Source organism: Mercenaria mercenaria, unplaced genomic scaffold (assembly GCF_021730395.1).
Source record: "Mercenaria mercenaria strain notata unplaced genomic scaffold, MADL_Memer_1 contig_2923, whole genome shotgun sequence".
In the NCBI taxonomy this organism is placed as follows: Eukaryota; Metazoa; Mollusca; class Bivalvia; order Venerida; family Veneridae; genus Mercenaria; species Mercenaria mercenaria.
The window spans coordinates 2,717-71,407 of record NW_026461015.1 but is presented as its reverse complement, the minus strand read 5'-3'; the positions used below and the strand labels follow the sequence as shown (position 1 = coordinate 71,407).

Here is a 68,691-nt window from a genome sequence, read left to right as displayed (position 1 = left end):
TATACATTATAAAATTTTTAAAAACAAATTTAAAGGGGTTATCCTACCCCAAAAATTGTAAATTTTGTAGTTTTTTAAAATAGTATTAAGTTTAATTTATCATTATCTTGACATAATTAGCTGGCATGTATAATAAAACACATAAAAGATTTGTCGATAATAGAAGTTTATCCGTGTGCCATAGTTGTTTAAAAGCATGACAGATTTTGGGAAACAATAACGTACCACAAAAGAAAAATCCTGCTTCTGCTAAATCTTCCGGTTTCATCACGTGACCCAGTTGCCATTGCGAAAACGATGACAGTCTTACGCTCCTGGTAGCATAATCGGGATGCTTTGGTTGTTCGTTTGTTATTCCAGGGAAACGCTTAATCTCTTCTGGTGGACGGTATTCCGAATACTGCCCAGAAGATCCATTCTGAAGTATGGAATGCCTTTCATTTTCCAGAGTGTTCTGGTAAGTGTTACCAGTAGTTGTGTTTGTTTGTTCTAAATTTTGCTCCGTTTGCTGTGACACTTCATTTCTTGTTCTAGTTATTTCGCTACTGTATTGTATATGTTCTATTTGCTCTGTTTCCCTGGTCGTATTGTTTTCAGAAAAATCCTCAGGACCTCCACATGCACCACCATAGTTTTGTTCTGATTCCCCATTTCCATGAATTGGAACATTTTCAGTTCTCTCTCCATTTATAAACTTACATTTTGGTGAGAGTCGTTTATGTAATTCAATAACAGATTCCTTGTTTGTCCATTTTCCATTGCTTAACCCACAGAAAAAGCAAACAGCCTCTTCTCCTTTCCCCGAGAAATAAAAACCAGCTTGTGCTAGTCGCAAAGATGAGACTGCGCTTTCCTCTGGAAATGTTTTGAATGATTCGTACCTAGCCCATTCATGATTCATACGTCCAATATTTTTATCACTTTTCCGATCTATTTCATTCAAATACTTTTTCAGTGAAAAGTAATAAACCGTTAATTCCAAAAATGGCTTGCATCTAAACTCAAATACAGAATAGTATGACTTTTGAGGTTTGATTTCGGGTTCAGAGCTTGGAGCAAAACCCGACTTTAGACAGGAAAACACTGAATATAAAACAAGAGTTGTTAAAGCAACTATATGTGGAATGGTAGATCTGAAGCATTTGTTAAATAATGACCTTGTAGTATTTTTGTCATTGAATATTTTCAAAGAAATGAATTCTGACAATTTGTATTTCCAGCCATTGAGAAATATGTAACGTAGTGCATCAACATTTTGTTCCGAACAATCATGCTCCCTTTTCTGTTTCATATGCGCAGTCCTTATTTTGAAAGTTTCCGGTTCCAGTGAAATATTGCCATTTTTTCCAAATTCAAAACGTTTTTTGAATACATTATTTGGACTGGATGACAATATCTGACTGACCTTCGATTTCTGTAGACTATCAAGACACGAACCTGAATAATTTTTGACATCATGTTGCAGTTCTTTGTTTCCAATTTCTAAAATCTCTCTAAATTCGATAATCACCAGGCACAATAATATTGCACTGAGTTTTTGTTCACAGTAGAACATTTTTCTTGTAAAAAGTACTTCGAATTTCGTATAATGTTTTGTATAATTTGTATTTTACCTGTGATAAATAGTAAACGCATTTCAAAGTAAACAAGAAACGTCGTTTCTTTGCCAACAAAAAATTCTGATTCTGAAATGATTTTTCTAGACGGACAAGATTGTCCTTGCACTTGTTATTACCGATCACAATTTGATAAAATTTATATGAATATATAATTCTAAGCAAAGACAACACCCATGTGACTTTTCTACGAGATAGTGTATTTAGAAACAGCAAAAGTTTGTATTTCATTATGAGTTTTAGGACACTCGTCCGCTATTACAAACAGGATCCTAGTGGTAGAGCGTCCGCTTCGAGTGCGGGAGGTCGTTGGTTCGATCTCCGGCCGCGTCATACCAAAGACGTAAAAATGGCACTAGCAGCTTCCTTGCTTGGCGCTCAGCATTCAGAGGATAGTGCTAGGACTGGTCAGCCCGGTGTCAGTATAATGTGACTGGATGGGGTATCATGCCACGTGTTCACGGCGTGATATTCCAGTGAGGAAGCACTACAAAGCTGGGCATTCTGCACACTGCTACAAGTAGACACCATCATTTATATGACTGAAAAAATGTTGAAAAAGATACGGAATCCTGTTGGGGCCATTTATAATGTCGCCGTCGCGTTCGTGGGGTCGACACACGACAACACGAAGTGTCAGAGCGACATTAAGAAATGACACCCGACAATCGCAAACGACGGCGACAATCCCAAACGACCATGTCGCGATATCCACTTTGAAATGTCGCCTTTCTAAAGCACGATATATCGCGATGTCACTTCGCGTTGTCGAGTTTCGTATGGCATTGTCGCTATGTCTCCTCGTAATGACACGATATCACTTCGCGTTGTCGTGTGTCGACCCTGCAAACGCGACAGCGACATTATCAAACGACATGCGATAATCACAAACGACGCTCGATAACGCGAAGCGACATTTTCCAAATGTCATATCGTATGTCGCGTGTCGCGGGTTTGGGTGAGGGTCGACGCACGACAATTCCAAACACTCGACAATACGAAGCGACATTTTCATAATGTCGTATCGCATTGTCGCCCGTCTACCGGTGAAAGGGTAAGATAAATATATGTATTTCCGTACTTTTCCGTACGTAAAATGTCCATGCTTTTCATTAACTTCAAATAATTGTAGAATGTTCCAAACACAAGACATTTTAATGAAATAACTTTTATAAATTAAATTCAAACATTGTCTAAACGGATATGTAACTTGTATAATTTTACCGCCGACGGTTTCGTCGGAGGACAGCCACAAAATGTATCATTTTTCGTGAAAATATGCATACTTCTTTATATATTAAATAGAGGGGTGGTCCTTGTCTGAGGAGCCATATCTTCCTAACCTGATGTCTGATTTTAATAAATGATACCTTGTTGCAAAGGGCAAGCCAGTACCTACAGAAAAGTGGCCACGTCCGGTTCGAACCCGGCCGGCTAGGGTTCAAGGTCAAATTCCGGTAACATTCTCAAAATATGAGTCCAATTACACCATTGGTGCAATTCTCACGGCTCCCTGGGTCGGACCAGCTTAGTCTTGGCCAGCACCCTACCGTATATAACAAGTTTAATCATTTTCTGATACCTGTCCTGAGCTCTGATGGCATCATATGGACTTGTAAGTAGCTTAAATGTAAAGCCAAGTCATCTACGAACATATTCATATGAGCCGTGCCATGAGAAAACCAACATAGTGGGTTTGCGACCAGCATGGATCCAGACCAGCCTGCGCATCCGCGCAGACTGGTCAGGATCCATGCTGTTCGCTAACAGTTTCTCTAATTGCAATAGCATCTGAAAGCGAACAGGATGGATCCTGACCAGACTGCGCGGATGCGCAGGCTGGTCTGGATCCATGCTGGCCGCAAACCCACTATGTTGGTTTTCTCATGGCACGGCTCATATATATATATATATATATATATATATATATATATATATATATATATATATAGTAGAAGTAGGTACCTGGGGTGTAGATTCTCGAACAAGGGTCATAGTGTCATTATCAACTGAAATTCAGTATAAATTACAATACTGTAGGGATAACGCGTGTTTTTTCGTGTTAAAACATCTGCAGAATCCCGAGGTATTGGTTGGTACCAACGATTTCCGAGGGATTCTTAAGATGTTATAACACGAAAAGAATATGCGCTAACGCTATTCTAGCATAAAACGCGTAAAATACCTAGTAAATGAATATATTGTCCCTCAACGTCATTAAAGTTCCAAGAAATGCGCGGTAAAGTTTACGTTGTTAATCACGTTGATGTAATTTTCTTCTGAATTATCCGTTTTGGGGCCGTAATACGTTTACGCTTTGCCACGGAACGCGCATATATAAAAAAGGTGTTATAACAGCACGTGAGCGCGAGAATTTCTCTGTTAACACACGTTTTCTCTCCTGTTAAAACACACCCGAAAAGTGACAATAACAGCAGTTTTATGCTAGAATTGTCATAAACATTCAGATTTTGTCATTTTCCTTCAAAGCAAGTTTTTATTTGCAGTTATTTATCCGAAATAAATATTTTATAAGCACTTTTTACTTATTTTACTTGAAATATTTGAAGCAAAAAAAAGGCAAAGTTCAGCAAATGTTCCCGGCGTGCCCGTCGGGGAAGAACATTGTTTTTAATATTCGATTAGGCAATACTACTTATTAAAAGAAATTTCACTTTGATACCTTACTTTTAACGCTTTTAATAATAAAATGAAATTGTTGAATTTTTCGAAAAAAAATGCGACCAAGATTAACCTGTATTTATTCAAGTGAACACCGGTCGACGCACGTCAATGCGATACGACATTATGAAAATGTCGCTTCGTATTGTCGAGTGTCACTTTGTGTGTTGTGTATCGTTTGAAATTGTCGCGCGTCGACACTCACCCAAACCCGCGACACGCGACATACGATACGATATTTTGAAAATGTCGCTTCGCGTTGTCAAGCGTTGTTTGTGATTATCGCATGTCTTTTGATAATGTCGCCGTCGCGTTTGCAGGGTCGACACACGACAACGCGAAGTGAAATCGCGACATTACGAAGTGACATAGCGACAATGCGATATGACGCTCGACAACTCGAAGTGACATCGCGATATATCGTGCTTTTGAAAGGCGACATTACAAAGTAGATATCGCGACATTGTCGTTTGGCATTGTCGCCGTCGTTTGCGACTGTCGGGTGTCACTTCGTAATGTCGCTATGTCACTTCGCGTTGTCGTGTGTCGACCCCGCAAACGCGATGGCGACATTATAAATGGCACCAACAGGATTCCGTGAAAAGACGTTAAACCCGACACACACACACACACACACACACACACACATAGAGGATATTAAAGCCTGAACCAGTACGGAATATTACCATTTTCAATTGCTTTGTCTTTGTCTTAAATATATGGACACGTGCTACTTTACAAATGCATATTTTGTACTTAATATTAAGTATTTCTAGTTTATTTTTATCATTCAGTCTTTCAAGTAGTAACCTGCTCTTGTCATGAATGAACTTCAATGTAAAGCTTAAACCTTTTGTCAGGATAAATCTTCAAATCAATGTTCATTGAATATATATTTAGAGGATGACTTTATGTATACATGTATAAAAAAGATAAATGTAAAATTTATGGTATACCTTAAAATGAACTCTATCCGGTCTGCTAAGTGACAGTGCAATCATGAAATTTGGATATTTATACTATGTGGAAATTCCAAAATAGATATTTACGTACATATCTATATATAGATCAATCAATCGATCGACATGTTAACGTAATGTTACGAAATACTAACGTAGTAACAAGTTGACGTAGACGTTTCTATGTAATCAGAATATTTTTATTTATAGCCCATGTCAAATTAATGTATATTTCACAATATTTATGTATATACACTCAAAACAACGGCAGGATTTGTTTTAAAGGAGACAAATAAGAATACACTGCTGTTTATAAACAGCTACTTTGTGGTCTGGATACCTGAAATCAATGACACTTTGGCATAACAAGTAAACAATTAAGGGTATATAAACGTGCATTACATTTGGATATACCTCTATTTAAATATATTGTTTAATTTGGATACTTGACTTATTGTTTAGTTGATCTATTTAACTGTGTTATTTTAACTGTCTGGCTATTAGTTAGACTTTTAAGGTAAGACTTTTAAAACTACACTTTACCAAACTGTTGCTGCTTTTTTGTATCACCACTTCGATGAAAGAACATTTTGTGATCTGAAATGCCAGAAAGCTTTTTCTTAAACAGGTTGTTCTGATTAAGTTTTAGTTGTTGGGTGCAAAATGGTTTCTATTTCCCAAAATTACAGAAGTTGTTCACAGTCGATTAAGGAAACTACCCTATCACGAAACAGTAATTCTAATGATTATCATAACCATTTAATACCATATAGGTTTACATAATTGTCTGTTACAAACAAATAAAAGTAAGCAACAGGAATATGAAAACGCCTACTAAACGTTTTTGAAAAAAAATCACCTGTAACCAATTTACATATGACAAATGATTTTGACAAGTATCAATTACGGGAATTTACTTCTTTAGTGATATTGCAATGCGAAACTTCCTAAGTTGGAAATTTTCACAAAAGTTGTCGAAAGTGTACGCAAGTAGCTTAAACGGGCGACCCTTCATTACAGGAAAACAAACGTGCAGATACTACTTAGATTAAAACGTTTTTATCTTTTTATGGTTTTGATAAAACATTGGTGTTATTGTACTGTTTTATTTGTTTTGTGATCAAATGAAATTTACATGAGTTTATGTGGCATATTAAACCTTGGATGTCGTGATCTAGGTTGTACGCACTGTAGTTAGAAATTGTTACTAATTTTTGATACTATATTTTAACGGACCATCCGACCAACAGATATGTGTGACTCTTGTATAATTTAGGTTTGTTCTTAAAATGAGTTAAAATATGATAGGTGAAATTTATTTTACTAACATTTTTGTACCACATTTACAATGTTTAACACTTTTCAGAAATGTGCTAAAGGTATCATTTAAGATACACGCAGCAACCTTGGTGTCGAGTCAGAAGATGTGTTAAACCCCCAACTGCCATATAAAAGCCATAAGATGGTGCTGGGGCAGGTTGTTATATAAATTATACATGTTTCACATCAGAGAGCCCTTTTTCAAAATTTTAAATAAACCACTGAATAAAAAGTTATGAAAAATTGCATAAATACACATTGAATATTCTTTATCAATTGGTGTTTTTATTTTTTAAAAAAAAAAAATGTTTAAGTAAGTTTCAAAAAATTATTTAAAACCTAACTGCCAAAAATTTGAATTTGCCGGAGGGGCTAATGAGGTCATGAACCCTAGAGGAACAGAGAATGTAAAAAATTCCCCACGGGTTAATTTTATCAACAAACCTATCGTCAGAAGCTTCGTATCAATGGAATTAACACCTAGCTAGAGTGCATTGCAAAACTACTCCAGAAAGTAATTTTGAATTTTTAAACCAAATAGAATATCATAGTCATTTCTACAGTTATATTTTTATATGTCATATCATAAAAATGTTTTAAAGAAAATAAAAAAATAGGGAACTACTAATTACAGACATACAGTGATAAATATAATTTCAAACAGCTTATCATTTTTATTAGTCCTTATCACAGCAGCACTTGCTAATTTGTGTGTATTGTTCTGCATCCCAGACTTAAAGTTTATTATTTCTACATTTATTGCTAGGTTATCTTAATTAATGGAGCAGCCAGCAATGACAGAATTTTAGTTTAATGAATGTTTGATTTTGAGTTTCATTGTTAAATTTACATAAACAAGATTAAAAATCAGGAATGCTAGTCTTGACTCATATTTTCATAGGATTGATACTGATATGGATGCACAATATGAATAATAATAGTTTTTTACCATCAAAACATGCAAACTAGTTCAAATTTCTTCTTCAACTGACCATTGTTTACATTTGCCTGTGAATCATTTAAAGTGAGCTATTTTTAGCTAACAGACAGCCTAGAGTAGCATTGTTATTTGATAGGCTCCTCCTACAAAACTTACTGCCAGGGTAGTAAAAGTTGGGGCTTTAAGTGTACATTTATAAGTAGATTAAAAATCATAATGCTTACGAACAGATTTTTCATTGTCATTCGGCTGTAAAATGTGATTTTATGGCATATTTGTGTTCAAATTCTATTTCCTGATTACTCTTATCAAGCAGAATGACACGTTCGTACATATATTCAATTAAAACGTGAAATTCCCACCAAAGGAATGCACGGGAGCAATTTGTTCCCGATTTATTTGCAGTAAAATATAATATCCTACAAACAATCTTACACTTTCTATCCAATAAACTAAGTTTACATTGACATGGTTCAGACCTGTCATAACACTTGCATTTTTAACGATACAACTATTTCCCTTTTTTATTAAAGGCCCATAATGCCTTTGTCTATACCGTGGCTGACATATCTTTTGTTATGAACATACGTTTTTATTGATTTCTTGTTGCATCCTTTCTTCGATAATTGGTCTCTCTAATATTTGATAAAGGTTTGAATAATGATTAACACAATATGAAGTTTTATTAATCTCATTGTTTTTATTACCTCTCCATTTATTGTTATAATGGAATAAATTCATGTGCAATAATGAAAATAGTGTCATTCTAACCATGAGATTTTGCATAACTTCTATTTCGAAGGCTGTTTCGTCTGATTTTAACATAAAAGTTAAAGCCTTATGGAACCTTAATACTCGTTCCATGATTTTTATCTTGATAACCATTTTAAAGTAAGTATTACCTGTCACAACGTATAGCAAGTTCGAATCCGCTAATTCGCTTAAAGACACTAGGACAACTCAGAGATGGTTACTGTGCTTTCTCCTGCTGGAGTTCCTTACATTGCTATAAAAATGGCAGATGAGTGCGGGAGGTCGTGGGTTCGATCCCCGGTCGCGTCATACCAAAGATGTAAAATATGGTACTAGTAGCTTCCTCGCTTGGCGCTCAGCATTAAGAGGTTAGTGATAGGACTGGTCAGCCCGGTGTCAGTATAATGTGACTGGGTGGGGTATCATGCCACGTGCCTACGGCGTGATATTCCAGTTTGGCAGCACTATAAAGCTGGGCATTGTGCTCACGGCTACAAGTAGACACCGTTGTTTATATGACTGAAAAATTGTTGAAAAAAAAACCCGAACGCACACGCACACGCACACACACACACACACACACACACACACACACACACACACACACACACACACACACACACACACACTGTATTAAAAATAGAATTATGTTAGATTTCAGAGGCTGAAAAATCTGACGTAACAAAGTTTACTCACAAGTACGTCATATCTTCATTGATATGACTATTTATCATTTCCGTTTGCAGTGTGACTGATTTCCTACAAGAGACAATAGCCCACTTTACATATATATACGCCATGCCATACTTCGTTCTTTTGTGAAAAAATGCAATGTTTATAATATCAAAATATTATTTTTTCTCATCAGTTTTGAAGAATCAAGTATGAAATCTTTGAATGATTTTAATCATGCTTATTTCAGAGGTCTTGTTCATTTTAAAACAGTTTTTATGCGGTTTAGTTAATACATCAGATAGATAGAGAAAAGGTTCATTAAAGTGTGGCTGTGTATATATACTAGCTGATGATGTGCTTCATTAAAACAAAATAAAACAACAACAACGATGTCAGCATTTGTTAAAACTTTATTTTTTACGAACACTAGCATTATATGTAAAGATAAATAGTATCCCTATAATGATTAATTCACTTTAAATTTTATTGTACTTGTTGATACATTTTCAGTACATGTATATTTGAAATACAACAACACAAATTGCACAATGTACACAACATGTCAACATGAGTGTTTCTAGGAGGTCAGAACGAACCTGTTCATATGGATAAAGAAGCACAGTTTCGTTCTCACCCCTCGGTTTGTGTTTGAACACGATATGTGGTAAAGGATATTCACAAGTATATAAAATGTTAACCGTTATGTCGCCAGCGACATAGCTAATTCAAACCCGCCTGGTTAAGCCATACTCGGTAATACAGTGGCAAATGCATACTGCACTGTCTTATAAACATCAAAATGAAAAGTATAAAATGAAATAAATTGGTTAATGGTGTGCAAAATAAGACTTTTTCACAAATTCAACTCTGGTGAAATTGAAGAGATATTGTATTTTACCTTTCTTGGTGGAGACCTTTGGTAATATACCTTATATATTATACACGTGAAATTTATTAAACTATTATCAGTTACTCCAATGTTATGTTTGTGCAATATGGTCCGACATCGAGTCTGTCCTCTTTTAATTTATTGTTAGTGTCGAGAAGATTACCCAAGTAAAGATGGACTCTGATGTGATAACGATCTTGCTCAATACCTTTTTTGGCCATATACACTCCATTTTATGAATAGTGCTCAAAATATGACCTATTAAATGTGATAAAATTAATATTGTTGATGAACTATGACAAAGGATGATAACAAAAGCTCACTCCAGAGCACCATATGTTCAGGTGATCAAATATGTTATACCATAAACACTCCATTCACGCTAATTGAACGAATTGTATGTATACACTAGATAAAAATTAACGACAGTAAATTAGAACCAAAACAAGACATATATCTGTAAACAGAAAAGTTCATGAAAGACTGAGTAGATATAAAACTATCGAAATGTTAAGCAGTTATATATTTAGTAAATAACAAAACATAACGAACAACAATTTTCATTAAGTAAAATAAGAAACTTGTTACACATATCACAGTTACAGCTAAACAAACAATGGACTCATATAACAGTATGGATGAAATATATATATATGTAAAAAAAAAAAAAAAAAAAAAAAAAACGTTTTAAAGATACCAATCGCTACAGGCTGATAAAGGCATTTCGTTGACCTATCATGTGGTTTTGACATTCAGTCTTGCCAAAGAGCAATATTTCTTAACCAAGTTTTACTTCTATAAACCTATTATAAAAAGTAGTCGTAATCTCATTCTAAATTCTATCTCTTAAAATTGAAGTTAGGGTTGAGATGGGTCTTATATAAAACACACTGATTGTTGAATACATTGTTTCGGGCAATGTTTTCTCTCACATTAACAATATTACAATAATCATCTGTCACCTTGATCTCAGATTTTATGACCAGTTTCCTTTGATCATGAGTTAGACCTTGCTCTAAGCGCTCTAACATACACTAGAGTATATGGTACACGGTGACATTGCGACAACTCGCCTATATTGTAGACGGACTGATAACAAATGAGACAGTGAGAGACTATCAAAAAACAACCGGAAGTCCCCCCCCTCCCCCATCCCATATGTTTTCGCTGACAACCACTCTTTATAATATGAAACGCGCGTTAATTCTGAAAATATGCAAAATCAAAACAAAAAGAAATATACACTTAGAGCATACAACCATGATGAAATTCACGAATGTTAGCATTTTTTGTGAGAATAAATCTAAAACGAACATGATAACCAATCAATATAATAATCAAAGATCAATTAATCAAATATGTATAAGAGTATGTAATTATTGTATAAATATAAATGTAATAATAAAACTGTATAAAAAATATCAAGAATATGTTTTCCAATTTATCCTTAAAAACCAAGAATGGCAAAAAATATGTTTCTTTAAACACAACAGTAAATTGCACTGAATTGAAAGAAGGTTTGTAATTTAATTAAACTCTCATATATAAATCAGTATCATATTGAATACATTACAGCTTTGCTTTAATAAAAATCACAATCTTTTATGTACGAAACATTAATAAAAGATAAATTTGTCTAATAAGTTGTTTGAAAGAGGTGCGTATTTTTACTTGCATAATTTGGAAAAATGGCAAAGGTTTCGCGAAATAATATTTTATTTTTCATTTATTTCTTTACATTAAACGTCTTAAAGTGAATGATAACTGATTGTATGAGATAATGCACTGTCATTTAACATGCACCCGGGCAAAGTTTTAATTCCACGGCACTGATGGCAAAAATAATGTACATTATATAATCTATATAAATAAAAATTTGAAGGACTTGTGTATCTGTATAAAATTAATGTTGACTGCAATGGGAAACATAACACAGTATACAAATATGTAGCATCAACAAATTCATATATATCTGAAATAAAATAAAAGTCGCTGAATTGCAAATAATGTAGAGACATACATGAACAGTCGGTATGAACTAATTTGCATATAGTAGGATAGATCATAATAAAACAGACTGAGGTATAGCCCATGGAAAAATAACATCTGTAAAGGCAATATATGGTGAATTCTTTTCAAAACGTTAGTGATAAAATATACTGTTGTATTCCAATAATGCTATTTCAATAATAATTAGGGAAATCGTATAAACATAGTAATTTATATAATTATTTGAGAAAAAAGCCATGTGATGAGGCCATAGATCTAGCTTGCAGGAGAACAGATATCCACGCGTCTGAAATAATATCAAAAGAAGCACCTAGAGCCTGAACTAAAAAGTCGCCATACTGCCTAAATAAGTCAGTGAGACTTAAGACGCGAGAGCTTAAAAATATGTTCTAAATTGCTTTCTTTGTATAATAACAATATAATAATAGCTGTAACCTCAATGTTAGGTAAAAAACAAAGACAAATATCAAACAGGGAATGCCACGTACCAAAAACGCACCTCCCCAAAACGAAACCCACAGCACGCAGACGCGCACACCACAAACACAGACACACACACACACATACACGCGCACACACACAAAAGCCAACACATTAGGACAAAACGAACAAACAAAGGAACACAGTGGGGCACCGCCTTGGAACGGTCAGTGGCAAAAACACCACTGGGGAGCTTAAACCGGTTTATGGTGCGCACCCAACCTCACTCTTACCCCCACCATGTCCCAAAGACACGGGACAGTGTAAATAAAAGTAATCCCCTCCTCCAGGTGAATCTCTAACACACGTAATGGAAACAAAATGGCATGGCATGTAAAACACAAAAATGCTCGTGTATAAATATATAAAAAGCAAACCTTTAGAACCAAAAACGTATGTACTCAATGCCTTTTCAGAAGACAGAGCAACAAGAGAAACACCCTTAAGGGCCCGACGAAACAGGCCAGAAGACAGATATCAAAACAGTTCAGTCCTGATAGGATTTAAAAACTGCTTATCATAGAGTCCTCCCCCTCTTCCGTCAGACACAATCAAAGAGGGAAGTAAGTTGATTCTTATGATCTAAAATGTATACCAACAAAATTGCTACAGTTTTAAAATCACTAGTTCTCTTCCTTGCAGATATTGATATTGTTTACACTCTTCTTTATTATGCTGCATATGCTCTAACTGTCCCCTGGATAACTGTGCGACAGACGGCGCATTTTCTTAGAGCATGCGCACATTCAACACAGGAAACCAAATGTCCACATGGAAGAAAAACAGTATTTGCATCTTTATCCATGCAAATTTTGCACATCATTTGTTCTTTCAGATGTTGATTTTCTTCCTTCAATGCCTTTCTCTCTGAAATAGTAAACAGTATGAGAACATATACATATAATATAATGTAGGAAAAGAATAATTAAACCTTGCAACTAACCTGTAAATTGTTCAATCACAAATAATACTTTGATAATTTTATATCAGTGAACTATTTTAGTAGACCTATGAATGTTCAGGTCTTTTTTGTTGCTGTTCTTTTACCATTATGGAGCAACAATAATCACATGCTCTCGGCAAAACTCTCTGGGAATTGCCTTTTTGCAACAAGAACAAGAAAATGGACATGTTCGCGGTCTATTTTGCTACGTAGCATTTATGGATCGAAATTAAACACAAACACATACTGACTGACTGAAATCCTTTAGAGGTAAAATAAGTTTATTTTGTTATATCCTTAAGAACTTTGATAAAATTAAAATATATTTGTTTGAAAGACCGGCTGATCGACTCAGTTACTACTTATATAGATAGGGTTCTCTCCGCTAGGTTGTCAAAGTATGACGCCATATCAAAATATTTGAAGGTTTACCTCATGAAAAGTAACATGTCAAAGTATGACACCATATCAAAATATTCGAAGATTTACCTCATGAAAAGTAACATATAGAATTTAATACATTTTTATTTAATATAATTTTAAAAATTGATTGTTTATCAAATATCTGATTATTTGTGGAAAACAGACCGGTATTCCTATGATCGTACATCTGAACCTCGATAATGTAATCATTTTCTTGAATAGCTACTTAAAACTTGTAAATACCATCTTTTGTTGCTTTTGGGTTTTTGTCTGCAGATTGTTCTGGTGAACTTCTTTCGGTTGTATCTATGGAGACATTAGACTGGTCCGACTGACGGTTGTTTGGAGAAGATTGACTTCCATTGTTAGCGGTGTTGCTATGCTGTACAGATGTCGTTGTTGTAGTAGATGCATTAGCTGTATAACTGCTGTCTAGAAGATACTCTAATATGTTCTGTGCTTTCAGTTCTTCAACGGGACCTGATATTTAACAAGACGCCATAGGTATTTTTTGTTAATATAAAATCAAAAGTCAATATTTCAAAAGTACGAGAAACAACTCCTTATCGGAGAAATGCCGAAGAATTGAATCAGACCGAGTGTTCAATGCGGAAATAAAAAGAAATTATGTACCTATACGTTGCCTTATGTTCCTGATTGCATCTTCGACCTGTGTCTGCATGTACCCCATGTCGAGAACACGTTTAGCGGCAATACTGTTTAAATCTGTAATGTACTGGTCTTCAACAATGTTTGCTTGTTGTGAATCTAAATCTCGCAGTTGCTAAAAAAGAACATAAATTATGAACTTAATGAACTCCAGCTTATACAATGTACACTAGATGTAATTATCACGGGCAGAACAATGCCTACTTGAAACACTCAGTGAAGATCGTATTATTTGACATACTAATGTCTGTCCCATGTCTTTGGAACATGGTGGGGGTAAGAGTGAGGTTGGGTGCGCACCATAAACCGGTTTAAGCTCCCCAGTGGTGTTTTTGCCACTGACCGTTCCAAGGCGGTGCCCCACTGTGTTCCTTTGTTTGTTCGTTTTGTCCTTGTGTGTTGACTTTGTGTGCGCGCGTGTGTGTATGCTTATTGTTCGTCTTGTCATTATGTGTTGGCTTTGAGTGTGTGTGTGTGTGTTGTTCGTTTTGTCCTGATGTGTAAGCTTTGGGTGTGTGTGTGTGGTGCACGCGTTTGCGTGCTGGGGGGTTCGTTTTGGGGAGGATGCACTTTTGGTGCGTGGCATTCCCTGTTTGATATTTTTCTTTGTTTCTATTACCAAACATAATATGACTTTCTTTGCAACTGAATCATCTTCAGTATCTTAACGTATTTACTACGTTTCTTTTCTTAAACAGATATCGGTTGAATTTACTTTTTGTATTGAGACAATGCATAAGAATACTTACAAAGTTGGTATGTGTCGGAAAAGTCATATTTGATATCTGACACAAATTTACAAAGTCTTCCCCCTTGCATTGTTTTAGATACGCGCACGTAGGGAACCATCTAGCATGCTCAATCCAGGGACTGTCTCCATACTCCCAGTTTTTCATTCCACCACCACAGAAGAAACATCTCACTAAATCTTGCATTCCTGTTTTATATAATAACATGTATGTGTTAACTAACTTTAATAAATTTCGAAATATTACATGTCTAACAACATACACATATACAAATACACTGACAGATAGAGAAAGGAAAATATATTTATTTATTTTTGCGAGTATATATCAAATTTCTTTTATCAGCGTATTTTACTTTTTTTCTTTAAACATGCATATTTGCTTCATAATTGTTTTTTGTTTACTTTTGCAGTAATTTGGGTTCATTACAGATAATAGTTATATCTAATTTAGATAGATATTCATTCTGTATAGTTAAGCTTCTTTAGTTACAAATTAACGTGATTATCTGATATGTCTATTTACGTATAACTTTTATGTACATCATTTCTTCGAATTATTAACTTCCGGGTAACTCATAATCGCGTGTTTAATATATTTTATTATAATTTACAATATTGTGGGCAGATTGTATTGGAAAAGATAATCATCTTTTACTCATGTGGACGTGAGGCGGATTCGTAATAAGCACATGTGACTGGAAAAAGAATCATGATCTATTATAACTTCTTATTTTGAAATACCCTTTTAAATATAATTTAAGGGAAGATAAGTGTTTAAGCCATCGACAAATCATTACCGTAGTTTTGAATACGACAGTTGTGTTATTCATAAATCAGATGATAAATGAACTTGTATTGCACAATTTGTAAACGTCCCTGGTATCTTATTGGTTGTACTTATCGTAGTATGTTTACAAGTTTGGGCGACATTCCTTTCAAGCAGAATTTGATATATTTTAGATATAACAAACAAAATGCAAAGCGGTATTAAATATAGATAAAGCAACCATTGTAATGTCATTTCAAACTTGTCTCATACGCTTTTCTCGCCTCGGTTACACAGGGATGCTGTGCAAAAATTTCATTTGTCAGTTATATTTATAAACAATTTCCAACAAATTTCAAGGGGTTATGCCTACCACTAAACTTGGTAGCTGGTAGCTTTTAAAATAGTATAAAGTTCAATTTATCGTTCATTATCTTGACATAATTTGCATAATTAAAAGCATGACAGATTTTGAAAAAGAATAACCTACCACAAAAGAAAAATCCTGCTTCTGCCAAGTCTTCCGGTTTCATCACGTGACCCAGAGGCCATTGCGAAAACGATGACAGTCTTACGCCTCTGGTTGCATAATCGGGATGCTTTGGTTGTTCGTTTGTTATTCCTGGGAAATGCTGGATCTCTTCTGTCGGACGGTATTCCGAATGTTGCCCAGAATATCCATTCTGAAGTATGATATGCCTTTCGTTTTCCAGAGGGTTCTGGAAACTGTTACCAGTATTTGTGTTTGTTTGTTCTAAATTTTGCTCCGTTTCCTGTGACACTTCATTTCTTGTTCTAGTTATTTCGTTACGATGTTCTATATGCTTTTTTTGCCCTGTTTCCCTTACCGCATTATTTTCAGACAAATCTTCAGGACCTCCACATGCACCGCCTGACTGGTTTTGTTCTGATTCCCCAATTCCATGGATTGGAACATTTTCAGTTCTCTCTCCATTTATAAACTTACATTTTGGTGAGAGTCTTTTATGTAATTCAATCACAGATTCATTACCTGTCCACTTTTCATTCTTTACCCCACAAGAAAAGCAAGCAGTCTCCACCCCATTCCCAGTGTAATAAAAACCAGCTTGTGCTAAGCGCAGTGTTGACACTGTACAGTCTTTTGGGAAGGTTTTGAATGATTCGTACCTAGCCCATTCATGATACATACGCTTGATATTCTTGTCACTTTCTTTCTCTATTTCATTCAAGTATTGTTTTAGCGAAAAATGATAAACCTTAAATTCGAAAACAGACTGGTTTCCTAGATGAAATATAAAGTCATAAGAATATCGAGCTTTACTTTCATCTTTTGATCTTGAAAAATGTTTAGACTTTTGAAAGTAAAACGTTGAATTGGTGCATATACTCAAAGTTGCCAACAGAACTATTATGTACGAAATTACATCTATTATTGAATATTCCTTTCTCAATATTGCTGTAGTATTTTTGTCATTTAAATTCCGTGAGGAAATAAAGCATGTGTATTGTTTTCCCTGTATGTGTTTCCTTCTGACGATCGGTATATCCCTGGTAATGTTTTCCCGTTTTTGTTGAGCAGTTATTGCCTCGATTACTGATGAAATATTATCATGATTTCCAAATTCTGTGTTACTTTGAACCTCACAGTTTGGAAAACATGACAATATTTTACTAGCAATCGATATTTTCTGCATGAACTGTTTGAGACCAGTGCAGGTTAGAGTTCCCGCTTGCTTTAGTTTTAGAATTGAATTTCCAGTTTCCACATTGTTTACAATTTTGGTAATTATCGTTAAAAGTAACAGTGTACATGTACACACTAATATTCTACTGTAGAAGCAACTTGTCTTAGAAAGGTGTTCCATGTTTACCTGTAATGGAAGGAAAAAAACATATTAGAATGTACTGATGAGTTTCATATATCAAAATATTCCATAGATATTTTTCATTTAAGCAACCGAGAGTTTATGATAACGATATGAGTTCATCACATGTTTTACATGAGTATATTGTTACGTCGAAGGGTAACAACTCTTGTTACAGTGAGTAAAAGTAACAGATAAACAAACCAGCATCAATCAACAATAACAAAGTTTATTCATAAGAGTAACAATTTAAATACCTTAATATTTTATCAAATAGCCGTAAAATCCAATCTAAGATGTGAAAATAGTCCAAATCAGAACTTTCATGTAACACTAAGAATAAAAAGAGAGTTTTTGAAAATAATTGATACACCCTGTTTATCAGTAGGCCTATTGTGGTAGAACATTCTGGAACGCCATAGAATATATTTACATGATGTCTCAAAACTAGATCAATAAACAATGACTCATCAATAAAGTTAAACCTTGTCTAGGGGTGTGATTCTCACTCAGAGTACGAGATGTCACGGGTTCAGTTCTCGGACAAACCCCTGATTTCTGTTATGTCAAAGGGTAACATTTGCTTGTTACAGTGATTAAAATTAACAGAAAAACAAATCAGTAACTGTTAACAATAACAAAATTGTATTAATAAGCGTAACAATTCAAATACCTTAAAAATATAAAAAAATATACATATAATCCAATCTTATGTGAAAAAGTGTCCAAATCCTGTCCTGGTCAAATTTAAACCCAAGGAGTAATAACTCCAAATTATTCGCAAATCAAAACTAGATTTAAGTATGTCCAAAGATTATAAATCATCTCTTTAAAGAAATCTTTCTAAATCTACAGTTTTAATGTAAATCCTTCAAATATTAAATATCCAAACTGGTAACACTTTGTTATTAAGAAATACAGGACACGTTTCTAATAAAATTTAACTGAAGGTTCTGCTCTTTCCTAAAACATCTCTCTATTTGATGTAGCATAGAAGGTTCCAGAACTTTTTTTATTAATACATATAAATATCACATTGTTTATCAATATGGTGCGACCACTGTTGCTATAGTTACTGTACTGAATACCACACAATTAACTGTTTATAAAGAAAGTATTCGATCGATTATTCTTAAAATAGAATTAATAATTTACGTTCACTAATCCTATTGTTTTCACTCCATATTTAGCCAGTATAGTATTGTCCATAAGTATTGACCTGGCACTCATTAATCTTCGCCAATATTTTCGGGCGTTTTCGTTAATTTACGCAATATTAGTATCCTGAAAGTATCTACATTACCAAAGTAACATGTAAAGTTAATCAATGACACGGTGGCGTAGAGGAAAGGTATCTGACTAGCACGCACGTTACCATGGGTTCGAAATCACTTACTGAATAGGTCTTTTTTCAATTTAATGCATTGTAAGGTTATCGTTTACATTATTTTATGTGTCATATTTCTTGAATTTTGATTGTTTTCTCTTGTAATATTTGTTTTTTTTCTGGAACGTTGGTGACAGGTAATTTGTCTTTTTATCTAAGATACTATTAAAACAATTTTATTCCATTATTTTACAACGGGAAATATGATTACTCTTTATAAATGAACCATAGATATCACGATACGCTTGATCAAATGAGTGGTAAGTCTTCATATAAATGTTTTTGTATAAATGTTGAGTTCTGCTCAACCCGGGGCTAGAGGGCGTGGACGGTAGCATGTATTTCCACTACCGTCCATGAACAGGCACAATCAAACCGAGCCTGCAACATTTTCGTTTTTGTCGTGTTGAGCAACCTGTGAAGTTTCCACTTTTCTCTACTTCATATAAAATTTGCGAAAAAATATATATAGTCGGTCGTAGGACTCGAACCCGCGATCTAAACGCTTTGTCCGCACAGCTACCTGCAGATGCGACAGTATATTACTTTAGAACGATATATGTAATATTTAGTTATACCGCTATTTATATTCGGACACCGAAAATTAATTTTTGGAAATACACGGAATATTCATGAGTGCCAGGTCAATACTTACGGACAATAGTCGCAACTTGACCGCGATGGTTGACCTCCGGCTGATTATTCATGTCGATTATTCCATTGAAGAAATAAAGGGTGATTAGGGTAGCCATGTATATTCATATGGAATTAGTTTGTTTACAGAGCATTTTCAAAGTATGTATACTTACATTTGATCAGTTAAAATTTTCCAATACACTAATGTATAATTTCACAAATTTATATTTCTACTTTCTCATGCAGCTCATTATGTATTATGATACAGCGGTCAACCATCGGGGTCAAGTTGCGTCTACTATATTTATATTGAGATTTTACTGCCAATAAAAAGAATTAAAACGCGAATGATGAAATGATGAAAGGACATTTTCCAGACATTGACAAAAAAAATATGGGATTCTTTATACGTTTCGGATTCTATTTTTGTACAACAGCGTTGTTTTACACTACGGTTGCGCTTTCAAAGACTGACGTCACGCTCTATGTATATATTGGTATAAATAGGCACAAGACCACAGTTATTTGCCCTTGGTTGATCACAGTAAACGTTTCTTGTGATCTAGAAGTCAGTTCATAGTTTTGTTATTCAAACTGTATGTTATCGCACATTTTACGTATGTAAGACTTGGTTTTGGGGTTTTATTTTACATGTTGACAGTTTCAGTGTGGGGGAAAGGAGATTGTGATATAAATGTTCATAGAAAAGTTGCTGTGAGGGGCACTTTCTTTTACATTTCACACTTCCTTTGCAGTCAGGTTGTTTTGAGATATATTTTGCACATACATGCAATCATTTAAACTGATTAAGTATTCAATCTGAGATATTATGACTAGCTTGATTCATTTTTAGATGATGTTCGGCCACTGGCCTTTCAGTCTTACAAAAGGTACTGGTTCGGTCACAAGACTGGTCACTTCAATTGATATAGGTCACCCGAAAAACAATAGGAAAACCAGTCAGTTTAAGTTTCTCAGGTTAATATTTATTAAGGTATTTACACAAAATTAGCCAGCTTGGAACATTCAGCAGGCAGTGATGTACATTTAAATCATTCTTTATATAAAGAGGGGCTGTTTTTGTCAGCTCGCTCAGCTGTAGTACACAGTTTAAGATTTTGTACAGTGTAAATGGTCATTGTTTGCAAGTTTTATTTACAGAGTACACTGAATATCTTAAAAGTGTAAGAGTTGAGCAGAAAGACTCATAAGCTTTTCAGTAAGCTCACATATTGTATTTTTCAGAGCTGTCTTGTTCATTTTTACCTAGGGTAGCCTTACATGAACGATCACTGAAAAGTATAATTATGACACATTTACGTACAAAAACTATTCATTTTCATATCTGCCACATGTTAGGCTGCTTAAAAAAGGCAAAGTTGACAATTATAGGATTTTTCTTAGTTCACATTTTAGTGTTTCGTATGAGCAGACAACGCGTTTCGATGTGCTTTTTGTAATAAGAATAGTTTTCCTAAAATACAGTGTATAAACAGTGATATTGTAATTAAACTTGAAGTGGCTCTTAATGTGGATAGATGTATAATAAGGAAACATGTTATTGTTTTGTTTTTTGTTTTTCATTTCGGGTGAAAATCTCATCAAACAAAAAAGTTATAGAATTTTGCGAGTTTTTTTTTCATCTGAAAACTACGCGAAATTTTTTTGCTCAGATTTGACCGATACTATGTGTAACAATAAAAGCTGTCAAATTTTAGTGTATAGTTCAACAAAGGTGAAGCTTTCACATTTAACTTGTTACACATCTGAGATTGTACTGGTAAAATATTTTTAGTTTGAAGAAAAAATAGGTCTAAACACACACAAGATCACAGTTATTTGCCCATGCTTGACCACAATAAGGACCTGGTTACGCGGAAAATAGTTCCACTGTTTGATGGTGAATATTGGTGAATTTTTGAGTGAAAGACCTGCAATACCTGGCATAATTGAATAGAAGAGATATGAAATAGTAGGTACATGTACAATTTGACAGAATGAGAATGTCAGAATATGCATAACCTGACTTTCTGATAGGGCTAGTTTTGCCTGTCTGCGGTCATCTAGAAAGTATACTTCATACGCATGTGATTTGGTTCAAAATGGTGGAAAAAGGAGCCGGTCAACCCCATGTTTATTGTGGCTGGATTTTTTCTCTTGAATAGTTCTGTTGAGTTCTTGTATTTTAGGGGGTATGGAATGCATGCAAAATTGCAATAGTGTTCGGTGCCTATACAGAAAATATAGTAAAAATAACTGTGGTCTAAGGCCCCGGTGTTACCAGTGTTACCGGTAGAAGATTGAAAAATTAGGATAATTTGCTTTGAGCGGAATTGTCATAAACAGGGTATATAAATCCCAACAAGTTTAATATTGGTACTTTACATACATGTATTTAAATAAATCCCTTTTTTATGTGAAGCTTTCGGCGAAAAAAAATCAGATTTTATGAAAATGAGTGTTTGAAATTTTCTCAAATAATCAAATTGTTAGACAGCTTTGTCGCCTGATTTATCACGGTTCAGAGTTCAGATGCGCAGGAATTGAACCACGAGGGTGTCAATCCGAGTGGAGCTAAACGATGAATGATCGTTATTTATACGACAAACCACAGGAAGGTCTCTTTTTAAAAATGCTTATTGAAATATTTTGATAAATTCGTACATTCATGCGTTTAGAATTCTTGTTGTTGTATTTACTCTATTACATTCAGTTAATTTTAAATGACACTGCTTCGAAAATAGACAGACGTTAAAATATTAAAATATGCAATATTAAGTCAGTCATAGGAGTCGGCAGTTTTGTTTTCGCTTTTTGAAATTGAACAACAACTGAACTTTTGAACGGCAATTGTAAAATTAATAACTTATTTTAGTTTTTATCTTATAAATAAATAAAAGGAACTGGTATATTTCCCGAAAGAACATAGCCATAGCGCCATATGCATCTCAAAGTAGGCCCACAGAAAGAAGGTGGAAAAATATTGTAGACGTGTTGCTTCAAAAATCCAACAACAAGTAAATTTTAATTATACGTAAAATACAAAGAAGGGGTAGATAAACGGGTGGGGTGTTGGGAGAAAGCAGGGATGAATATTCAACAGAGAAAGCAATATACCGGTACCTTAAAACGCAGTCTCGCTACACAGTAATCCAAAACTAAAGTAGCGCGCACACACACACACACCACTAACAGATACAGATAGACACACAATAAAAACCACACACGCACGCACATACACACACACACACACACACACACACACACACCAACAACAACAACAACAAACAGACACAGATAATCAAACAAGAAAATAATTCAGTGGAGCACCTCCCTAGACAAATATATAAACAAGCAGTAATAAAAAGAACAGTAGGACACCGCCCAAGGACGGTCATTATACCAGTTACTGAATATTCTTCCCAAAATGGTGTAGCGTATTTGCTGCCAAGGTATCAGTAAAGAACTGATATCGTTATATTCATTTTCTAGAATGTGAATATTGGTGACGACGGGTATAGCCTCGGTTATATTCATGAAGTACATGTATTGACGTTCACTTTCACTTCTTGCTTTAGCAGTTAATGTATCCAAAGTAAAAACTATCCCGTTTCAAATATATTACGTATTTTTGGAGTGAATAAATTTTGAGGTATTTTCATTCGAAACATTCTCTATACAGTCTGAGAGGATTGTATCGATATATTTTCCACCATTTTCCAGCTTTGACTTATCATTTTCTACTTTCATCCTAGTTTCCTAAACTATCATAGACAACACAAACCCTACTCTAGCAGCCACGTTCTCTATTTAACAACTTCTATAATTTTATTAGTGTAAAACAGTACAAAATATTTACTTTACCTGTAAAAGTAAACACTATTCCGAAGAAATACGAACGTTTATCGATACTTTACAAGAATAATATTTTTTCGTTGAAAAGCCAATCTCTAAATCTGTATCCTATTAACTATGACGTTATCCAATTATATTCTTTTAAACGTATGCTTGTTTACTACTGTTATCCTATCAGCGGCGAAGTTATGCTGAAGTTATTTTTGGATCTCGTGTATCCGATACGAGGAACATTGAATCATGATGACAGATTAAAGGTTGATTTAAATACTGTTGAAACGGGTTTTAAATGAATCTTGCCACAATATAATCCACATTTAGGTTGCGCGGATGTGAAAAAAAAAAACGGAACCCTCTGATACATTATAGGCATTGTCCTGCCTAAATTTCAGTGCATTTTGCTGCAGCCTTTTCTTTTAAATAATGTATCTCGTGTTTGCCTTTCACAATATAAAACGCGACAGACACGTGGTCGGAGTCGCTCATTTTAAAGCACTATAACCTATAATTAATCGAAAGTCATAAGTTCGATTCCCGGACCGAACATGCCTCTCTAGTTATAAAAGTCGGTTTTCTGATGGAATATGTGAATTTAGAACTGGTTCTTCCAATGAAGAACGAAGAAAATGCTTATCAACTGCCTGTCTGCATTTAAACGACGGTCATTAACCATTCAAAAAACAGTAGATAAATTCACATACAAACGATGAGACTGAAGACTCGACCCCCTCCTCCCCAACCCCCAAAAAAACAAAATCACAAAACAATCGGCGGGAAACAATAGTCTAGGTCTAAACTAAGAAACTATAATGAAGTTAGATTTGCGATAGTTAAATTACGGAAGATTTTATTATGCATTATACAGCAGTTTGCATAATTGCATAACAAATTAATCAGATTTCAGATTTTTATGGATATGACAATTACACTTGTTGTGTAGCATGAAGGTTCAATGATACCTTTCGATAATAACTTATCTGCCTTGCGTGGCCGGAAATTACTATAGACGCAAATGACTATATCCTTTCATTTTTTCCCTTGTCGAAAATAATTGTCAAAACAAACAAAAGCCGCTATTCCCATTTGGACGTAGTTGAAATATGGGTATTCTACTTTTTAAACAACGTATTAATTATATTTAACTTATTGTACCTTTTCATGACTTTTCTAATCGATAAAGTTTTGGACATGATTACTATGTTACGTTGACATTTCAAATATACAGTTAGAGCGCCCGCTTTGTGCGTTGCGTGCGTGCGTGTGTGTGTGTGAGTAGCTTCAGCTTCGCCGCTTTAGTGAAGTATCGATTTCAAAAAAAAAAGACTTCCGAGTTCCTATTGATATCTGCGTTTTACCCGACAAAGCTATTTTACCGTATAATACTGATAATAGAGAGTTTGAGATTTCAACCTTCGAATTCCCCTTCAACGTCTCTTGCGAAGTTAACGTATGAAGTTGAAGTTCGATTAAAATTCCTTGAGATTTCAAACATTAGAATGAACCTTACTTCTTTTAATCCGCCCATTCAATTTATCCGTAATTATGATCGTTTTTTTCGTGCATTTTGGTACCAAATGTCCGAAAGGGCAGGAATTTTACAAGAGGTTTTAAAAATGAAAGGAATGAATATTAAATGAAAAAAAACAAAAAACATTTCAATTAATATAATCATCGCATGGATATTAGAGCGATTACCTAAAAAACAACAACAACAACAACAAAAAACAACAACATAAAAAAAAACAAAAACAACACGATAAAACAATGTGAACAATGTAAAAACTCGTTAGTGTTGCTCCAAACATTTAGGTTTTATATAAAATTATGTCAGTATAGTCAGTATACAATGCATGATTGTAAATCAACACGAGAGGAAATAAAAATGATTATTACATACCTAAAATTATTTTCCATTGGGTTTCAATGGACCGCGATCGTGCAATATTTTTCCATATCATGACGTTGAACGCTTTCATATCGGACTAGTCCCAATCCGTGACTCTAGTTACCTCCCCTGACGGTCCGTCCATTGCGAATCTCGTTTCTTTAAATTTTTGTTGCTATTGTGTATTTGTTTAATTTGTAATTTATGCAACATTTTGTTTACTTTTACACTTTCATTAATCTGACCTATTAGATACTGGCTCATTTAATTTATCAGACTGAAATGAAATGAAAGTTATAATTACGTCATGAGTTGGACTAATATAGGACGTGGAATGTTTTCTTAACGTTGTAATGGAAAGAATCGCGTGACGTCCATGGCGTCCACGCGCACGTTGCGACAAGTTGACGTCATTTTCGCGGAAAATATTAATGCGCGTCAGTTTGATTTGTTTATTGCATTTTCGGAGTATTTTTTTTCCGTATTTTTTCCTGTCTTTCGTGACAGAACGATAATTTAGATATAAATTAATCATTTGATAGTGGATATGTAATAAAAAGGTTATCAACTTTGTGTGTGGATATATGCACTCGTTCTTTCGCGGACAATATTGCGCTTCTGAAGTCGCGCAATATTACCGCTGCGAACTCGTGCATATATCCATAAACAAAGTTAATAGCCTATTATGATCATATCAAAGTGATAATGACACTCTATATGACTCTGTATAATGCCAAACTCTCAGACAGCACAATATGATTTTAATATACTATTTTATAAGTAAAGCATCTGCGGATCCAGGACTTTTTGTTAGAGGGACACCAACATTAAAGAGGGGGTCACCCCATTTCAGCGCGGGGGGGGGGGGAGGGGGGAGGGGGTAGGGTAGGATCACACCGAGTTTCAAGACTGATTTTCTTTGTAAAATGTAAGAATCAAAGGGGGAATTAACCCACAATGTCTCTCTGCCAGGCTCTGGTTCCGTGCATTTAAAAAATGGAGTTATCCCGTACGGCTAACAGGAAAAGTCTCTCATCATGATATCATAAATCTAAAATTGTCTGATACTTCAAAAGAATTTTCCGTCTTACTAGTACCATTTTATGTTTATAATTAAAACGCAATTGTCGTATTAAGTGTCCGACAGAAACAGATTGATTTTATTTGGATGTGAAAATAAAATGTTCCACCAAATGATAATCGCGCGTAATTATTTATTTTTCAAGTAAAATGACTGTCATGCCATGTGCCTCCATCCAGATTTCAGTCTTTGATGCCGAGTATGTGGACAGAGTAGATGTAAAAAGAATGAAGTTTCGACTTTCGTGATAACACATCTTCGGACGTTCAAAACTTCATTTCATACGACAAAAAGGCCCATCTGGTATAATCGATATCGCCTGGGGACACAAATATGCCGTAGAAGTTAAAGTTTGAACAAAATCACAAAGTTTCTCAAAATCAGTTGATAACTTTATACTTCCAGGTTCAACTCAATATATTTAGTTAAAATCATTAGCCATACAAAACTTCATTATTCTTATACCTATTGATAGTGTTTCGCATCAAATTTAGTCTAATTATATATATGGATAATCAAATAACTTAATAAGCAGAAATCCTGAAACTAAGCTTTTTATTTCGCATAGTAATAAAGCGAAGTCTTAGGCTTACGTGATATTACATGGAAAACTTTAGTAGCAACGTGTGATTTAAATAAAATACACGCATGTCGGTGACGTTTTACCCAAAATATATATGAGAGACGTTGAAGGGGAAGGCGAAGTTTGAAATCTCAAACTCTCTACTTACTTGTAAGTAACGTACAAGCAACATGAATATTGTTATTTTATCAGTTATCATGAAATAGACGCTTCCACGCGTTTTCACGGAAATCACGTCATCATTTGGAATTGGGAATTAGTAGTCCTCATGGAAATGTATACAGTTATACACTGATCTGTAAAGAGCAGGGAAATTACAACTCCGGTTTTACTGACAAGTACCTTAACAAACATGCATTGGCAATTTTCAAAATGAATATTTTATGCCAAACATAAATCATGTTTTCAGATAAGATATTTTTGTTATCTTAGTATTTTTGTTATCTTAGTACCGAAAATTTCAAATTTACCTGCAATAGATAAACCCAACCAACATATAGGTCATAAACTTCTCACAGCCATTGAAAAGCGGCTGTCTCGGTCAGGAAGTAAACTGCAATATGGGTATTATGCACGTCCTTTCCTGTTGTTGGTATGCAAAATAATACAAGTGAAATGGTGATAAATAATAAAAATATGACAAAAATCTTTATTCTGCGATAACTTTAGAATTACACTAGATTTTAATGAAACTTGGTAAACAGGTAGAAGACAATGTGGATGAGAATATGTAAATAACATTGTTTCCTCTGTTTGTCTGTCCTTTCGTCCGTATTTTGTCTTTCGTAAGTTACAAATGGTGGGTTTTGTGGTTACTTTAAAAATATAAGAGACCTTTTCATGAAAATCAGACATGTAGATAGGAAACATTAAGTAAATATACAAATCAGTTTATCTTTATCAGCCTGTTCGTCCATCTGTCTGTCTATCCGTCAGCCACGAAGTACAGATTCTCTGTTAAATTTCAAAGTAAAGGCATTTTTAGGAAACCTGGCTCAATTAAAATCACGTGGTTTTTAAGGTAGACAATAATTATGACAAATGCCCTGCCAGTAGGGGATTTCTATTGCTTAGCAACAGTTTTTTTCTTCCCTTTTCTGGAAAAGGTCAAGTGTATTATAAAATAGAAGTGTTGAATTTCTGCACGTGGTGATGATACAACTACTGCCGGTGGTAAACATGAGGGTGTGGCTCTTGGTGGAGACCTCCGGTAGTACAAAAATGTCTGTAATCATGGTTGGCAGTTTGTTCCATTCACGTACAATGCGTAGATATGATGATTTTTTGTTGACTGTATACCGAACATGGACTTGGTGGAGTATGGACATTCCTCAGGTTCATCTATCACTAAGTTTAATGAGGTCATTAGTGTTGAATTCTAGAAAGTGATGCACGATTTAAACATTTACTAAAGTATGTATTTATGTCTACCTTCTGTCTTACAGAGACTGCCAACCTTGATCGTTGAGCATCAAAGTGACACAGCCAGGAGCTCGATCACAGAAGTGTCTCTTCTCTGAACACGTTCAAATTTGTCTATATCCGTTGTTACGTAGGAGTCCCACGGTCTGCCGCGGAGGACAAGTGTGCTTAAGGCCTAAAAAAATTCTTTGTGTCCGGTAACATGCTAAAAAATATGGTAGGTAGGTCGGAATTATTCATTCGTTTACTTTTTTATTTTTTTTATTTTATTTTATTTATTTATTTATTTACTTTTTGGGGTATTTTTTATTAAGTGAGACTTTTCGGAAATTATTTTTGTGTAAAAAAAAATGAATACAAATAACGGGGATACGCCTTTAGAGCATCAGAACGTTGATTTCTAACATCACTGACCATGTTTAAAGCACTTTTTGTTAAAAGATTGAAAAAAAAAAATTCTCCAAGGCCATAAATATTTAGGGTCGGGCCAAAAATTTAGGGTATGTCGGGATACAAGAAACAAACAATTTTTTCGTCCTTTGTGCAGTTGTAAACATTTCAGGTAATGCAAGGTTTTGTGACAGTCTTATTGATCCAGGTTCTCAGTTCCTATTTGGTCGATTGTGGGATTGATGATGGAATTACACGAACTGATTGTTTCAGTTTTGTTAATTGGTATTTTGTTGGTGTTAGTGTAAATGTTCTTCTAAGATACAGTCTGTATCTTAGAAGAACATTTACACTAACATCAAATTATCAGCTAGTTTTGGGAAATTACCTCATGTCTGTCAAGACTGTGTATCACGTTAGTCTAAATAACATTACATTCGTATATTCACACTATTCAAAGAAGGACCCTAAAATATGAAAGGCATGTTTGGTTCAACTGACGGTTACCGGATTTCAGCGCTAAATGCAGACTCCAAGACCCAACAGAAAACTAATGTATTTCACTAGTTCATAACATACGGCCGGTGCTAACTTGTAAAACGAAAGGACAAAACATGGCACATGGTTCCTATTTGGAATCTAAGTTCAAATAAAAGTTATTCATCCTTATTGGTCGTATTTTTATCAATCAATAGTTGAATCTCATACTCAGAAAATATATAATAATGGTCTTTTTTCATTTCTCAGAAGATTAATTTGTTTTGGTTTATCGGATTAGTTTAGAAAACACATCACCATTTCACAATTGTTTCATTAACGTTGCTAGGTTTTCGGGAAGAAGTCACTTAAATTGTTAAGTAATATGGATTGCATTACAGACAGGCTGGTCTAATATCACGCAGTGTACTTTCAAAGATCAGACATGTATAAAAAAACTAATGTGAATCAGCTTCAATTATTTTGTTATCAGACCAGCTGTTCCAGCGAGGAATATCTTTAAGTCAGACCGACAAACATTATCTAACGAATCGGAGTGGGTAACCAGTTATTTATTTACCATTCAATACTTTATTCGTTTTAGGGACTGAAACAGGATCCTAGAGTGTGTATGACTAATTTACTAGGAAGTGTCAATGTCGTTAAACACATTCTGGTGAATCCGGAGTAGGCATGCATCCGGTAACGAATACGACATTTAGTTTCCTTTTCTTTTTATTTTGACATTTTTACATTCTCGAGATTTTTGTTTGTTTAAGTAGTGTGCACTAAAACAGGACAGAACAGAAAGTGTTTTTGAATAAGTTATAAGTCCTCAAATTATTTCCAAGAATCGGTAGGGTAACCAGTTACTTATTTGATTTTTTTTTCTTTCTTGAGATTTTGAGTTAGATTGCACTGTTACAAAAACACCATTAAAGAAAATAATTTAATATGTTTCCTGTTTTCTTCTATATATTAGTTATTTTTAAGAAGTGTTGTCCAGTCATTTGTATAGTGTCATGGGAACTCAAATGATATAGTAGGAGAATAATTAAATACGAGTGAAAGTGTATGACGCTACACAAATACAGCGACTATTTGATGGATCATATTTACCGTGTCTGAAGTAGTACGTTGTCTACCCCTGATCCTTGTAGGGAAGTCAGTTATTTGCGGAGAACAATTAAGTACTGGTACAAACTCCAGATAAAATGACGGCTACTAGTCAACGGCTTGCCAGTAACCTATTGTAAAACAGAAACATATCGTTACAATATGTGGGGTCTAGTGGTATAGCAACGTCAGCGAGACCAGGAATAACCAGTTCGAGCATCCGGACGACCCGTGTGGGTTATGTACATTCTGAAATTAAAACTAAACAGAGGAAGCTTTCAGAATCATGTCGTCTTTTGTATCTACAAAACGTAAAAATTATTATAATATAATCCCGGAGGAAATACGTGAATGCACAATAACATGTCTAATGCAAGTAAATGGCAATTATATTGTTTATCTAAAGTCGGTTAGGGGTTGACATAAATTGTTATATTATTTTCTGAATCACTTTTATCCATTCGGAATGACACAGAAAATATAAAAAATAAAAATCACCTGATACAGTAAATACAAAATATGCGCACGTATTCATTCAACATTTGAGTCGTGCCATGAGAAAACCAACATAGTGCGTTTGCGACAAGCATGGATCCAGACTAGCCTGCGCATCCGCGCAGTCTGGTCAGGATCCATGCTCTTCGCTTTCAAAGCCTATTGGAATGCGCAGTCACTGATCGCAAATGCACTATGTTGGTTTTCTCATGGCGCGGCTCATATATTTCTCACATGCCGTCTTCTTCCTTTTCCGAGTCACTCCTGACATCTTTCAGGTCTCCATGTCTTACTTTGTTTATAATGACTTCTTAAATGCTGTATGTCCAAATAAGCTGCTCGGCCATTAAAATGTACATAATTTTGTAGAAAAATAAAATTACATTATTTCTGACTGATATATATTCGCGAACCTCAAATGTGGTACTATACAGATGTCTAGATAGATATAATTCGTCTTTGGTCATTATCCATAAAATGAAAAAAATAACAAATAAGATTTACGACAGTCGTTATGTTTTTGCAGTACATCATTATTTTGCTAAGGTCCCCCAAGAATCAGAGGCGTCATGCGTTAACAGAATCAACGTGTCGATCCTCACAAAATTAAAGATCCTCAATACTTTTTTACAAAAATGGTGAGTAACTGATACCCAAAAGTCAGTCCTTTTATGGTTCGTAAGCAAGGTGAATGTTTGATGTCAATACTTTTGACAGTTATAGGACATAAAAGCAATAGATTTCAATTTAGATATGGTGATGCGGCCAATCCAGCCATGCGTACTTCGTATCGTTGAACCAAGAATTATTCCAAAGCGAAAAGAAACCAGTCAAAAATGATCAAACCCTGCAATTTTTTTGATCTCAGATCTACCAATTCTGTTTTTACTCTGTAATAAATCAAAGTTAATATTATTTTGTTTTTCAAGGGTACTAATCTCATTTATAAGTTTCTCTTGTTTATTATCTTCCTGTTTCTTCTTAAAGGAGGAGAAAGCTATACTTTTTCCCCTAATCTCCATTAAAAGAACCTCAAAAAAAAGCTTATCATTTATGGTCAATATTAAATCTTCATTACTTATATTTTCTATTTTAAGATATAACGTTAAAATTTCGCAACATGGCGTAAAAAGAAATTTGAGAAACGGACATGCGCAGACCACCAGTTGTGTTTTACGTCCATTTGTCAATCACTTAGAAGGAGTGGTTTTCTTCCTCATTGCACTTAACAAGCAATTCTATAACACCTTTACTTATTTTGTTTGCGTCCAGTTCGGAAATATGGTTGCGTGTTTAATACGAAAAGAAAAGTGGGATATTATACAAATCATTTGGCGGCATAAAATAATATCAGACACCCATAGTAACGTGCGTAGGAGTCAGAAAGCTTACAATAACACCACCTTACCATTGTTAAACTATATTGTTATTTTAATAGATGTAGATATTTTCCGAATACATATATCGCGTAAATTAACGAAAACGCCCGAAGACACTGGCCGAGATTAATGAGTGCCAGGTCAATAAAGTTTGCGGACAAAATGTAAATATCTTGTTGACAAACGATATATATATATATATCATTATGTTTACGCAGTATACAAATGAACATTTTAAGTTTTTAACCAATGTAGTTTTGATTCAAGTCGGAACGTGCTAAAAGCCATGTTATGAAGCGATCCTTATTGTTCCGTTCTAAACTGCATATACTTGTTATGGGTTTGGTTTTGATAGAAAAAGTAGAAAATCATAGGTCGCCCAACACGACACAAACGAACATATTACAGGCTTGATTTGGTTGGACCTGTTCATGGACGGTAGATGAAATGCAATCCTTCTAGCCCGGGTTATGTAGGACTCAACATTTACATATATAATTCGGATGCTCAGATGGTTTAAAAAATGTTTAAGTTTGAAATATCAAAGCAGTTTCTACTACACCCCACAGCCCCTTATTTGTCATTTATTGTATCTCTACGTCTTCGTTTAGTATTAACTATTCCAGTAATTAAAAAGCTTTTTAAAATGGAGCCAAATCTTACAAAGCTAATAGTAAAACATGAAACCAAAAAGAAAAGATAAGTCGATGATTGTTTTAGATGCAGGAGTTAGCAAAGGCCCGGCACGTTTGCTTTGGACATGTATACAACGTCACTGACGTCGGCGAAACTGGAACACGATCACAAAAGTCATAATGACTGTAAGTATCACAATAGAAATAACGTTTCTCATTTCTGGACAGTCAGTGCCAGGTAACTCAGTTGGTTAGATATTATAGAGAGTTATCGTGCGAATCCTGATCTGAGACTTGTTCTCACATTTGTAAACTTCAGTTTTGTCAAATAATAACTCTACAATCATTCTGACAAACATTCAAAAATAAATATTTCTCCTTAAATCTGAAAATAATTTTCATAATGGGTGTAGATTTTAAAAGTATTTCAAGCATAATTGAGAATGAAAATGATGGGTGCTTTTTATTTTATTTTTAAACTATTATATCAACCCTCATTATATGATAGAGCTGGTATTATGTAGGAAGTATGTACATACTGAAGTTCCATTTAGAACTAAACAGTTTAGCCCAACTTTATCATTGTTTTTGTGCATAAGATACGTCTAAACTGCTCATCAAGATACTATACAAATAGGACTTTGTATTTTTCTTGTACTAGTATTTCACATGCAAAAAAAAAATCCAAGATCTTTAGATGACGGAAACTTATTTGCACTGACTCGACGTATCAAATGTTTTTTCAAGCCAATTTAGCCTCTCATTCCTTCAAGATATTCATATTTAATCAGATAATAAATTTTCCCGAATAGGCTGTCTTTCAGGAAAATTGCTTCTAGTAAAAGTAAATTCTTAGAATTGTAAAAAAATAGTACGTCTAACATTTATGGAGCTTAAGTGAATCCTTTTCAAAACGACGCTAAATAAATAATCAAAATGTACTAATCATTATTTTAAATGTAATATGGGTTTGGACCGTCAAAACTAGAATACTTTGTTCCATGTTTTTATTTGAATCATTTATTCAGTTAATGGATATTGCAGTCCTTCTAAAAATCTAGTATTAAGATAGTTATCTTCGTCTTCTATAAATTCCAGAACTATGGGATCTATGCGTGAAGATACAATACAATATTCATTATCTGGTGTCATAGGGTTTTCCTCAAGTGATCTTATTATTGTATAAGACTAGTATAACTCACAGCCTTACAATGATTTATTGAGATTCTCAGTTAGTCAAATGATGATAACCTTTTGATGAATTATGCAGTATCCAGTTAAGTATCATGCAGAATGGATTCTCCATCAGTTCAAACATGTAAATCCTATAACTAGTAGATGTTCAGATGAGCAGTTTTCCAGATGTCTCCAAAGACTCTATGAAGTCTGTTCCACGTAATTCCAATGAAACTCCAAGACACGTTATCTCTTCATACAAAAGCCTTGTGTGATAGTTTTTGTATTTAAGACAATTTGACAAGTGGTGTCAAGACCCAACGACTTTTACTGAAACTAGCAGTCACACACAGAATTACATGTATTACAACTGCAACTTTAGTCAATGACCATATATCTCAGGTGTTTTGAAGCACACTTCCCCTTACCCAGTATCTAGATTGTCCGAAATTTATAATTTCATACATACTGAGCCCGCCCACTTAGCTCAGTAGGTAAGAGCGTTGGTCTACGGATCGCGGGGTCGTGAGTTCGATCCTCGGGCGGGGCGTATGTTCTCCGTGACTATTTGATAAACGACATTGTGTCTGAAATCATTAGTCCCCCACCTCTGGTTCATGTGGGGAAGTTGGCAGTTACTTGCGGAGAACAGGTTTGTATTGGTACAGAATCCAGGAACACTGGTTAGGTTAACTGCCCGCCGTTACATGACTGAAATACTGTTGAAAAACGGCGTTAAACCCAAAACAAACAAACAAACATCATACATACTGTGTAAGTATAATGATGACTACCTACGGATCATAAGCTATTATGTATAAACAAACTTAATCAATACCTAACTTGACAATTTGTTTGGCTACATACACTCTGTAACAGTTTTAAACTAGCGGAGGACGATTGGACAGAGAAACGGAGAAAACAATAGCTCATCCTCGATCACTTTGTGCTAAGGTGATATAAATAAGTGCTATATTAAAATATATCATTCATTTGTGTCAACATTGTTGGTCAATTATTCAAATCATACAATCATACACACTACAAGAATGTGTGAAATATCAGACATATATACGCAGTATGAACACTTTTTTTAAAAAAAGTTAAAATAAACTAGCTAAAACAACAACAATTTTAACAACAATAATTAAACACATAATCAATATAATTATATTAAGTCAACATATATATATATATATATAATGTAACCGAAAGACAGAGGAAAAATACCAGCTAAGATATAAAACTATCGTAATTGAAAACAAGCATGCAGTCAACAAATAAATCATTTACAAAACATTATAAATAACAATTCTGCTACAGGACTGTGGGAACGACGTACTGGCTTCAAACAATAGTTATATAACAAATAATCTACAAATATAACAATCGACATGAAAACTACATATGAAATGAAACATCAACTATTAAATAGATATAAAAGCTTAGGAGACATAAAAACTATTGGAATACAAAACAGGTATGCAGCTGACAAATAAATCAATCCCAACAATTTTCCTGCGAGGTATTGATTACATATATAACATTTATTGCTTTATCATATTATACCTAAATACAACAGCCGAAATGAATACTAGATAACGTGTTACATATCTTTAACAAAAGCTGCATTAGATTTAAGAACAAATTATGAGAGTATTGGCTGTGTATTAAGCGGTTAAATCCCTATATGTACATCAGACACCAAAGGTTTCAACCCATTTATATGGTTTTGAATTTCGATCGGGTGATGGTAGTCACGCCTAAAACTTAAAATAATCTTGAATACATATTTCATTAATGGCGGCTTTCTTGACGTGAATGGAAGGATACATTTATGTATTTGATCTTGATCTTGATCTGGGTTTTGCACAGCATAAATTATTTGTTGTCTGCATACCATTAGACAATGAATTTTCTTAACGAATACATAAGATTTATGTACAGAACAATACAGTACCGGAAATTGTGTGCAAAGTTTTCAAGGTTTAAATGTTTTATCGTGAATTAGAACTGGCTGCAAGCATTCCAGGTAATTTTAAAAACAAAATGTCACCTAGTATCTTAGAAAACCTCGCCCCAAAGAGTGTTATGAATAGGACACAAAGTATTTGTCAAGTTTGACCTGCAACTGAAATGAAATCTTATTTCGGCAAAAAGTTGAACAAAGTGACAATAAAAACAACTGATAGATTGTGAATGGACCGAGTTAAAATTCAAAGGAGCATCAACCATAACGGAGTTTAAACTGACAAGCATCAAGTAGTATTTAAATTAATCAAAACATTTTTTATCTTAACATAGACTAAAAGTCTTGCAATAAATGCATATTACCGTGCATACTAAATTCTGTCTGTTTTGAAAAAAATAACATGGTAATCAATTACTAATTATTAGAACTGCAAAATATGTAAAATAATATAAAAAGTTATTCCACAGAACTAATGGGTAAAAATAATTTTAAAAGATATTCCTTTGAAAGACATGAGTACGGAATTTAATGTGCTTTAAACTTAATTGTAATAAAATGTTAACAAAATAAAATATGAAGGTATACGAGGGCTGTTAAAAAATAGCATAGACTTTTGCTGTCAAATGTTGCTTATTGTGAAAATGATAATGTGAAATATATCGTTGTAATTCGGAATCTCTCTGTAATTTGGTCATATATTTTTGTAACATTTTTGCTGATAGGCGAAACGCGTCGAACGTTTTTATTACCATAGCTCCGCATAACTGGCGCAGTCGCTTTTTGATATGTCGCAATTTGAATTCGATCGCTAATGTTCGCAGCTAAAAGTACACTTTTTGTTTAGCCCAAAAATACGCCAAAGTGCAGCAACACGTCAGGACGAAATGTACTTAGAGTATGACGTCATTCTGACGTGGGAGACGGAATAAAACAACGTTTGAACTAAGTGAGTATTACTGTTTATAATGCATGTAATGTTGTCATCGACTAACATGAATGATAAGACAGTTGCTTTGTTACGGCGAACAGCAACTGCAAATCATAATTCAATGAAGCAGGCGCAACAACAATGTTCAGTCATCTGTATCTTTACCCTTAAGTGGTATAAACGATTCTCAAATGGTCCAGAATTGCTTAAAACTGCAAGATCGAGGGAAAAAAAACCGGAAAAACTGCGAATAGACGTTAACGCCAATGTATGACGCCGTAGATAAAAGCCAAGTACTCACGTTGAGTACCCTGTCTGAGATGCGTGTCGTAAGTGTTCATACATATTTTGTATTCTAACCAAACAACTTGTTTTGACTAAAGTCATGAAAATTTATAAAAAAAATTTATAAATTTGAATTAATGCAAACTTAATGAAAGCATCACAATGAAGGCACGGCGTCGTTAACGTCGTTGAAATATGATCGCCGTGCGCCGGGTCCGTGTAAGTGACTGTTTTCGAGGAAGCGTAACTCCTGAATGCATGATCATAATCACGTCAAATTTGCAGTGCAGTTAGTAGAAAGACTGCAAATCATGATGGTATATTTCTTGTTTTGTTTCATTAAAGTATATAGAAGCTAGAGAAAAAGTCTACGTTATTTTTGATGAGCCCTCGTACCAAAGAAAAACAAGAGTGCTTAATTGAATGTGCTCTTACCTTAACTGCACCGAATCGTAAACAAAATAATATAATATAAAATGGTATTATTAAACAAAGACAAATATCAAACAGGAAATATCATGTGCCAAAAACGAAATGAAAGACAAGAGTGCTGAATAAAATGTGCTTTAAATAATTTCATTGAATCATAAACAAAACTTTCATATTTATCTTATCACATACACTAAATTTATTGACTCTGAGAAAATAGCTAACACAATCTAACGAAATATTTAGACTAATAATTATTATTATAATCATTAAAAATCTGAAGAAATATATGATCATAGCGAACATATATAGAAATAGTGTAAGAACATACATAATACACAATAACGCATATCATAATTATGTCACTAATTGGTGATATTAATGTAAATAAAATGGGATGTACATTTACATGTGAGGAGGCCAACCAGCATGCAAACGGTCTTCGGTCTATCCTGATACCCACTTTTGTCTGAAATAATACATAGGGTCTGCTTCTTCCACTAAAACCTAAAGAGGCGAGACGGGTTGCAAATTATTGAACTTTGGATATAGTACGTACATTTATAAAATAACGCACACTTTACACAGACACAGTATAACTGTTATAACAAAATGCATTTTAATTAAGAATGTTGATTGTCATGACCTGAAATTTGTTCCACCATAACTGCTTAGGTTTTGAAACCACTATTTCTCATCCTTTTAAATGTTTCGAAGTAGATATTTACACTCTTATTATGCCTGATATATTCTAACAGTCCCCTGAATAACTGTACGACAGATGGCGCATTTTCTTAGCGCATGCGCACATTCAACACACGAAGCCAAATGTCCACATGGAAGAAGCACAATATTTGCATCTTTATCAAAGCAAATTTTGCACATTATCTGTTCTTTGAGTTCTTGTCGATTTTCTTCATTCAGTGACTTTCTCTCTAAAATAGTGAAATACTAAATAGTATGAAAACACATACATATTATGCAATGAACGAAAAGAATAATTAAACCTTGCACCTGTAAATCGTTCGATCACAAATAATACTAATATGATATTTATATCAAAAACACGAATAGCGAAATGTTTCAGTTGACTTAAGAACGACTGACTGACTGACTGACGCCCTTTAGTGGTCGAAATATGTATATTTTGTTATTTACTTAAAGACTTCAGAAAACTAAGATATATTTCTTTTTAGAAGACCTATGGTTGTACATCTCACCAAATGTAATAATATTTTTTCTGTAACTATTTAAAACCTGCAAATACCATCTATGGCGACATTAGACTGGTCCGACTGCCGGCTGTTTGGAGAAGATGACTGACTTCTGTTGCGGGTGGTGTTGCTATGCTGTCCTGGTGTCGTTGTTGTAGCAGATGCATTAGCTTGTATAACTGTTGTCTAGAAGATATTCTAATATGTTTTGTGCTTTCAGTTCTTCAACGGGACCTGATATTTAACAATACATATAGGTAATTTCATGTTTATTATGAAATCAAAAGCCAATATTTTCTAATTCATGTACCAGATGGGAAACAACTCCTAAATCGACTGGCTACAGAAATGCCAAAATACTGTATAAATTAAGATTAGGAATTTCCCTGTGGACAAATGACAATTCATATGAAAAACAGTATAAAGCTAAAGTACTCATTTCAGAAATAAAAAGAAATTATGTACCTAAACGTTGCCTTATGTCCCTGATTGCATATTCTACCTGTGTTTGCATGTATCCCATGTCGAGAACACGTTTAGCGGCAATACTATTTAAATCTGTAATGCACTGGTCTTCAACAATGTTTGTCTGTCCTGAATCTAAATCTCGCAACTGCTGAAAAAAAAGAATATAAATTATGATCTTACTATCTCCAGCTTTTACAATGTACACTAAATATAAATGTCACTGGCAGAACAATACTTCTATTGAGGCACCCAGTGAAGATTGATCGTATTATCTAAATACTAATGAGTTGTCATGTATTACCAAACAAAATATGACTTTATTTGCAACTTAATCATCTTCAGTGTCTAAACGTATTTATTACGCTTCTCTTAAACAGTTATCATTTAATACACGGTTGTTACCAAGAGGTGTATCGGATGTTCAAAGACTTTATTGTTTTCACTCTGTTTTATTCAATTAACGTTTCGACTTTAAGGCCTTTCTCGAAACGATAAATATCGAGTAATTCTCTACATCATGGCGTTCTCTCAACAAATGAAAATACTCTCACGGGCAGAACAATGCCTGCTTGAAGTACTCAGCGTAGATCGTATTACTTAACATACTAATGTGTTGTCTTATATTACCAAACAACATTTGACTTTCTATGCAACTTAATCATCTTCAGTATCTAAACGTTTTTACTACGTTTTTCTTAAACAGTTATTAAATTTTGTTAATTTTACTTTTTATTGAGGTAATGCATCAGAATACTTACAACATTGATCTGTGTCGGAAAAGTCATATTTGATATCTGACACAAAGTTATAAAGTGTTCTCCCTTGCATTGTTTTATATATGCGCACGTCGAGAACCTTCTAGCGTGCTCAATCCAGGGACTGTCTCCATACTCCCAGTTTTTCAATCCACCACCACAGAAGAAACATCTTACAAAATCCCGCACTCCTGTGTTATATAATAACATGTTTCTGTCAATGAAATAACTTTAATGTATAAAATATTTCATGTCTAAAAGCAGACAAATAGATGGACAGATGGGAAAAGAAAATATATTTCTCTAGACATCTTTTGCTCATTTTCTTTCATTTGTGAGTATATATGATATTTGTGTAATCAATGTATTTCCTTTTTTAAACATGCATATTTGATTCATAGATTTATTTTAATCTTGCCGTAATTTGGATTCATATCAGATAATAGATATTTTAGATATAATATAAGGGAAGGTAAGTAATTAAGCCATTGGCAAATCATCACCGTAGTTTTAAATATGACAGGCGTTGTGTTTTAAATAAATCAGACAGGTGGTTTATTTTTATAAATGATAAATGAACTTAATTGCAATTTGTAAACGTTCCTGGTGTCTTATTGGTTGTATTTATCTTAGAATGTTTACCAGTGTAATGTTTAAGCTACTCGTTCACACTTTCAAACAGAATTTGATATATTTTAGACATAATAAACAAATTAAAAGCGGTATCAAATGTAAGTAGAATAAACTTTTGCAATATCGTTTCAAACCCATCTCCGACGCTTTTCTCGCCATAAAGTTCCTGAATAAATATTTCACATGTCAATTATATTATTTTATAGAAATTTTAATGAAATATTTTCTGGTTATGCATACCTCTAAAATTATGAACTGGTAACTTTTAACATAGTATTAAGTTCAATTTATCATCTTGAATTAATTAGCTTGACCTTGCATGTATAACAAAACAATTAAAAGATTTGTTGATAATAGAAGTTTATCCGTATGTCATAGTTATTCAAAATCATGACAGATTTTGAGAGAAAGAAGAAATAACGTACCAGAAAAGTAAAATCCTGCTTCTGCTAAATCTTCCGGTTTCATCACGTGACCCTTTGTCCATTGCGAAAATGATGACAGTCTTGCTCTCCGTATGGCAAAATCGGGATGCTTTGGTTTTTCGTTTGTTATTCCAGGGAAATACTGAATCTCTTCTGTCGGACGATATTCAGTTCTCTCTCCATTTTTTGGTGAAAGTCTTTCATGTAATCCAATATCAATTTCATTATTTGTCCTTCTTCCATTCTTTAATATACAGCCAGAGCAAACGTCAGCTTCTCCTTTCCCTGAGAAATAAAAAAAATCTTGTGTTAGTCGCAAAGAAGAAGAGACTGCACTTTTCTCTGGAAATGTTTTGAGGTTTGAATTCGGGTTAAAAACTAGGAGCAAAACCCGACTTTAGACAGAACAAGAGCTAGTAGTACACGACATGCACCCCTTCCACCTTGGCGAATTCAGTAACTATACAAGAAATAGAAGTTATTTAGTAGTCTAGCCATAAATTGACGTACTGACCTCAAAACAATAATTACGGGTCATTTACAAGTGATAAGTGACCTCTGTTTAAATATGATCTGAAACCAAAACATTCTCTAATTATTTGGCAACAAACGTTCTACGTTCAAACTGTTCTACGTCAATGTGACCTTGACCTTTGACCTACTAACCTTAACAGCAATAGGTCATGACCAATTATGCTATCACGTTTCGTGATCCTAGGCTCAACCGTTCGCAAGTTATTATCCTGAAAATGCTTAAATGTTCTTATTCACTGCGAACTTCACCTTGAACTTACTGATCTCAGAATCAATAGGGGTATTTTGCTGGAAATATCCAATCTTTCAATAAACTTTCATGATCCTAGACTCAAGCGTTCTTGAGTTATCATCTTGAAACTGTTTTACCGTTCCGAATCACTGTGACACTGACCTTCGATCTACTTCCCTCAAAAATAATAGGGACCATTTGCTGGTCATGGTAAATTTTCGTGATTCGTGATCCTTGACACAACAGTTTAACTTTTCTGTGTCACTGTGACCTTGAACTGAAACTACTGGTCTCAAATAACGGTTATCTGCTGTTCATGATTAACCTCCATATCAACTTTCATGATCGTAGGCCCGAGCGTTCTTGAGACACATTCGAAAACCGTTAAACTATTCCGGGTTACTGTTACCTTAACCTCAATACGTATCAATAGGTTTCATCTGCTGTCATGGCAAACATCTCTTTCAGCTAGCTTTCACAATCCTAGAACTAAGCGTTCTTGAGTTTTTACCCAGAAACCGATCTGTCCACATTTCGACCGACATACTAAACGACCGACCAACAGACAGACACCGACCGACGTTCTGGATCAACATTTTTTTGAGAGCATTCATTCTCGCTTTCCTGTTTCGTAAGTGCAGCCATTGTTTCAAAAGTTTCCGGTTCCAATGAAATACTTTCATGTCTTTCAAATTCTGTGTGTTTATGAAATACATTTTTTGTACTGGATGGCAATATCTGGGTGACATCGATTTCCATAGGCTATCAAAAGGACACAAATCTGTATATATTGACATCATGTTGGAGTTCTTTGTTTCCAATTTCAAATGTCTCTCTAAATTCTATAATCACCATGCACAATGACTCTGCACCAAGTGTTTGCTTACAGCAGAACATTATTCTTGTAAAAAGTACTTCCAATTTCGAATAATGTTTTGTATAATTCGTATTTTACCTGTAATTAATAACAGCCTGGGAAGCCGTTGATAATATTTGTGCTTTGTAAGAAGAAATACTTCCCTACCAAATATATAGATGCATTAAACATCCCACTTAATTTGCGCTAATTAGTGTTAACTGACATTCATCGAGTTTCTGAATTTGCAGGTAGAAAAAAGTTAGAAATTGACAAAATGGATTCCCAGTCTACATAAATAGTAAAACCATTTCAGAGTAAACAAACGTTTCCTTGCCAGCAAAAAATCTGAAATGGTTTTTCTAGACAGGCAAGTTTGTCCTTACACTTGCTATTACGGATTTGATAATATCTATATGAAGATAAAATTTTTAAACACAGACAACATCCATGTGACATTTCTGCGAGATTCTGTATTAAGAAACAGCAAAAGTTTGTATTTTATTATGAGGCTAAGAACATTTGTTCGCTTCTAAAACATGATATTAAGGTATGAACTAGCACGGAATATTAAAATTTTTCAATTGCTTTGTCTTTATGGACACGCGATAATATATAAGTGCGTATTTTGTACTTAATATTAATTATTTCTTGTTTTTTATCATTCAGTCTTTCAAATACTAAACTGCTTCTGTCGTGAATGAATTTCAATTTAAAGCTGAAACAAACTTTTGTCAGGATTAATTTTCAAATCAATGCTCATTGAAATTATGAAGCTGACTGTTTGTATACATGTATAGGATAGATAAGGTGTACCAAGAAATAAATTCTAAGCGGTTTGTTGTGTGTCAGTGTGATCATGAAATTTGAATATTTATACTATGAGGGAAATTCCAAAATAGATTTTCATGTATATATCTATATATTGTTTAATCAATATATCGACAAAAGTACGAAATGTTAGGAAACTATAACGTAGTATCAAGTAGAAGTTGACGTTTCTGTCTAATCAGAACATTTTTACCTATAGCCCTTGTCAAATGTAGATTTCATAATTTTTACGTACATTTTCTGTATGTATTCAAAACAATGACAGGATTTGTTCTAATAGAGACAAATGAAAATACAGTGCTGTTTATTAAGAGGAGAATATTTTAATTGATTTTCAATTCGGTTTTCGTGGTAATAGTTCTACGACTGACGCTTTATTTCTATTACATACAGTTATTCAAAACGTATGAGCCAATAAATCCAAACCGTTCTGCATGTTTCTGCACGTTTATTGACTACCAGAGGGCTGGTGCATTGTGGAATAAGTTAAATCAGACTAGAATAAGCTGTAAACTGCGCTTATCAGAGAAAGATAAAATAAACAAAAGCGTCATTGCAATCCTACTTCTCACCAGGGTAACAGATGTTATTCTCAGAGTAATCAGATTTCCAATCAGACGAATACAGGCAAAGCACATAGTACAGTACCAGAATGCACTTACTTCAGCCATAACACCCAGAAAAGTTCAACTCCAAGAATTCAACACCTCAAGAGTTCAACTCCAAGATCATTCTCTAAGTAATCAGATCTCCAAGATTATAAATTTGCTCAACTTCCAAGACTATCAATATTTGCCAGGTTTCAAGTTTTTTTGTACAATTGCTAAATTGTGAGGCTTAATGAAGGTAAATTAAAGGAGTTCATCACAATAGTTTGTACGCAGTTCAATCGCGCAGCAAGCGATAACCACTGTAAAGTTCAGGATTCGCCACCGAAAGTGCATAATTGTCGGATATGCAGCGCACTCGCGTTGAAAACATTGTATGTACTGACAATATAGGTCGTGCATCCATATTTTACCTTTAAAAGTAATGGTGTTTTATTTGAGAAGGAAGTGCTTGAGTCGAATACATTGTGGACAGCCAATTTGAAAGTAAACTATTTCTTCCAGTAATTATGCAGCCGACTCCAAGTCAAATAAAATTCCAGAAAATCTTAACGTAATCTCCTTCAAGTTCAAATGTGACTTCCTAAAAATTTTGTTATACTTTTTCGTGCCCCATCCCGCATTTTACGCAGTAAGACCAGAGTTATGGCCCTTGACAGTCAAATTGTACATGAAGGGTCTAAACATTTGTGTCTCATGTACCTCAAAAGTATATCCGCCAAGAGTCATGAAACCACACAAGAACTAAATTCAGCATGCGAAGTTGTGCACCAGTGCTTTTATTTGAGGTTTCACTCAGTAAAACAGATTTATGTCCCTTGACGTGGTCAAATATATACGTAAATGGCATGTGAAAGCTTGTGTAGCACGTATCTCAAAAAGTATTTAACCCAGAGGCATGCAACCTTAAAGGAGCATTATTCCGCATGTGAGTAAGAAAATTGGTTAAGAAACTGATAATAACATGGTGCAATTTGTTTTGTAAGAAAAAAATGTTCATAATTTTTATGTGGGTGGGGTAATGAAAAAATACTTTTGTGGGTGGAGTGAATATTTTTTAATTTTTCTTGAAAACAAGCACGAGTTGATATTATCTTTTCGGTTTAGATTTTTTTTGTCTTAGTTCTAGCTTACATTATATAAAATTTGGTAAAATTCTGTCCGCTAGATTTTTTATATCATTAAGAAATACTTCGTGTTTTCCTCAGTTTCAGATACTTTCGACATCTGTCAAGAGTAATTTTTCTGAGTTAATAAATCTATATATTGACATTTTATGCATAGTTATAGTGGTTTCATTAATTGTGATGCATAAACAGTAATATCAGGGTGAAACTTTGAATAAATAGTTGTTTGCAGTAATTTTATTATGACATGTATGTATTGTTTCTTCAGACAAAAATACCGATTTGGTGTTCTTAATAAACTTTGAATATTAAAAAAAAAGCACGGGTACCTATCATTTTTATTTTTTATTTTAACTTGTCATACATCAATCTATAAATATGCAAAGTTACAAATATTTTGTCCGCTAGAAATAATTGTGAAAAACATCTTTAAACGAGAATTATCAATTGTTCTAGCAGGGTTGGCATATAAGTGAGAATTGTCCTAGAAAGGTTCAAAATTCAAAAGCAAAACATGTACATCGAGGATGTATCTCTATGCGTTGGTTCAGTTTACAGTATGTTATATCGTTTCGAAAACTAACGAACAAATCTACAGTTGGTAGCAGGCAACAACAAATAATACATATTCTTATTCAATGCTACTTTTGATGTTCACAAGTCTATTGTACATATAATATCTGAGTGAATGTTTTCTTGACAAATCGTTATGTATTAAATAAATAGAAGATATTTGTTTATTTTGAGTGAATATGGAATATATCTCACTGAGAAGTGAGAAAATTTCAAATATTTTCTCGAGCGCGTAGCGCAAGTGAAAATGTGAAAATTTTCTCACTTTGAGGTGAGATATATTCTATATTCACGAAAAACAAACAAATTTTCTTTTTATTTTATGCTCAGTTACGTTGTGAAATGCATTTTGCAACTGTTTTAATCTCAGCGCGGGAAACAGACGCGCGTAAACAGATATGACGTCAGACGTGCTGTGACGTTATAAAGACGCATGCAACATAAAGTTCAGTTGTGTTTTATATTTTGCTGCATAACGGTATGAAATTCTCTTTAAGTAAAATAATTTGAATCGAGAAATATATTATAAAGAACAAAGTGCGACTATAATTTTCATCCTGTTTTAAGCAAATAATTTAAAATTCATACACAATGTATGAAGGGGCGGAGCTCATATCTCTCACAGTGTGAAAATATAGATATAATATTTTCACAGTGTGAGCGATGAGATATGAAAATATTTAACTGATAGAATACAGTATTTCATTAGTTAGCATAAAATAAATAGGGCTACTTTTTACAAAAACACAATTTTCAGATGTATAGAATAACGTTTTGACAAATACGGATCTTGAATCTTCTCTCTTATTCTTAACTATAAAATAGAAGACATAATTTTAAAAGTATTTCTAGGAACTAGATTCAAAGGAATAGGAATTCAACACGTTATCACATAATACACCTACTTTCACAATTCTTGGAGCAAGGGTTGTGTAAGTCTACACATTTCTGCGAAATCAACTTCAAGTTTAGTCTACCCTAGAAATACAATGTATTGAAGTCATGACTTAATCGTGACACCAATACATTAGAAGTGTTGCAACCCCACTTCTTTAATTCATGGGTTGTTGCCTTTAAACTCCGCTAGCTTGTTAAGAAAACATTTCTACAAACGACCGATCCTGCAAAAACAACAGTTTTCAGATAAAAAAGTACTTTACACATGAAAATCGTGTTTTGACAATTAAGGAATACGGATCTTTTCTCTGGGTTTGTTTTTTTCTCCGGAAGATATATTTTGAACTGGCGGGACATATGAGTTGAATGTAGGGTTACATCGAGGGAAGACGTAAATGCCCCTTGCGATGCTTTGATTCTATTTTAGTTAAATGAGCGAGTGAGTGAGTTGGGTTTTACGGCGAATCAACACAAAATGTTCATATATCGCTGAGTGCTTAAATTAAATTAAATTAAACAGTTTCATTAAATCGGGAAACATGTGTAGGTCAACATCAAAAAACTTCACATCATGCAAACGTTCTCATGTGATGTCCTACATAACATGGTTGCTGTACCAATTCCTCCCTATGTCAGCCCCCATTCCGTCTAACAAGACATATGCATCCGCACTCCTATACCCAAATCCTCACTCCCTGTAATTACTATAAGTACTCTTTTTTTCCAGCCGCCATAGTATTTTGGAATTCCCTTCCAGCACATCTTGTGCACGTCCCCACCCTGAACTAGTTTAAACAAAATGTGACCAAACTTGCACACAATTCTCAACATAATAGACCTGTTTTTAAAATACTTTTATCTGTACATCCTTCTTGTTTTTTAAAACTATCAACTGTATTAATGCTTGCAATACATAAAAAATTATCGTCTATTACTTTTATTCTCCTTTTTTCTTATTTTTGTTCTCTTCTTGCTGCTGTGGATGCTGCTGTTGTGATGCTGCTGATGCTGCTGTTGCTGCTGTTGCTGTTGCAATTGGAATTGCTGCTGTTGTTGTCCTTGTAGATGGTAAATACTCTTCGTCTGGATTTGCTGCTGTATTTGTCCCGGTGATGATGTAAATATAGGAATCATAAATTGGAGTACCATGTCTTGTCATTTGCTCGGAATCAAATGAAACTGGTAATTGTGCTGAATTTGCCGCTACCGTCAGTAGTATTCCATGATGAATAGTAAAAGGAAAATGAGCTAAGTAGGTCATGATTACCTATTTATATCACGAAACAGGATTGATCTACTGAAAATGTTACAAAAAACAGATTGACATCTTTTTACACTATTTTCTAAAGTGCTCTTACAACGAACGAGAGAAAAGTGCGTTGGACAAATCAGCGCGAAGCTTTTGTAAACGACGTTCGGTCAAAACAGAAGAACATTTTCCTGAACTGTGTTTCTTAAAAAAATTTAACTCAATAAATCGCAATAAAAGTAATGTGAAATTACAAATGTAATGATATTTTTTAATTGATTTTATGCTAAAATTACAAACTATGAATGCAAATGAATGTTATTCAATGTTATCGGTTAAAAACTTAAAGAAAAACAGTGAATCTTCACCATGCGAACAGAATTATCGGCTGAAAAATTCTCGATATAGTGTATAGTTTATGTTTACCTATCCGTAAGATTATTAATTTTCTTAGCTGGATCATTTTCAGTGTATTGTTGTTGATTTGAAAGATAACTTATTTTAAAAATGTGTTTTTATTACTCTACCTCTCTACATGACTATCTACTTCCCAGAAGCCTATTGATCGATGTACAGTGTATTACGCATTAACTGACGTCATTATTAAGAACATGAATAAATGTTTACAAAACAGTCTAAAGTGCAAATTATAGTTTGATTCTGAATAAAAAATAAGATTTATTTAATTTCTAGTGGAAAAAATATCTAAGTCCAAAAATTTAAAGTTAAGAAACAAAAAATGGGAAATATGGATTTTGATTGGTTCTTTGTGTCTTTGCATTTGTGAAAGTAGGTCAATCTGGTTTTGTTGTATAAATACAGCTTCGTTTCTTAGGTCATTCATCTTTTGATATTCATATCAACAACTGTCAACATGGCTTCCATTGAAAGACAACTTTATCGGATACAGAAGGTTATGCCAGACTCGTGTTATGAATGTTTTGACAATCAAGGAATACGGATCTTTTCTCTGGTTTTGTTTTATCTCCAGAAGATATATTTTGAACTTATAGAGCTGCTACGTATTTATGATAAAATCCATAATATCATTACAAGAGCAATACACACAAAAGTCAGATGTGTCAATCTATTTTTAGAAACAGTTGAAGTCACAAACTAATTGACAGAATAAAATGTAAATTTCAGCATATTTTTTCACACAAAAATGTATTAGTGCGTAGAACTTTGATCAGGCTGAGCATATGGCCTTATGGATTACATAATTTTCGGCGCTTAACGTGAAAACAGTTAAAGAACGGGATTCACAAACATTAAATTTATGCTTAAATCTATATGCGATACATTATGCATATGATTATAATTCACGATAATATCGCATATGGAAGTAACTGGAATAAATATGGAATATTTCCTTCGGAAGTTTACATGTCTGTGCTGTCTAAAGGCCTCACGTGGGTTTACATAATTTGACAGGGCGATTTGCTCTGGTAGGAACGATGGTAAGTGCAAAATTATTCAACGAGTTCAAAACAAGGTTGATAATCAGTCGATCTGGGAATGATTTTCCTTGTCATAACCATTTTGAAAACGTATCCTGGAGACATGTGGCGGAGAACACACTGCAGTAGATGTATCACTGTCACTAGAGTTTATCATTAGATCTACTGGTAGATGCAGAATTAACGCATTGTTTTATAGATAGTGAATCGATCAGAATAGATCACTGTCATAGTAAATAATAAAAACACGCTGATGTAGCTCTACTTTTTGCATTCGAATTGTCTAATTTGAACTTAGACGGCCAGAAACCCTCAGTATGCCATAAAACATGTTTGATTGGCCGTGCTGAATTATCCGATAAAAACCATCAAGATTTCTAAAGTAACATTAATAAGGCGTACCATTTTATTCGTCTTGTGTTTGTTTCAGATGAATGAATACTTGCACCATGGAAATTATGTCATTTGTAAACTGTCTGAAACTGTGCTAGGCGTGCACATTGACATTTCTTATTCAACAGGAAAACATGATAGCGACCAACAACAGTACAGACAGGTAAATGTCAGTATTCTATATAGAATCTACAATAACTTTGTAAAAAAATTTACAATATCTGTAAGTAAACCAAAGAAAGGACACCTCTGCATAGCTGACAAGTTCAAGAGTCATGCACTAAAATATCAAAACATTTATACAAGCTGAATGAAATACAGTAGGCCTTTATTACACCGAGATTTAATCTATAAATAATATACATGTACGATAATATATTATATATTATGTAATGATTATTTTTCATGGCATGCATGAATCAATCAAGTACACTTGTACTTCAACTGTGCTATAGACCTACAAAATAAGCTTAACGAAGTGAAGCTACATGAGTAGTTTTAAAATACATAAATCCACTGTAGTGAATAGTGGCCTGTGATCAGCACTGGAAGGGGTCGCCGACATGCAGATGTGACGTCACTGAAGCAGCACGCGGGGATTCCAGCCAACCAGCGTCAGTCGAGTTCCAGCATCCATATTGTTCAGACGTGTATTTGTATGTTCCTTCATCGATCTGCTCCAGCCTCGAAATATATCGGCGGTAAGTAGTAGTGGTTTCTATGTATGTTTTGTTGTCTGTTAAGCTTTATAGCCAGGCATCCTTATATGTATATTTTCCTCGGCTCATGTGTAGTGAATAATCACTACATTGGTGTTAGAGTGGTTTTCGGGCCCGCGTCAGTCAAATCTCTAAGGTTTTCGGGAGGGAGTAGGGGGTTGGAGGCTTGAAACACATCGCCGCTAATCATATGAAAATGCCCAATTTCCAAGGAATTGTCGTGTCTTGTGAGTCTCTGACCATCAGGTTATTTACCCCTTGGCCTTACGGGATCAGGGAACTAAGCAGCTATAAACTTATAGCGTACCGGGAGGTTATCCCGGTGTGGGGACATTCATAGGGGGAGGTCTAAGTAGGTTTCTAATATATTTTGGGTTTATTATATCTGGCCTATTTTGAATAATTAGTGTGTAAGTTTCCGAGAGGGAAACCGCTGCGCAAAACAGCTGTGCACCGGAAGCTGTGTGGTTTCAACTTCTGTTTTGGCCTTGCGCAGACATACTGCGCAGAGACATTGCGCAACTACACTCTTTGCAAGTTTATTGTACTTGTTGTTTCGTATTTACCTTTCTGAAATAGTATATACCAGTCTAAAGTAGGTCATTGAAGTTGTGTTTATTATGGACCCTGAAAATAAATAATAACCAGGACATGCCCGACCCTATCTTTATAAATTTCATTGAAATATTTGATATGCGGTCGGTGATCCCGGGTCTATCCCAAGAGGGGGCAAAGGCACTCGCCTGGCACAGAAGAATATTTAGCAACATTGAGTATGAAATGTTTATGCAACTGCCTAACATTAAAATTGGGGAAGATATTATGAAAAGGATAATTTTCACTGACAATTATGATTTGGACGGTTCATTTGAGTGGGAAAATGAAGAATTTGATATGGAGGGGAAAGGGGACAGGTTAAAACCCGTGGACTGTGGTGAAAACACTACAATCAAAGACAAACACTTACAAAATTCTACCCTTGTAATTAGGGCTACACCTTTCACCGGGGAGCAAAAAAGGAACGCCCCATGTGGAACGCCAAGGGAGGTTCAATGTCCGCTTGTCAAGATTAAGTGTTTCAATCGTGAAAAGGCCTGTAAAGTATAGGGATCTAGGGAATAATACTCACAGAGCTTATTTGGCTAAAGGGTCCAATCCCCAGGGGCTTCGTCAAATCAGCGTTGGTCAGGATGCCCTACTTACACAAGGGGAGAGCACTGGGGCTTGCCAATCCTTGTTCACTAAACCTGGTACCAACCCAGGTACCTCGGAACATACCGGTCATGTCCAGTCTGGAGAACCGGTATATCAATGGGTGGGTCAAACACCCACTAGACCTCCACCTTGGATACCCCAGATCAGGGCACCGCCCATGGGGTTAACTGAAACTACTTCACCAGGGTACCCACCATCTTAGGTACCGCTAGTTCCCGCACTTTGACTGCCTCCACCAGCAAACGCAACCTATGAGGGATCAAATACAAACTTCCCGGACCACTGACAACTCATACGTAGTCCTGGGACTACTCAAGATGCATGGTGGCTTACACTCTGGCAATGCTTCTCCTTGGCATCACCACCTGCAGCACAATCTGTGGGGGACCCTCCCAACACAACCCCCACACACTGGTATCCCTTTCCCTGGAATCAGACTAGTGGGGATCCAACCCAGGTAACCCAATCCAGTTAGGGACAACCCCCACCCCCGGGATGCCGGGGGCAACCGCTCATGAAGGTTACCCATACCACCAAAGTCCTCATACAACAAGTCCCAGTTGGGATCCTACCAGATGGTATATGCCACTCGGGTGTGGAAATAACCCCCGCACACAGGGTCATTTTAGTTCTTATGGGGTCCCTCACGCAGGGGCTCTGCCACGGAGGTACAAGGGCAGCCCCAATATACCAAGTCATTAAGGCCCGTACTGGAACAGTAGCATCGGGAGTATGTCATCCGAAAATGGGGACCACGCCAATTTATTAAGTTACAAAGTCCAAGATCAAAATCCTTGCAAGTTGGATGTGGTAGGGCAGAGGTGTGGGAACCTCCATTTGCAAAGTATCTCTGATTCATATATACCCAAAGCCTTTGATACTTCATGGTCTAGTTCGTCGCAGCTTTTGCGGGTCAGTGACTGGGGCTAGGAGCTTGTTTCGGACCAGGGAGCAGTGGCTGATTGATGTCTCCAAGTTTGTATGGTCCCCGGCAACAAAGGTCGCCGGGCGGATACGCAGAGCTATCTCAGCATCAGGATTTCTCTGAGGAATGATGTTCTCAGCGGGAAGTGATTGCCTATGATCGGTCGTGTCCTATGACCTTAACCCCTGAAAAGGCGGCGATGGTCAGTCCATTAGGCGGGATGGCAAGGGCGTCGAGCCCTGTGGAACAGAGCATGAGGTCGTCTGAGAAAGATTTACACAGGGTGTTTGTTGGGCCTGGTCGGCATGCTGTACCTGGGCCTGTTTAGGATCAGTCCCGGGATGGGTCTGGGGATTCTTTGTTGAAAGAATTGCTCTCCTTGGGAGAAATTTCCTTAGATGCCGGATGTCGGGCCCCGGGGAAAGAGGACTTGTTGTACTGAGGTAGAGAATGTGATAACTTTCGCAGTGGCAGCTTGTCAGTCCTCTAGTTATGTTGAGGCTCAGTTTATTACTAGTGAAGGCGAACCGTTGTATAACGGCGAGGGCCAGAACATTAAAATTGAGGTTAAACCGTCATATAATGTTGAGGGTCAGTGTAATAAAACTGAGGTTGTGCCCTTTAATAGTGTTGAGGGGTGGGGGTGGAGGCTTAGGCAGTCTAGTAAAACTGTGGTCGTTAGTCAGTCCCCTGTTTCTTCGGTCAAGCTGTTCCAAGAAGCTGTGGCCAAAGAACAAAGTCCTGATAGGATCAGATACCGGTTTGATAAACCTATTCTCTCAGACGATGACCTGGAACATTTCTTCAAGTATCTGGATTATAAACATGTAGAACTCTCACAGGAGGCTAATAATGCATCGCCTAAAGGTTCACCCTGTGGAAGTGCGACCCACAGGGAGGAAAACACACTGCATGTAATGGCGGGGGGGGGGGGGGAGTAAGTTCATCGCATAATTTATCACAGCTTACCACTGAGTCTGAAAGCAGGACATGCTCAAGTATTTAGTCTAATCAATGTGAAGAAAGTCTTCGTAATTTAGGTAAGGAAAAGGATAGTGCTGTTGAATGGATGAACTGTTTAGGTGAAGTAGCCTTATTTGGCTCATTTCTTGTAAATGCTTTGGGCATACGGATGGGATCACCCTTGTGACCAATAGGGTGGGAAATATTCTGTTGACTGAATCACCCAGTGGAACTGTGACCAATAGGATGGGAATATTTTATTGACAGAATCACCCTGTGGAACTGAGACCCACAGGGAGGGGAATGCCCTATGGACAGAATCACCCTGTATAACAGTGACCCACAAGGAGGGGGCATTCTTGCAAGTTTCTCAGCAGACATCATGGGGACAATAACACCAACCTGTGGTACCGTGACCTCTAGGTTTCAACCAGGGTTTGGTTGGTAGGGGTGATATATCCGGCTTCAAAGAAACCTCATTTGTCTCTCCCGTATCCCAATATCATGTAGGGACAACCACACAGTTGTCTTGGTTAGTGGCCTTCCACAGCTGGAGACCTTCAGCTCTTGAGGCTTTAATGGAGCGTTCTGTAGGACTGGAGCCTGGTACAATGACGGGCAGAACAGGGCATCAAAACCTGCAAACGAATCCAGGTCCTCATGTAGGCTGGTCTTGGTTGGTCGAGATTCAGTTAACTTTCAGAGAGAGAAGATATAGCTTCTCTGGTCCCAGTCAGTTAAAAAGACTAAAATGTCACTGCTGATTTGTGAGACATGAAAACAGAGATTTGAGTATGTATATGCAAATGTTGAACCAGTACGAATGTGTAGTACAATTCGGGCTCGTATATAAAGCAGCATCGAAACTAATCTTATTGGGTTCATGGACTTGCTGTGGCATGTGCGTGTTCGTTTGTACTGCTAGGCGCTTTGCCGTAATTGGTCTGGTATATTGTGGTGGTGATTTAGTTCGTATAAATTCTCTCTACTATATAATAATTTATAATGCGAACTTGTATCCTAGCGGATCTCACGTATGGGAAAGTTAAATGTTCTGAATATACTTATATCCCTTAATGTTAATTATCTATATATATATATTCAATGTATCCTCGTGATCCAGTTAACTTTCAGAGAGAGAAAATATAGCTTCTCTGGTCCCAGTCAGTTAAAAAGACTAAAATGTCACTGCCGATTTGTGAGACATGAAAACAGAGATTTGAGTATAATTATATATGCAAATGTTGAACCAGTGCGAATGTGTAGTACAATTCGGGCTCGTGTATAAAGCAGCATCAAAACTAATCTTATTGGGTTCATGGACTTGCTGTGGCATGTGCGTGATCGTTTGTACTGCTAGGCGCTTTGTCGTAATTGGTCTGGTATATTGTGGTGGTGATTTAGTTCGTATAAATTCCCTCTACTGTATATATATATATATATATATATATATATATATATATAAGAAAAACATCAAATGGGTTTCCTCTATCTGTATTTCTGTCTACCTACCGGTTTCATATCAAAATCATCAGGGCAGACATATAAAAATTGTGTAGTTCATGTGTACGCAACGTTATTTTATGACATCATCAATATTTGTTTAGTTTTGACTTAAATATATAAAAAAAGTAACGTTCCTTAGACATCCTAGCTGAAACATTATTATTATGAAATTTATAAAAAGGAAAAATTAAATATTGTGGATCCACAAATTGATTGACAAAGAAATGGAAGAAATCATACTTTCAAAATGTTCAGGCAATGTTGCCAACTATTTAGTTGAACTTTAGCGGAATGAAGTTACAAGAAATGAAGAAATTAGTCATAAATGATGGAAAAATAATGAACGTTCGTTAAAATCATACGAAGAAGAATTTATAGTAAAGTATCAAAATGCTAATTCATTTCTTAAGTGTATAGAAACATACCAAGGAAATACACAAAGGGATCGGAAAACATACGCAGAAGCTGTAAAGCAAAATGTTCCTAAAACACGCAAAACAAAAATGTAAATATGGAAGCTCTGGTACGACAATTAATATCAAACTTTAACAAGAATAATCAACCTGAAGAAAGACGATACCAGCAACAAAAAAGACCCCAAAGAGGTAAGCATTGGGAAAGAAATTCATATCGTGGAAGACAAGGAGACAGATCTAATAACTCTGAAATAACTTGTGAAGAAGAAGTGGTCAAGCCTGATAGCTATCGTTCTTTTCTAGAGGCGGACCACAACTGAGAAGCCAAACATAAAAGAGGGTAACCTAGCTGAAACAAATAAAAGTTTTGTGAAAATTTACATTCAATCTTTCTAACCGTACACTTAATGATGTTGAAATAAGTGTCTTGTTGATGGGTCTTAAATTTACCCCTACATCTGAAAAACATAATTCTGCTGAATTAATTAATGACATGGAGGATTTTTTACGTAAAGTTAGATTAAATGAATATTTTGAGAATGAAGTATGTACAAACAAATCTTTAGTTAAAAATAAGTCAAATATTATGCCTCCAAGTGGACGCAATGAAAAACTAGATACATATATAACAACAACCAACAACAATGTGTTTAAATATCTCTACTGAAAATAAACAAATCAAACATAGCATTACTTTAGCACAAAGGAAAGCAATTCAGTCATTGGCGCAAAATAAATCTATTATTATTAAAGAAGCTGATAAAGGAGGTGGTATTGTATTAATGAATGTAGATTTTTATAAAAGCAAAATTATGGAAATGTTAACTGATGAGTCGTATTATAAATCTATACCAAGTGGTAATCAAAAAGAAATATTTTCTAAAATTTTGGTTGAAAAAACACCCTCATTTCTCCATGAGAGGTTCAATATACACTTTATTCTTGATGGTTTGAAAATTGTTTTAAGTAATAACAACTTTTCTTTTAATTCTTTGTTTTTTAATCAAACTAAAGGCACAGCCATGGGCACAAAAGTTGCACCTACATATGTCACTTTGGTTCTTGGTTTTTTGGAAGAACAATTATATGAAAAAGCGAAACAAGTAAAGGATGAACAATTTGCTTCTTATATCAAGGGACAGTGGAAAAGATACTTGGATGATTGTTTTATATTTTGGAAACTATCATTTGATGATTTAGAACTTCTTGAAAAAATGCCGAATTAATTTCATAAAGATATAAGTTTTAAAAAGCAACAGAGTGCCGGTATTCTGCCATTTCTGGATATTTTAGTTATAAAAGAAGGGACAGTAATTTCCACAGATATTTACTTTAAAGTTACTGATTCTAAACAACACTTAAATTTTAAGTCTTGTCACCCTAAGTACACTAAAACTAATATTCCTTTTTCTTTAGCACGTAGACTTTGTACTATTATTTCGGACAAAAATATACTTAACAAAAGATTAATAGAATTAGCTTCTAATTTGATTAAAAATAAATACCCAGTACAAGTTATAAAAACAGGAATTATAAAAGCTATGCAAATACCTAAAAGTATTTCATCAGTAAAGGAAAATAAAGAAGAACAAATCACGCCATATATTTCTACATTTAATCCTAAAAATAGAGAATTATTTGGAGTTATAAAAAATAACATGGAAATTTTAAATTTTGATTCCACCATGAAAAAAATAATTACCCAAACTTAAACGTATTCTAGTTAAATCAGAATTTAATGAAAATGTCACCCCACCTTCAGTTAAAAAATGTAATGAGCCACGTTGTGGGTTATGTAAACACATTGTAAAAGGTTCTTCTTTAAAATTAAATAATAAAAATTTTCATATTAAAGAAAACATGGATTGCACTGTCCAAAATGTTCTGTATGTTTTGATTTGCAATGGATGCAATGAGTTTTATATTGGTCAAACAGGTGATAAATTAAGAAACAGGACAGTTCATGATCAGCAAATAAGAGACCCATCAACAAGACAATTGCCAGTTAGTGAACATTTAGATCTATGCTCAAAATTGGATCCACAATATTTAATTTTTCCTTTTTATAAATTTCATAATAATAATGTTTCAGCTAGGTTGTCTAAGGAACGTTACTTTTTTTATATATTTAAGCCAAAACTAAACAAATATTGATGACGTCATAAAATAACGTTGCGTACACATGTGTACACATGTGACGTTGCGTAGCAACTACACATTCTTTATATGTCTGCCCTGATGATTTTGATATGAAACCGGTAGGTAGACAGAAATACAGACAGAGGAAACCCATTGGATGTTTTTCTTTTTTATTTATTATATACTTGCCCAGGAGTGACTTTTAATATTTTCTATTATATATATATATATATTAAATAATATTGGAAAGGCATGTGAAGTCATTTTATTTATTTGATTTATATACTTCCATCTTGTGCCGTCTTTTCATTGTCAAGTTATATATATATATATATATATATATATATATATATATATATATATATATATATATATATAATGGACACGCTACATGCATTCTTTCTAGTGAGGTAAAATAGGTACTCCAGTTATAGCATGTTGCAGCTGGATTTGCAAGTTCTAAAAGTAATTAAGTACAGTGTCAAAGCCCAATATTGGAGGGGTTTAAACCCAGACTCACTCCAGAAGCTAGGACATCATCTCCGAAGGTAGAGTAGGTCTCAGACTTGGGCCTGTTAACTTTGGCAAATGGTTTACCCTTTCATCAAATGCCAAAATTAGGCCAGTGCATTCTCCAACAATGCGTTGTAGCTGCTATTTAAATTGCTGACGACAGCTCGCCAGGATTAATAAATTCAAGGATAGGTTTGGATGTTACCCTCTTAGGGAATTTAGGTACTGCATGCCCGGGGTGACCCCGAGACAAGTAACGTATGAAATACAACTTAAAACTACTGGTATTATGCTAGACAGCTAGTATTTCTCATGCCCTCTATCTATCTATCCATCTATCTATCATCTATCTATCTATCTATCTATCTATCTATCCGGCTGCACTACTTTCGGGGATCCGCTGATCTCGTTAGCTAGAGGTTGCATGCTTACCCTTACTGCTCTTTCAGCGTAAACAATGAGGCCAGTTAGACCGGTTAGTCTATAGAGTATTCCACGGATCGTTACTGCGTGAATCACACCTTCCACATTTGCCCTTTGCGGAATGCTTGATTAATGTTCCACCCATTTGGCATCATGGGGTTGATGATGCCATACCTCCTGGGAGTCACCCAGGATCGATCCCTGATGGCCAGAATCTGCGATAATACTAATTAAACAAACAAGGCCAGATCATGGTGCTCTACCTTTTATTCATTTACTCATGTCCCCCGTCTCATTTATGTTGCTCCAGAAATCATTACACTTCTAGGGGTTGTCTTTATCTTATTCTGATATATAGGCAAGGTCAACACTTAAATATGCAGGAATATAGACTTTTCAAGAAGCTTAACACAGTCTGATTGTTAAAGATTCATTACAAAGTCCCCATTGACTTCTACCCATGTTTACTTTAGGACGCTGGTTGCTAAATTTAGACCATTCTTTTTTCACCAGGGCAATGGATACCCCTGGGGTTTACTCTTAATTAGGCAGTTCATGCATTCTCGCCTAGAGGCCAAATTTGGTTCATATTTTGGGTAAGCTCTTGCCTTCACTTAGGTTAGCAGGTCACAGTGCTCTACTGGACGAAACTTGTAAGCCAGTGTTAGTCCACGACATTAGCCCTACCCCCGGGTAGTCCCTACTATTCTATCCCGGGGTCCTGGTTTATAAGAAAGGAGGGAGTGTAGTGAATAGTGGCCTGTGATCTGGACTGAAAGGGGTCGCCGACCTGCAGATGTGACGTCAATGAAGCAGCACGCGGGGATTCCAACCAACCAGCGTCAGTCGAGTTCCAGCATCCATATTGTTCAGACGTGTATTTGTATGTTCCTTCATCGATCTGCTCCAGCCTCGAAATATATCGGCTGTAAGTAGTAGTGGTTTCTATGTATGTTTTGTTGTCTGTTACGCTTTATAGCCAGGCATCCTTATATGTATATTTTCCTCGGCTCATGTGTAGTGAATAATCACTACATTGGTGTCAGAGTGGTTTTCGGGCCCGCGTCAGTTTCTATGTATGTTTTGCTCTCTGTTAAGCTTTATAGCCAGGCATCCTTATATTTATATGTTCCTCGTCTCCTGTGTAGTGGCTCAAGCAGTTTTGAAGTTATGTTAAAATATATATCTAATTTTGTCCCATGTTTACCCGAATAAGTGTGACGTTTGGCATGAAGGATAGTTTTCAACAGTGTATTGCTTTTTTCAAACCGAGCTCTATTGTTACAGCTTTGACTTTTCATGTTAACTAACTCTGCACATTTAAAGCAAAATTCTTTTTTCATTAACTACATCTTATTCTCACCATTAGTTCATGTCTTGTGAAGTGATGGAACCCTCTTTACAAAGAACAGTGAAAAAAAAAATTTAAATGTTGAACACTGCAATTCCATATAAACCCCATTACTTAAGTCCTAATGTTTTTACGAAGACCTTTATCTTTTCAGCTCTGAAAACACCTTATAATATTTTTTTGTTTCATAACTCAACTTTGTCAGAATCTTTATATATGTTTATATACCCAACAATTTCACCTGTGCTCCTTTTCAGTTATTAAGTGTCAGATTTCTTTTATTTTTTTTCTTATGAAACTTTTTTTATTATTATTTCTTTTATTCTTAAATAAAATGGGTTTTTACTTTATTTCCCTTTAAAGGACTTACAATGTATGCAAAAGCAGCTTTCAACTTCACATATTAAGGAGTGCTAAACTTTCACAAACTTTAACATGTCTAACTGCTGTGAAAGCCCACGTGGAAAGATACTGCGATAAAGTATACGAAAACTCTGGTAAACACTTATTTTGGTCGATTAAAAATTCTGGCGAAATCCTGGATAAGTTTAAAATTAATAATTACAAGGTTTCTACAGTCAGTACATACGATTTTTCTACTTTGTACACCACTTTACCACATAACTTAATAAATGACAAACTAACTGCCCTAATTCAAAAGACTTTTGCCAGAGAGAATGTTACATTTCTCGCTTGCAATTTTGATAAAGCTGTTTTTACTAGCAATATTATTAAACATTATACAATGTGGACCTGTGACGAAGTTTGTAAAGCCCTTTCCTTTTTATTGAACAACATTTACATCAGGTTTGGGAATGCAGTTTTTAGACAAGTTGTTGGTATTCCCATGGGAACAAATTGTGCACCCCTTGTCGCAGATTTTTTTTTATATTGTTATGAAAGAGACTTTATGTTGAGCCTTTCTCCAGATACGCAGGCAGATATTATAACTGCATTTAATAATACATCACGCTATCTGGATGATATTCTTAATATGGATAATCCGTTTATTTGGTCATTTGGTGGGTACTATTTATCCTAGGGAGCTTCAGTTAATTAAAACTAACAATTCGGATACTTACATCTCTCTATTTATAACAACATTATACATACCAAAATTTATGACAAGAGGGATGATTTTAATTTTAGTATTGTAAATTTTCCCCATTTGGATGGGGATGTACCTCAGGCTACATCTTATGGGGTATATATTTCTCAATTAATTCGGTTTGCCAGAGCGTGTAGTCATGTCAAGCATTTCAATGAACGTAATCAATATATTACAAGTAAACTTCTTCAGCAAGGCTACCGTTATTACAAATTGCGTAAATATTTTGCTAAATTTTACTATCGTAATTCTGATTTAGTTTTAAAATTCAATAGTAATTTAAAGACACTTCTGCGAGAAGGTATTTCTAAACCCGTTTTTATGGGGATGTGGTTTACAAACTTCGTAAGATATTGGGTCATGGTAATTTTCCAAATGTATTTGGTAAAATTATAAAACGTTTTATTAAAAGAGGTTACGACCCAACTGTTTTGAGACATACCGCATGTTTAGTGTTCAACCCGTTTACAGTTGGACACTACGCTTCCCTCTTTGATTGTGTCTGACGGAAGAGGGGGAGGACTCTAAGATAAGCAGTTTATAAATTCTACCAGGTCTGGACTGTTTTGATATTTGTCTTCTGGCCTGTTTCGTCGGGCCCTAAAGGGTGTTTCTCTTGTTGCTCTGTCTTCTGAAAAGGCATTGAGTACATACGTTTTTGGTTCTTAAGGTTTGCTTTTTATATATTTATACACGAGCATTTTTGTGTTTTACCTGCCATGCCTTTTTGTTTCCATTACGTGTGTAAGAGGTTCACCTGGAGGGGATTACTTTTATTTACACTGTCCCGTGTCTTTGGAACATGGTGGGGGTAAGAGTGAGGTTGGGTGCGCACCATAAACCGGTTTAAGCTCCCCAGTGGTGTTTTTGCCACTGACCGTTCCAAGGCGGTGCCCCACTGTGTTCCTTTGTTTGTTCGTTTTGTCCTAATATGTTGGCTTTGTGTGTGTGTGTGTGTGTGTGTGTGTGTGTGTGGTGCACGCGTCTGCGTGCTGTGGGTTTCGTTTTGAGGAGGCTGCGTTTTTGGGGCGTGGCATTCCCTGTTTGATATTTGTCTTTGTTTTTTAAGCCAAAAGTGATATCTGTTGACATTCATCAATCATCATAGAATTACTATATGTGGCGGCAGCTCTATATTCTTAGCAGACATTACTTGATAATTAAGCATTATATAAGAAACCAAGGACAATTTAAATTTCATTGTTTGCATTTTCTCCCAAAGTTGCCAATTTTCAGGTTTAAAAGTAAAAACATCAATTTCATTGCTGCTAAAGCTCTTAAGTTTACCTAAATATGTAAATGTCCACTGGTGAATACTGTGTAGTTGAAAGAATTTAACTTACTATGAACATATTCTGTGAGTATAATTTTTGCTGCAATTTGTCCCCTATGCATCTTCTTAGTACATGTAACATTATAAAGTATGTTTGAATTTTACTATTTCATTTTACCATGCATGACAATTTGTCATTTTTCTACTCTGAATAAGCAGTGCATGTGAACCAACTAATTTCAATGTATTTGTTATGTTAAAAGTCATCTTTTTTCATTTAAAGCATTACATGCTTTTGAATTTTTATGTTTTTGTTGTGAAAATTTCAGTTTTGTAGTTAGTTTGTGGAATAAACAAGATGTTCATAGAATTTGTCTAAAGATGATCACCATTAGTCTTTTTCTGAACAGAAAATTAATAATTAATGAATATTACATTGATAATCAGTATGTGTCCCATGTGCACCTGTAAAATAAAACAATTTTGAGTTGACAATTTTAGAAAATAAAATCACTTGACATTCTTGAAATTTAGCATGTGTTCTATAAACGTGCAAAATGTGAGAAAAATAGGTTTTATAATAATATGGTAATTATTTTTCATTCAGCAACAACTTTTCTCGGTAAAATTTTATTTTCGTGTCAGATTTATGCAGAAAGGTGATTTATAAACCAATGTCCACAAACATTTGATTAAATGAGTTTCAAACTATACACATACACCTATTACTTATCATATATGTCAAGAAAAATACTGTTATACATATTTCCTTGTCATATTAACACTACAACATATATCACCCATCTTACTGGAAATTCACTGAACTTTTGAATTAAAGGCTGACATATTATCTGGTTGGTATTTCTCAACACTTTTCCAAAGTTATTTTCAACCCCTATGTCACACTTTTGCTTCATTATTTTGAAAACCACCCATATGTTTCCTTATAGTTTTATTTTATATTGTGCATATTTCAGATAAAGATATAAATTGAACAAAAGAAATAATGGGAAAATGAATGCTATAATTGCCAAGAAGAAGACTGTCATATTTACACACCATTTTATACAGGTAGGTGTTTAAAAAGTGTTTTGAAAACAGATGTGTCATTCAGATTCAGCACTTATTTTACAAACTATAAAATTGATTTAAGAATTATGTACTTTTGAATTGTTTTTAATATGACGGTTCAGCAATGTACATTTATAGAGAAATCACAGTTATTGTGAAAGAAAAGGTTATGTATATATAAATGTGAGTGTTGGTCTTTTATTTTAGTTACAGTATGATATGGTGAACAAAAAGCCCTCAATGCAGCCTTATGGAGCTTTGGCTAGAACATGAACAGAATACATCAAACAGGTGCAGGATAGTTTAGAGCTGCATTTATTAAACTCTTTCATGTAACTGCTAATTATCAGTTCAAATGAAACTTGGTGCACAACATCAGCACGAAGCGGACATGCACATATTGCCAGGATTATCAAATTTGATTAGTTGTTTCTTCAGTGATTGTATCTTTTTTTTCTCAAATTATCCTATCACAGCTTCCCACATACCTTGTGCATTAAAACGCTTTCTGCAAATTCCATCATACTCAAATGGATCATGGTATACTTCATGGCCAAGCAGCAGAAATACACCTACTATAGTGAATTTTACATCTGATGACCCCTTCCTAAAATTATGGCCCATTTAGAATTCTGAATTCAATATTACAGTTTCTTTTGTCATTTATGTACTCAGCTCCTCCCCAACTTGTAATACACTTTTACCATACATGTTATGGCTTTAATCTATTTTAGCCTAAAATCTAAATCAGGGGTGTCATGCCCCCTTTTAGACTATAAGAATTATATTTCTTCTCCTCCTAAGTTTTCATACTGTGTCACAATGGAAAAGTAAGTTGATATGAAATTATCAACATGAAGTAGGAATGAACATATTTTCGGTTACTTTTTTTGAGTTATGTCCTTTAAAATATCATATTTATACACTTGTAAATTGTGTTGGCCTACTCACAGTTTCAAACAATTCAAAAGAAATTTAGTATACATTATGGACATAAATTGATCATGTGCATAGTGTAGTTGAAAATGAAGATGCATGAAGACATATAGACACATATATATCATCTGTTAGAATTCATAGCTAGGTCCACAGGGATACATCACATAAAGGTTTTGGGGTGGTCTGGGGTATAGTAACTCCTATTTATAGACAAGGGATCCAGCTGTCAAAATGGCAATTTTGGTATATGGTCATTTTCAACTGCTGTAAAAGTCTCATTTGTTACGTTAAAATACCAGCCGATACGCCCATACACTGCTTAAATATAAATATCCATACGAAACATTCTCAATTTTCGCTATCATAAACCGTTTTTGTACAGTAAGATGCAAAACTCGTACTTTTTCATCAAAAACGTGTACTGGTTGGGATCTTTTTCCCGGACAGGACCAGTTTCCGGACACATGTAATATCCGCTTTATTTCGTTGTTATTCATGTAATTGTTTCATCTAGATCATTTAGATGTTTGTTCTTAAATTCTACAACAAACCACTATTTTATAAGGCTGTATAATGTTTGGGACTTTGATGATAACTCACCTGCGTTTACAAAACAACTTTCTGTCTTAACGGGGCATGAAGATAGCATTGCGCATGCGCAGTAGTTCACACATGCCGAGGTATCAAGTTGGGAAGAAATAATCAAACTACATAATGATTGTCTGCTGATAACATGTTCTACTTTGTTTTACGCTAAAAGTTACGTAAGATGCAGGGTTGTCGATTTGTGCACTAATTTTATTCTATATCTATTGGAATTATCAAGAATTCGTATAAGACGAAATTCGAGTTTTTATTGTCAACCTCGGTTTGCTTTTGAGCTGCTATTGAACGTCGGGTTATGTTTCATGTGCAATTTTGAAGAGATGAATGATAAAAAAATGTGTAGAAATAGTTTCATTACTTATTTTGATATCAAATTAACAATAAAACACTGTCAAAATATTTGTCCGGATACTGGTTTACCTGACGGGAAAAATAACTTATTTTAGTGACCCCATTTGAGGCCCCATGGAACCCATATTTTATGTCACAACGCGATGCTGATTACAACATCGGATGTGGAAGGAGCTGAAGTTTGTGCAGTGTGGGCTTCATTTATGTCAAATATTTTTTTAGGGAACAATGGAGCCGAAATATGAAAATGTGTCCGGAAAATGGTTCCCAACCAGTAGTCTAACACGATCGCGTTCACCGTTCGACCATTGAAAATCAGTTGTAAAACTCATGTACGGCAGGCGAACAAAAGGAAATGAATGATGCTCCTTACAACACGATCAAAATGTATCTCACAAACCTCGGTATTGAACCACAAGGGGGTTTAAAAGTCCTGCAATGCTTTGTTATTTTCGTAGCTAAAAATAATTCTCGCCGGCTTCGCCATAGTGTCACATGTGAGTCACGTGGGTAATACGCTGTAACAATTAGTTCTCGCTAATCAGATAAGATGATACAGCACCTAGCCCACGTGACTATGTAACGCAATGGTGGAGCCGGCGAAAATTTTTTTTCGGTTACGAAAATAACAAAGCATTGCAGGACTTTTAGACCCCCTTGTGGTTCAATACCGAGGTTTGTGAGATACATTTTGACCGTTTTGTAAGGAGCATCATTCATTTCCTTTTGTTCGCCTGCCGTACATGAGTTTTACAGGCGATTTTCAATGATCGAACGGTGAACGCGATCGTGTTAGACTACACGTTTTTGATGAAAAAGTACGAGTTTTGCATCTTACTGTACAAAAACGGTTTATGATAGCGAGAATTGAGAATGTTTTGTATGGATATTTATAATTAAGCAGTGTACGGGCGTATCGGCTGGTATTTTAACGTAACAAATGAGACTTTTACAAAAGTTGAAAATGACTATATACCAAAATTGCCATTTTGACAGCTGGATCCCTTGTCTATAAATAGGGGTTACTATACCCAAGACCATCCCAAAACCTTTGTGTGATGTACCCCTGTGGCTAGGTCTAAGTCTTTATTACTTGTGTAGGGTACTGTTTTTCCACTTCTTAATGATATTTTCTTGATAATGTCTATCAGACTGATAATGCTATAATTCTAAGATTTTACATTCTAAAATTTGAGGGTTTTATAAACTTATAAAACATGTAAGATTTATACTAAATTTTCTCATTTCAGATGGTCATCTGAAGGGTCGCAAGTGTTCAAAGCATTAGTCAACAAAAATGAACTATTTGATGGATCATACAGAACATACTATCATATTTTCAGAATCACAAAATAGAAATATCAAGTATTGTGCAAAATACATTGAAATCTCACAATTGCTAATTGCATAATGCATATGGAAATTAAGAAAGATGTACTCTTCTGGAAAATATGTGTCCAGTGCAACAATATTGTTTTTTTTTTTTTCGATTTTGAGAGCATAATTCTACATAATTCTACATAAAAAAAGACTGTAACATGGTTACACGGATAATACAAGATGTGTAATCTTACTTCCAGACACAGATTGGAGGAATCAGGAAAGAAGTATCAAGAATTAGAGAAAAAGAAATATTTGTCATGCATGAAGATTTTGCTTTATATTCATTTACAAAAAAAAATGAAGCCTCGCAACTGTTAATGACATTATGAATATGGAAGTTTAGAACCGTGCATTTGATAAATCATCTACAGCCACAATATTGTTTTCAATTCTCTGAGCATAGATCTACATAAAAAATGTAACTTTATAATATTGACTTGTAGAAAAGGTGTAAGTCTTTCATACTTGTTTTATAGAAAACGTTTCATGATGTTTAAATGTAAATTGCTGGACCCAGACCCCTAGATCCAAGGTCAAGGTTACACTTAAAGGTCAGAGGTTTAAAGGGTCTGTTTCCTGTCTAGTCCATAACTTGGTATAAATGTTCACCATAAAGAGACAACGTGTCATGCGCAGGACTCAGATACCATGCTCTAAGGTCGAGGTCACTTTGAGGTCAAAGATTAACAGAGTCTTTTTCTGCCCGGTCCATAAGTCTGCGATCCATGAAGGGATTTTTAGATAACTTAGCATACATGTTCACCATAATGAAACGACGTGTCATGCGCAAGACCAAGATCCCTAGCTGTAAGGTTAAGGTCACACTTAGAGGATAACTGTCAGATACAAAAAAGACTTTGTCCAGAGCATTTCTTCTTCGTGCATGGAGGGAATTCGATGTAAAATGGCAAAAATGTTCATCATCATGAGATGGAGTGTCATGCACAAGAAGCAGGCCCCTAATTTAGAACAACCTTCCTTTGCTGTTACAATAAATAGCTATTATTATTACTACTTTATTATTAGCCCAAAATTGGGACCACTTTTATGTAGTACAACACGCATGTTACATACTTCTTCATTTTAAATAAAACTTGTTAAGCATCATTAATATTATGTAGACATGCGCATTTGTTTTGTGTTCAGTTGTGTTAGTTATATAGTTTTTACTGAATAACGTTATTGAGCCGTCGTTTTACAAAATTATTAAATGAAACATTTTTTGCTGACACTATTCTCGTTCGCTTTGCAACCTCCTTGAAGGAATATTGTCAAACTGTACCGATAAGTGGAAGAGTTTGCTTCGTTTTGTAGCACAACTTTCTATGCATAATTGTGTTTTGATTATATATACTTTTATTTGTGTGAACAAGCTTGAATTTGTTATACTGCAAAATAAAACAATCATTATTAATTAATCTACTTGTTGTCCTTTTCATTCTTTTTACCGTTAATTGCACAGTCATTCACAGAAGATGGTGTATACTAACACACTTTATTGTGATCTACATTATTGTTTAATATAAAAAGTTAATATTGGAACTTGTGTAAAAAAAAATCCTTCATCCGTTTGTCACCATTCTTATACAAAATTGAAAAAGTATTACAAGTTCACAAGGAGGAACACAGCTAGGCATTCACACAAACAGTACTTTCAGTTTCAGTTGTTTGTATTTTTTGT

The 68,691-nt window shown here is 34.8% G+C and overlaps 3 protein-coding genes across 5 annotated transcripts; all 3 read right to left on the bottom strand.

Moving 5' to 3' along the window:
• Positions 1-78: 78 nt before the first annotated feature.
• Positions 79-5,300, bottom strand: LOC128552576 (baculoviral IAP repeat-containing protein 3-like). The gene is made up of 2 exons (XM_053533630.1): positions 5,255-5,300; positions 79-1,613 (listed from the first exon to the last, which is right to left on the bottom strand). Exon 2 carries the CDS (start codon positions 1,553-1,555, stop codon positions 92-94), a length of 1,464 nt encoding a protein of 487 aa, XP_053389605.1. The 5' UTR covers positions 1,556-1,613; positions 5,255-5,300; the 3' UTR covers positions 79-91.
• Positions 5,301-9,337: 4,037 nt separating this feature from the next.
• On the bottom strand, positions 9,338-23,696 carry LOC128552575 (E3 ubiquitin-protein ligase XIAP-like). 3 transcript variants are annotated; one of them, XM_053533629.1, is made up of 6 exons: positions 23,611-23,696; positions 16,367-17,729; positions 15,109-15,296; positions 14,324-14,474; positions 13,934-14,170; positions 9,338-13,191 (listed from the first exon to the last, which is right to left on the bottom strand). In XM_053533629.1, the coding sequence occupies exons 2-6, from the start codon at positions 17,721-17,723 to the stop codon at positions 12,995-12,997; spliced, it is 2,130 nt and encodes a 709-aa protein (XP_053389604.1). In that variant the 5' UTR covers positions 17,724-17,729; positions 23,611-23,696; the 3' UTR covers positions 9,338-12,994. The 3 variants fall into 3 exon arrangements, with proteins under 3 accessions (XP_053389604.1, XP_053389603.1, XP_053389602.1); XM_053533628.1 differs by lacking the exon at positions 23,611-23,696 and adding an exon at positions 18,397-18,791; XM_053533627.1 differs by lacking the exon at positions 23,611-23,696 and adding an exon at positions 17,981-18,287.
• A 14,893-nt stretch (positions 23,697-38,589) lies between these two features.
• On the bottom strand, positions 38,590-42,760 carry LOC128552577 (baculoviral IAP repeat-containing protein 7-like). The gene is made up of 6 exons (XM_053533631.1): positions 42,679-42,760; positions 41,350-41,634; positions 40,295-40,482; positions 39,571-39,684; positions 39,122-39,254; positions 38,590-38,789 (listed from the first exon to the last, which is right to left on the bottom strand). Exons 1-6 carry the CDS (start codon positions 42,758-42,760, stop codon positions 38,590-38,592), a joined length of 1,002 nt encoding a protein of 333 aa, XP_053389606.1.
• Positions 42,761-68,691: the final 25,931 nt, after the last annotated feature.

Bases quoted from the DNA above. Each gene is read 5' to 3' on its own strand.
- LOC128552576 (XM_053533630.1), bottom strand. From the start codon at position 1,555: ATGTTCTACTGTGAACAAAAACTCAGTGCAATATTATTGTGCCTGGTG.
- LOC128552575 (XM_053533629.1), bottom strand. From the start codon at position 17,723: ATGGAACACCTTTCTAAGACAAGTTGCTTCTACAGTAGAATATTAGTG. The intron at 14,171-14,323 runs GTACATAATTTC...GTTAAATATCAG, and splicing joins GAACATAAGGCAACGTATAG to GTCCCGTTGAAGAACTGAAA. The intron at 13,192-13,933 runs GTATTTACAAGT...TTACTATTTCAG, and splicing joins CCCAAAAGCAACAAAAGATG to AGAGAAAGGCATTGAAGGAA.
- LOC128552577 (XM_053533631.1), bottom strand. From the start codon at position 42,760: ATGGCTGCACTTACGAAACAGGAAAGCGAGAATGAATGCTCTCAAAAA. The intron at 39,255-39,570 runs GTAGAATATGCA...AATATCTTCTAG, and splicing joins TGGGATACATGCAAACACAG to ACAACAGTTATACAAGCTAA. The intron at 38,790-39,121 runs GTATTTGCAGGT...TCACTATTTTAG, and splicing joins GTCTAATGTCGCCATAGATG to AGAGAAAGTCACTGAATGAA.